Raw genomic sequence first — 70,428 nt, forward strand, 5'->3', positions numbered from 1 at the left:
AATGAGTCTAAGGAGACTTTGCCATTGCCGGTTTTGCAGCAAGAGAAGAAGAATGTGCAAGAGGTCTCACAACCTGTGGTTAGCAAAACAAAGGAAAGGTTATGGTCAAAGCAAGCAAGGTTGAAGAAAAAGAAGGAGGAAGAGTATGTAACAGCTGAGGAGTTGTTGGCAAGCAAGCAAGAACAAGAGTTTGAGGTTGTTCAGAAGGTATATGATATGAGAGGGCCACATGCTAGAGTAATAAATTTGTCTGATTTGAATGCCGAGGAGAAAGCAAAAGAAAATGATATCCCAATGCCAGAACTTCAGTATAATGTAGCATTAATAGTTGGGTTGGCTGAGGCTGACATCCAGCAGATTGATAGAGATTTGAGGAGAGAGAGGGAGACGGCACTTAGCTTGAAAAAAGAAAAAGAGAAGCTAGAAACTGAGGCAGCGTTCCAGAAGAAGCAGCTGGATAATATGGAGGAAATAAAGCGTGTGTTAGACCATGTTGAAGAAGAAAACACTTTGGGAACTTTAACATTGGATTCCCTTGCTCATTGCTTTAGGGATTTACACAAAAGATATGCTGATGACTACAAGTTGTGTAACTTGTCATGCATTGCTTGTTTTTATGCTCTACCCCTGTTTATCAGAGTGTTCCAAGGTTGGGATCCTCTGCGAAATCCATCTCATGGGTTGGAGTTGGTTTCAGAGTGGAAGGCATTGCTTCGAGAAGAAGATTCAGTTGATATATGGGATGTATCATCACCTTATACCCAATTGGTTTTAGAGGTTGTATTGCCAGCTGTAAGAATATCTGGTATAAATACCTGGCAGGCCCGGGATCCTGAACCAATGTTATGGTTTCTGGAATTGTGGGAAAAGTTACTTCCTCAATCTGTCCTTGCCACCATATTAGACAATATAGTTATGCCTAAACTATCAAGTGCTGTAGATACTTGGGAACCACACCGTGAGACCATTCCTATCCACACTTGGGTGCATCCATGGCTACCGCTGTTGGGTCACAAGTTGGAGGGTATTTACCAGGTGATTCGTTTTAAATTGAGTACTGTTCTTGGTGCCTGGCACCCAAGTGATGGTTCTGCTTATGCTATATTGTCTCCTTGGAAGTCTGTATTTGATTCTGCTAGTTGGGAACAACTTATGCTTCGTTTTATTGTACCAAAGTTACAGCTTGTCTTGCAAGATTTCCAAGTGAACCCAGCAAGTCAGAATCTTGATCAATTTTATTGGGTAATGAACTGGGCTTCTGCTATTCCTATTCACCTAATGGTTGATATGATGGAGAAATTCTTCTTTGCTAAATGGCTTCAGGTTCTGTATCATTGGCTGTGCTCAAATCCTAATTTTGAAGAAGTTACAAAATGGTATTTAGGATGGAAGGAACTCATTCCAAAAGAACTGTTAGCAAATGAAAGCATCCGATACCAACTTAATCGCGGTCTTGATATGATGAACCAGGCTGTTGAAGGTATGGAGGTGGTCCAACCTGGTTTAAAGGAGAATATAAGCTATCTTAGGGTACTTGAGCAGAGGCAATTTGAGGCTCAACAGAAAGCAGCAGCTTATGCTCAACAGCAAGCTGCGGCTAGCTTGGGCGGTGCAGTCAATGCAGATGGCACTCATGAATTGAGCTTGAAAGAAGTCATTGAGGCTCATGCTCAGCAACATGGTTTGCTATTCAAGCTTAAACCTGGTAGAATGCACAATGGTCATCAAATATATGGGTTTGGTAATGTCAGCATAATAATAGACTCTCTTAATCAAAAAGTATACGCCCAGAACGAAGAATTGTGGTCTATGGAATCTCTTCAGGGATTGCTTGAGTTGCATAATAAATCCCTTAGTAAAAGGCGTTGATTTCTGCATTGACCAATGTGAATTATCTGAATTATAAGGTACTCTATCTAGTTTCTTTTGAGTTGTATTGTCTTTTGATTACTTCGTAGGATTGGCATGTGTACTTTCTGGTTTTGTTTCGGGCAACTTTATGTCTGATCATAAGCAGAATGGGTATGTAATATTTAATATAGGCTTGCTATGCATATTTTATATGCATTGATATATATTATATGTTAATAATTTTCAATGCAAGGTAAAACCTCTTATGTGAAATTCAGGAATAGCGTGTAGATGTTGGATTTATTATCTTCTTATTGCACTTGTTTCATCATTTAATTATCAAGTAAAATTGCTGTTATTAATCTTTGAAGGTGTTTAAAAACCATGGTGCGTCTGCTGGTGCATCAATGAATCATTCTCATGGTCGGATGATGGCCCACTAGTTATTCCACCTAGTGTTTCTGTGCATCTTGCAAGTATGGAAGATCATTTTAATCAGACAAGAGAATGTTTTATTTGTGCAATTCAACATGAGTATCTTTTGGTTGATTCATCTCCAACTTCTTTTCACCGGTTCCTTTTGCTGCTACATTTCCTTGAGATGTGAATATTTCTTACTATTGTAGTGATCACTTCCATGAATTGGATGCTGAAATTGTTTCATTTCATTATTGGTGAAGTTGTATTACGCCATGTTCAGCATGTTTAGTTTGGTTTCAATAGAATGCATCTGATAGAAGGTGTGAATAAAGGCTTTATATTTGTCGTTTTCTGGGACATATGCTAATTTCCAATACGGGGTGATTGCATGTTACAAACATATACAACAAGTAGATCGAGATGGTGTTAGACTGTCAGTTGCCATAACAGTATTTTTGGAAATGACTTGATTTTCCTTGGCGCTTGGAATAATGAGACAGGACATGGACTGTGCTTAGAAATTATAATTAGACATTGGGAGGCCAAGTTCTTTTTGGAAAGTGTCGCTGTAGGTGTCGTAAACGTTATCGAGTAGCAAATACTTGCATCTTCATGAATGGTAAACTGTGAACTAAAACCTTATACAGTGATTTGCCTTGTATCATACTTGTTAATAGTGAATTACACTTACGGAAATTGGGAGGCTAATTTCTATAGCACATAGCATAAAACACTCTAACCTCACTTTATATTATGTGTGTGTCTAACATTATAATTAACAAAAACTCAGCTCCATCTTGATCAAAAGTTTTCAATCATGAAATAGATTAAATTATTAAAGACTTAAATCATAAACTGTCCATTTAAACTTTGAAAGAGCTAGGCAGTCTAGGCACTGACATGTAGGGATCTGAAGTGAGAGGCTGAAGCTGAGAAGCAGATTGTGAAACACACAGACACACATATCATCGATGGGCTGCTGGCTAAAGTTCCCCGTGCTTCTGACCTGTGAAGGTAAAAGAAATGTGTTAAGATTGATTATCTGATCAGAGCTGGTGGGAAACACTGCGTTCTGCAGAAATCAGCAGTGGTGGTGCAGCATATGAACTCAGAACTTCGGGAGTAACTGCAAGAGGATTGTGATATCCTTGTAGGGGATGGACTAACACCTCTTTAGAATGGCGTGTCAGACATTTTTTGGACATGATATGATGCCTTTGGCATGTGTCGGACACTTATCTACTTGTTTCAATAAAAAATAATATTTAGTTCGGACACCTCTCCGACATGGTTGGAACATATGCCAAGAAAGTGAGTCCACACCTAACCTTGGCTAAACACATCCTAGACACTACTATAATATTTTTTAAAAGCCAAGTTATCTTATAAATAATATTGCGAGGCTCATAGCTATTTTTTCGAGGTTCATTATCATATGACTTGTTTTAACTTCTTAGAGATATTATTCATCTTGTTGGGATTAAGAAATGATCATAGTATGAACATTATGAAGCTTAACTTTGTCTTTAGAACGTGAGTGTGTATATAAATCTTGAATCTTGATTCTCATGCTGCATTTTATATTTTGGACTTTAGTCTGGTGTCTGTGTTGGACATAAGTAATGCATTGGGGCATAACAGACATTAGAATTCTGAGAAATTATTATAATATATTTAAATAGTACAGATTGACAATTCTTGTAGTAAGCTTATAGATGGCTTAAGCTGTGCCGCGCACATCGTGGATTTTCCTATGCTATGGGTTTAGCATAACACTGATCCTCCTTGTATTGCTGTAATCTGCTCTTATGTCACTCCGTTATCAACCATGTAAACATGTGATATTGTGTCCTTTATTTGCGTTTCTTGTTTCCAAAGGTTAATTACTGTTTACTGATGATTATTTTGCAGGTAGTTGAACATGGAGGTTTGCTGAAACTAATGCTCAGGAAGATGTCTTCGCAGTTGAACAATCCACCATTCAGCTATATGCTTCATCCCCTTCCACTTCATGGTAATGGGTCAGAATGAGCATTCACTCGTTGCTTTATATTTCTAATACCTCTACTAACTGGGATTGCGGATTTTGAGCTGGGAATGGGTGTTACATAAATGACGTGTTTCCCGAGGGGGCAGCAAAGGTTCTAAGGTAAGTGAAAGTGGAAGTTCCAGTGAGGATAAAGCGTGTGTTGGTAACCTAATTTCTTTTATTCACATGTATGAGGGTCAAGCATTTTTGTTTCAGTTTTTGTACCCTGAGCCTCCTAGTGAGGGAGTTTTGGTTCTCACATACCATTAATCTTAGTCCTGAAATCATGAGGTATTGGAAAACTTAAACAAACTATTCATGGTGTACTAGATTCTTTGGGAAGACGATAGTGCAGAAAGAGTAAAGGTAACTAAATTTTTTACCATGTCTTGATATTTTGGTAAGCTGTCTTTTCACCCGGCTTATGCATTAAGAGACTAAGTCAGGGTAATTAGATCTAAAGTTAATTCAGACATGTGTACTAAAGGCGTGTTTATTTTACTGTGCATCATATTTTGTAAAGTCACGTTTAAATATTATTTAACGTAATTTTGTATAATTTTTCATCTATGGATGTTAGTGATGAATCCAATTGCAGTATACCCCATTCATGGTGTATTGCAACACGTTACAATAGAAAATAATAAACGTCAAATCTCGAGTCTTTTGATGCCACAAGATTGTTGGGTTAGCATGATCATCACAGCAAAATGGACTTTTGCATGCAACTAAGCAATTTTTTGATTTCCAGTGCATACAATCCATTCACTCTAACATACCTGAAAAACTATGAGCTGCTTCCACTTGTAGTAGTTGGTTGATGTCTTTGTTGTTGGTCTCCTTAGGTAATCATATCCAAATATTGCTAGATGTTTGGTACAAATCATTGTAAGCCCACTATAATGCTTGCACTTATTCGAATGTATTCATCCACGCTAATAGCGAGTGAGCCATAAGTCAATATTCGAATAACTGTAGTGCACTTTGTGAAGGTGATAAACCTCTTCTCCATTTTCATCTAACTTCAGTATGAAGGAGTCATTGTGATTACTGAGGGTCTTTACAATTTTTAGAAATACATCCTTTGACATGTGAAACCTTCAATTATTGAGTTTTTCTGCGCATAAGGTTTTTAGAGAAATAGTCAATGAACAATGGATCATGAATTTGATCAAAATTTCGATGTACAACCTTTGTTCTTTATTTATAACTACTGGTATTATTGACTTTCATGTTAGTGTTCAAGTATTAACCTTGATGACTTCTTCATTATTGTTGTCTTTGGGTTCTTCAGTATGATTTGATCTAATATTGTGTCTAAATTGATGTTATGAAAATCCATTATATGGATAATTGAAATGTTTGAAGTATTAGATGTGAGAATGAGATAATATTGCATATCTTCTGGACCCAATTACTTTTCCTTTGGCTAACTAATTATTTATAACATGTCTTATACTTTTGAATTCCATAGTGAAGTTTGCTCCATCAGGATCTTAATTGACTCGCTGTCCTCTTTGTGAAAACGTTATGCTCATTGTCTTTGTTATATGCTTCGTTAATCCTCTCTCAATATTGGATTTAATGTTTGATCGACTATAATAATCGGGTCCTTTGATGCATTCAACCATAAATTTTCATTGCTTCCTTCAATTTGGATCCTAAGGCGTTATAATGTTTATGATCAACATCACCATAAGATAAATATAGCTGGAATGTCTATCGATACATAGTTCATTTATTAAGTGATATCAATCCAAATAATAGATTTTTACTTGAAAACATATAACATACTTAAAATCAATACAGTATTCATTTCTTAAATCTGTACCTATAATTTACAGATAATTACCATTCTAACATATGCAATGCAGTTGTGTTCTAGTTTTATTCTCAAAGTATACTTTTAAACTTCCAACAACTTAAACAAACACATGGATAATCATGATGAAGTAAATACAAATGTATGTATTTCAATACTCTACTGAAGTAAATGCTAAAATTAACTCTCCTTACCTACCTATGAACATGCTTCCTTACACAATTCCAAAAATCTTAGTAAAACTTCGAGTGTGTTCAAAATATCAAATCGTACACCAATAACATCTACTAACAAAAACATCGAAAGAAAAGAAAATAGATTAGTGGACTACTTAGCCAAATTAAAAATCTATCAATTCAACATAATCTTCGTATAACTTATAGACTTAAGATTCAGTGTTGTAGTTAATTGGTGCAAATCTTAAATTTATATTGTTTCATTCATCCACTGAATCTTGTTTTCAACGTATTAATACAACATTAAAGTAATAAAATATTTTTAAATAAAATAATTTGATTTTTTTATTTAAAATTAGTTTTCTTAATTTTACATGTTTTCTATTTTAATTTAATTTATGAATGAAATCCTTTTGATTAGCAACATATTGAAATTTGAAATTCATTGTTGTATTTTAAAATACTAATCCACATGTCTTTTGCCTTTCCTTATCAATAAATAAGTTCATATCTTATCCTTTAATAGTATCACAGTAAAGTAAATCTTTTATTGAGAAAAAATTAGTTTATTTCAAATACGTCAAAAAACTTAAAAACTACAAATATTATAATACCAGTGTAGAAGTAGTTTTTTCCGTCAATTTTATGTTCAAAATATGTTAGATAAAGGTCTAACATGATGCCAGAGATCAAAACATAAAGTTTATTCACGTCGAACTTTTTAAATGAGATGTCAGATAATATCAACAATAGACGTAAATAATAATAGGTGCCAACTTATCGAATATGGTCAAATTTAGTGTATATTTCTGTCAAATATAATCAAATTCAAAATATATATATATATATATATATATATATATATATATATATGTGTGTGTGTGTAATTGATGTAAAAATTGGTGTATTATTTTAAAAAAATAAATTATTGGTTTGACTCAAATAAACTGTGATAATATCGTTAGAATCAATAGTAGTATTTGAAATATTGTCTACTTTAAAACCTACAATTTCTTTACCGTTTGATCTTTAAAATATTTATTGGAGGATTGAAAATGGAAAATATATTTAAATTATTGGCTTAATACTTTTTTTGTTCCTCTTTAGGAGGTGAACGTTCAAGTACGTCCTACCTTTTTTGAAAAGTTCAATTTTGTCCCAATTTGTGAAAAAAGTGTACAATCAAGCCCTTTTTGGTCACGACATTAAATATTTAACGATCCCGCTAATAGAGTGGAGACATATGTGCAACGTGGCTGTTTTTGGTTCAGAACATCTAAGGGTAAATGTGTGATTTTAAAAAAAAATTTACTTGGTTGGTTAAGGTTAAAAAAATCTGAGTTGGGGTTTGGGTTGGAGAAGTCGCAATTTGGGGTTCAACAATTTGGAGGAACTGTCTTCCAATTTGGGTGATCTTGAAGGTGATATTAGAAGGTATGCAAAACACCATTGGTTTTGGTAGAGAGAAGAATCGATTATAATGTTTTCCAAAACACCATGAGAGTTTTGTCTGAAAGCAAATGGCAACAGGTGGTGTTGCATTGTTTGGTGGCAAGCGAAGACTTGTTTGGTAAAATTTCTGCTTCGGAAAGCAACACAAGTTTTGATTATAATTCACTAAATCTCTCTGGTCATTATTGATTAGCTGTCTGTGTTTGATTGTAACATAAATGAAAAAGCAAAATCAATTGATGCAGACATAAAATACAATGACAATGAGTCCCAACCTTTTTCTGTCAAATATTAGATGAAGGAAAATTGTTTTTCACCCCACCAATGGTAAAGAAAGGAAAAAATATAAACAAACACTAATCTTTATTATACATATGATGATGATTTAATTTATGAATGATGCAGGAGCTTGGGTTGGTTTGAAGTGTCACAGCCATGGAAGAAAGTGGAAGGAGAAAGGGTCAATGGTAGCTAGAGGTGTAACTGATGAATTTGGAGAGTTCATAGTAGATCTTCCTTCTCAACTTCATGTTGTTCCTAACTTGGAAAGGTATGTTCGGTAAAAATTGATCGGATTCCAAAGCGGTCATTTTGTCGAGTAGTTGGTGTGAAGAAACAGAAGGAATTGAGTCTCTCTTCCTTCAACAATGGCATCCGCGATTTCTACAACCCAAACCTTACCTCAGATTTTTTTTAACCTCAACCAACCAAGTGATTTTTTTTTTAAATCACACATTTACCCTTAGACGTTCTGAACAAAAAACAGCCACCTTGCATAGATGTTTCCACGTTGTCAGCTGACAAAAAAGGACTTGATTGTACACTTTTTTCACAAGTTGGGACAAAATTGAACTTTTCAAAAAAGGTAGGACACACTTGAACATTCACCCTCTAAAGAGGGACCAAAAGAGGTATTAAGCCTAAATTATTCTTAGTCTTGACTCCTGAATAATGAGGGTGTCGAAACAAGCCTCTCAATCAAGAGTTGAGAGTGTTTTAAAGTGACAGATTGACATAAAGTCATCATCACAAAGAATAACAGGTTATTGAAAGTAAATAGACATTAGTGTAGAAAAGATGTATCACAATGATTTCACGAAAAGTCTTTCTATTAAAATATCCTCACCGTCATGAAATATTTCACGAAAATCACAATCATTTGGACATCATCGTGATTTTTGAAAACCACAATGGTGCTATACACCATTGTAAAATGGATAAATTACATAAAAAGTTATTAATATTTGGAATTAAACTATCACAATAGTTTTCTTCTTAACCATCATGATTTTGCAATCTCAATTCAAAAGAATCTGGTGAAGTCGATATCACAATAGTTTATGTCATAAACGTCATGGAAGTTGGTTTTTTATTTTTTAAAATACTATATTTACAATTTTTTTTACCAAAAATTGTCAAAAAAGTTTCAAAAAATACAGTAAATTCAAACATGTATAATAATATAACATAGAAAAGGCTTTGAATATATCTTAAAGATAATTATCTAATTTTTGAACAAAGTTTTTAAAGATTTAAAACTATTAAACTAAATTTGACTATCAACTTCTAAATTCTTATATCTAGAAAGAAAATACCTTGTCCAGTTTTCTAAATATATGATAATGCTTTTGAATTTATTGGTTATTTGTCAACAAAGTTCTTCAAAAGTAAATTTAAGTTAAAATTAGTACACATAAAAATGTATTAGGGCATATGTTTAAATGGGATATATCATATTACCTCATCCCAACCACTCTCATAACCAACTTGCACAATGGTTGTCATTCATTGCATGACGTAGTAACCACACTCAAAGCCACCATTGCACTACACCTTAATTAAACTCATTAGATAAATTACATGATAATGCATAGTAAATGAATGATATAGTATTATAAATACTTGAGAAACTGTCATCTAACCTATTGAGTTGCGACACTTGATCTACCACCTATTATGCTTTGACCACTAAAAACACTAAATATAATAACATTTAACGTTGGGAAACATGAAATTGTATGTTCAAGGTCAATGAAGTAGTAGGATTTTCTTAAAATAGACTTATGTATCTACTATAATTTTCAAGTGACTAGGGAGCTTTTTATGCAAGGAGCAAAACCATGTAGCAGTACAATCTGGTATTGATATAACTAGTAGTTGTCAACGACGACTGCATTGAAAATTAGTTAATATATATTTAAAAGGCAAATATAACTTATTAAATAAGGATAGACTTACTTATCTATATATGGAGGGAACAATGTAATTTTTTTTTATTTCCATCCATTATGGCTTTGTTGATGTACATTCGTCCTTCTTTATAGGAGTTACCAACTGGGTGCTTGACTTGAAGGTCTATAGACTCATATGTGTCACCCTTCCCCACTTCCAAGAACAAATCATGCAAGTACCTAAATTTTAAACAATAATAACATTCTCAATGTGTATAAGGTAATAAAAAAATTAATTAAAAGTTAACTTACATCATCCATAACTGCACAACAGATATGTTTAACTCTTGATTTCGTGGTAAGATCTCCTCCAAATCATATTGGTAAATGTTTAATGGAAGCTCGCTTTGTTTTCCAAACAATGGCATCTGGTGGAATCTCCACTGGGTTTGTACTTATGGATGCAACAACCTCCCTCAATGTGGCCAATGGATCCTTAAGAGATAATCCTTTTTTGTAGTGACTTGCAACTCTGTTTCATGTTGCTACACATAAAACAAACATGACATTATTCAGAAACTAAATATTGCATATGTAACAATATCAGTATAGATACAAACCGAAGTGTAACATGGTGTCATACAAACACATCTAGGATGTTCAGGTTATCTAAGATCAATATTAAGAATATCCTCTCAACTATGAGGATTGAAACCACTCTAGGCCTGCTACTTAACTGGAGAATTCTACAACAAGGAATCATATATAATTAGGAGTATTTAAATTGAATAATAAGTTTTCAATTAAACTATTGAAACGTTTTTACTTACAATTTGATTAACTACTCGTAGCGACTCATCATAATTCCATGTTCTTGACTTTTTAAGACAGGTTTGCTTCCATTTCTCATGACGGGATGGTGGGGATGAAGATTGAACTGAATCTGTACTGTCACCATCATGATTAGATGTAGAATGTGCTTTCAACTTTTCTCTTATCATCTTTTTCTCTAGCTTTTGATAACCACCATGAGAAAGTAAATGAGGAGTCTCGTTATGTACTTGGATGTCTTGCGTTTTTTTCCGAAGATCCTATCAATATTGAAATGAAATTTAATTAGTGTTAAATATTAATAAAAATAATATACAAGTCTTGATACTAACCTTCCATTTCTCATTTTCTCGAGTCTATAGAAAATTTTTCCAAGCTTCTTCATCAATATAGTTGTACTTGACATGAGGACTTTCACCTTTCCTTACACCATATACATAAATTGGGGTCAATTGTGATTGAAATTGATGTCATCTGATTGCAACTGAAAACAAAACCTTCGACTTCAACATCCACACATTAGGGATATAAAAAATTGCGTACATATATATGGACAAATTAGTACATCTCCTTAGTAATCAAAGTAAGGTAAAAAAAATGAAATAATTTCTTACCAAGATATCTTGCGAAATGATGTTTCTCTCCTTCTCGGTAACATGATTCCAAGATGGAGTCAAAATAGATACCTTCTCATGAGCAACTACTCCGAGATAAGTGCTAAAAGTTTCTACATGCGGCCTGATAACGATTGAATTTACTGTTATCTGTGATATAATTTTGATACTAAATTAACCCTTTTTGACTTAGAAACTTGCTTGAACTCTTGTTTTTAGTTTACTTTGTGAATAAAGAGAGTTGAGATTATACTTGAAGATTTTATCACTAAATTCCCTTGATTTTGTAGGTTATTGGAGTTGAAGTATCAAGTTGTTGGAACATAGAAAGGACGGAAAAAACACCAGAAAAGAAGGTTACATGAAGTCGCAGGACGCCTGGTTGCCCTTTTCTAGGGCCCTCAGTGCCAAAGTCTCGCATTGGCGCCTGACTGCAATTTTATGGGGCCCTCAGCGTCAGGGTCTCGCTCCAACGCTTAGGCACCCTTCTTGGAGCACTGAGCACTAGTCTCCTTGCACCGTAGAGCGCTTAGTTACCTTTTTCAAGGACCTCAATGCCACTCCTCTCGTAGAGAAATTTATCGGTCTGAATTAAAGAGTTGACTGTCAGGACCACTCCTACGATTTTAGTCCTTTAATCAAATAAACAAATAAAAAGAACTCCTAGAAAGAAGTCATAAAAACTCTCAAAATAGTTTTTAGAGAGATAATGTGTTTTAAAATTATGAAACTCATTTATAACTAAATTATTTATAATAAAATTATTTAATATTAAAATAATAGAATTTCACTATTTTTAAATCAAAACCATTTCTAAAACACTATTTTCTAAATCTTTAAAAGTAACTATTTTTTTTAAACGCAATACTTCTCCTTCTCCTTTAATGTAATATAATATCAAATAAGTAGATAAAAATAATTGAGATCCGTTACTTATATATTCTATAATATATTATAAGGAGAAAAATAATAAAGTTAAGTTTTGAAAAATAAAACACGAGAAATTTATTTTGTGAAACTGAAACCAAAGTTCATTTACAAACAAGAACTAAAAATAATATTTTTTTAAAGCTAAAATATGAAAGAAAAAAAACATAAAGTGACTATTTATCCTATTTTCTTTATAAGAAATTCCAAAAACGAAAAAGAGGAAAAATATAAAATAAACTCAAGGTTCATTATTATAAAAAAATGACAAAATTGAAATGAATTACATTAATTAGCCAGTGTTATGTGATTAATGACTCCTTTATTTGAGAGTAATAATAGTCAATAACTAGAGTTGGCATAAAGCCAAGGATGGTCCTTAAAATAAATATATAATGAAGTTTATTGACTTTATACTTATTCTTTGGTTGAGCCATTTTGTTTAAGGGTTGCAGATAGTAAAATAAGAGCATGAATAGTGTTGGAGGAAGAAAGAAAAAGAACAAGAAGAAAGCAGAAGATGGAGAAAAAGTGAACCAGAAAGAGGAAGAAGAGGCCTTAAGAAAGGATGCTGAAGAGCTCAAGGCATGGGTATGTACATATAACAATTTTGCCCTAAATTCTTCAAAGAAATTTGCCCTAAATTATAAAAATAGGCCTTTTTTTTTTCTTCACCATATAAATTCTCAAAAATAGCTGTGTCTACATTTTTTATAGTTGTTTTTCTCTATAATAATTTTTTTATTATTTCATAGATTGATTTGATAGAGATCATGGACGAGCAGCAACTAATGGAATATCTAGAAAATCATCCTGGAGAGATTAAAGTGCCAAAGGTTCAAAAGCCCAAAAAGAAGGTAATTAACATTTGTTTTATTTTTTTTTAAACCATTGGGAGCAAGTTTTGATTTCTTTTTTTTTTTTTTTAGTTTTTGCTTTACATAATATAAACTGAAATACAATGAAAAAGTCAATATTTTCATTCTGATCACTTTTCTTTTACTTATATTTTTATTTATTTATAAGATTTGAATGGGAAATACTTTTTTTTTTTCATTTAATGATGTATCTTATTTTATGATAAATATTTATTATTTTTTACAGTAATTATCTTATAAATTGTAAGAAGATATATTTTATTAGTTGGCATTTTAAATGGGTAGTTAATAACAATTAAAATAATTTCAAAATAAAATTAATTCTGAAACTATTTATGAATTTCATTATTTTCTTTCATTGTGGGGCACTTGCTCCCAATTTCATTGAACAATTCACAGCTAGCCAAAGACAAAAACAAGTTTGAAAATAATAAATGAAAGTAATTAAAGTAGTTAATTTTCTTTAGAATGATCCAAACGGTTGAAAACAATTGTAACATTTAAAAAAAAAATGTTTCTTGTTTTTTTATAAGTAAAAAACAACACATCAGATAATTTACATTAATTTACACATCTCCTTAATCAAATTCTTAATTGTTTGTTGATATTTGAACTATTCAATTTGATAAAAAAAAAGTGTTCCATAATAATAATAATAATAAAAGTAATAATAAATAAATAAATAAAATTTAAAGTTTTTATTTTGGTACTATGTTACAGGTCCAAAGCACTGGGAAGCCAAAGTCTTCCACTGGGATTCTGGCTTCAGTTTTGAGGTTTCACAAAAACTAGTAACAAAATAATTTCTGATTAGTTTCTTAGTTCATCAGAATGTCACAAAAGTATCTGTTTCTTTTTCAATCTACAATTTCTATAAACTCTCTTAATTTATCTAATCTATTTCGAATAAAAATATAAATACAGTTTCAATTTCAAAAATTCTGAAAATTTTAATTTGTTTCATTAATAATTTTAAATATGTATATTAATTAAGAACCTTCCTTTTTGTGTGAACTAGCTCGTTTTTTCTGTGCGGGCGTTTCATTTAATTTACTTATGAAATAGTGTTTTTTTTTTTTTATTATTTATTTCACATGGTTGCATAGTGTTCCAGTTTCATCTCAAATTATTGTAATTATAAATTACTTTATTAAAAAAATCGAAATAAATTAATATATAAACAATTTAACGTGAATTAATATATTAATTATTTGTGACTAACTTTTTAATTAATTAATGTATTTGTGAACCATTAAAGTTGACAATTAAATATATAGCAGTAAAATAATGGACAGTTATACTATACGTTTAGTTAGTAATTTATTTGACTCTACTAGAGAGTGTTTGCTCAAATATCCAATTTCTGAGTTTTTAAGATAAGAACACACATTGTCATTCTCTCTAACAATTATAAAATCTAGATTTACATTTATCGATATTAATTTTTATATTTTAAAATATATTAAGTTTTCTAATATATCGAAATCAGTACAAGTTAAAGACACATATCAACACCAATAAAATATAAAGGTTAAAACCATTTAGGCGTCCCTATTTTCATGAGGTATTCCCAATTTGGTCTCCTTCTTTTAAACCTTTCCAATTTTGTCCTTATAAGTGTTAATTTGAAACAAATTAAAATTCTCCTTTTGAAGTGTTAAAATTGTGCAGAGGTGTTAAAATTGTGCAGAGGAGAATGGGAAAAATTTGAACACCTCTGTACAATTTTAACACCTCAAAAGGATAATTTTAATCACGTCATCTACCCACCTCTGCACAATTTTAACACCGTTAACGATTTTTAACGGCAGAGGCCAATTTGTTTGAAATTAGCACTTATAAGGACTCAATTGGGATGATTTAAAAGAAGGGGACCAAATTGAAAATATCTTACGAAAAAAGGGACGCCTAAATGGTTTTAACCAAATATAAATTGAGAATACGAACTTCTAACAAAAATTACTTAAATCTATCTTATTATTGGATTTTATTATTTTAATTCTTTTCTCAAATAGTGTTCAACATATATGAACAAGGCACAGGTGTTTTCTTTAGACTTGGATTTCATCAAAATTATCCGCAAAAATTTACTATAATCATTCAAGGAAGTAAAAATTAAACAATTCTAAAATTTTAGAAGATTTATTCATAATTATTAAATATGGTAAGTAAAATAATTGATATAAGATTTTTTTTTAATCATAGTTTGTAACATCTCATGAAATAGGTATGAACTTGAAGTTTCCCAAGTTTGAATTTATAATAATTTTTGTTATAACATTGATGACCTAAATTTTGTCATTTTCTCTTAAGTCTACTCCTTCAACAAGTATAATTTGTCCACGTGTTTAGTTAAACCAATCATTCTCAAAGATTTCATGTCTTATAATTGACTATTTTTAAATGAAAAATTTGTAAGACAATTAGAACTGTGATGCTATATATATGTTAACACAAAACACAAGGTTAAAATTAAATTATAGGAAAAATAATAGGCTTGTCAAAGTAAAGGTAGGAGAGAACACTACCAAATAAACTTGGCTAATTATTTAGGTCCATTAGGTGAAATTACACCATAGTTATTAAAAGGTGTCAAATAATGTCTAGAAACAAACAATATATGACACATGGCTTGTGAATCTAATATCTAAGAATTTGAATGCTATTTCAAAGGACAAGATCAAATGCAGATTTTATATAAGGATGGAGGGATTTTATAAGTAGGTTGGTACTAATTTGAGAGTGTGGCTTGATAAAGCCTTTAAATTTATTCTTAAAACCAAAGTTGAGAAGATACTTGTACTTCTTATAGTACACATCAACATTCAACATGTATCCATTCTTTCTATAATAAGAAGAAATATTACCTAAGACAAATCTCTAGTTGCTATTGTCTTTGCCTTTGTCAAAGTTCTTCTTAATAGTATTGGTTCAAAAAAACACTTTCCTTTCATGTTGATTTATCATGGAAAAAAAACTTTGTTTAAGAAGACAAAGATCCATCAACAATATTTTAGATTTAACAACACTAAAATATTTATTCATATCATTCAAAAACTAAATAATCATATATTTCAATGTATATAATTCGTTGCATTTCTTATTGCTTGGCAATTATAATGAATAAGACAAGTTAAGTGAGAATCAACCTATCATTTAAGCTCCCTCAAAACCTTTTTGGGCAAGTGGGAAACGTGCTATTGAGAAAATCATTTTTGGTTTCCAATACTTTAAAAGAAGACTATGAATGTGAATCCAACATTAAGTTTTTGTGAGTTTTATGGAAATCAAGACAAAATCTTTTGTCCAAGAAAAAGCACAAAGAATGTTAGGAGATAAATTCAAAGTTCCAACCACTAAAACCATTTGCAAGTCTTCTAAAGAAGAAAAAGTAAATTCATAGACCACTTTGCCAAGAAAAATTTCCATTGACCTAAATGTTTCCAAGCCACATCAAGTTTTTTACAAAAGTCTAAATGTGTAAGCGATTTATCCATTTTTTTTTAAAAAAAATACCATGCAAATGATTTTTGGACTCCTCTTGACTAGTAAGATAAACTTCTTAAAAAATTTACAAAAAGACCATATCTTCCTTTATACAAGAATAAGGTTATATGGACAAAGGAATATCACATGCATTATTAAGGACTTGGGAAAATGTATGTTTTTGTGCCCATACATTTGAAGAAAATTTAGAGAAAAGTATTTTTTTTTTCTGGTCTTGATCTTGTAAAAACTCTAAGGAATATGAAATCCCAAAGAAGAAGTCATACTTATGCCTCGCCAAGCGAGAAACCTCTCTAACCAGCCACTCACACCAAAGGTATCAAATCTACACTTGTGTTCAAGCAATATAAGTGAACTCCAACCACCCTTCAACACATAATCATGAACGAGCACTCCACATGATGCACGGTCAACATTTCACACTTGTGGACACCAACCACAAAGCCTACACGTCTACAAGCCACCACCAACTAAAAGAAAAAGGTAAATACAAGTTTTTAATTTAGATACTTTTAGGCAATTTAAAGTAAACAATGAATGAAGCATATTAATGTAACTAAAAATAATCGTGGCTTAAAATACCTATAATTTAAAAAATGTGGCATAGAGTGTCCATGTTTTAATATTTGTTGTTCAAAGTGTTCACATTTTAATAACCACTGACTACAGTTGTGCACATTTCACTATGTGCTGCTTAAAAGAAATAAGCAATGATTTTCTTATATGATTGGGGTTGAAGGCAAATAAAACACACAATATAGCCAACAATAAAAAATTGTGTCCTATTCCTACTTTAGGTAATGGTTGGTCAATGGTCATACAATAACTTTTGTTATTGGCAAAATGATATATGATCTTGTCATAGTAGACAATTTCTCTAGATGGACAAAGGTTAGGTTCCATACCCATAAGGATGAAGTCTCTATGACTTTTATAGGTTTTGTGAAAAGGTTTGAAATGAGAAGTGGGCTTATCTATTAAAACCACTATTGCAACCATTATAAGTGATCACAGGAGAATTTAATAAATAAGTGTTTTCAACAAGTTTTAGATGAAAATAGAATTCATTATAATTTTCAACAAGGGCTACAATAAATATGGGTAGTGGAGTGAAAAATATGCCATTATAGGAAATTATCAAAACTATGTTGAATTATAATTCAAGTCCTAAAAATTATTTTGGATAAAGATAATAAATACAATTTATTATTTATAAAACACAATCTACATTAGAATTATTCTTAAGAAGATTCCTTATGAGTTGTGAAGAGGTACAAAATCTAGTATATCTAATTTTCATAATTTTGATGTCAATGCTTCCTTTTGAACATTTGAAACATTTAACTCTAAAAGTGAAGAAGGAGTTATGCTTTGGTAACTACAAAAATTTTAAGGACTAGAGTTTTTAATTCAAGAAACAAGATTGTGGAAGAAATCACCAAAGTAAGAAGTTGACTTTATAAAAGGTTTTATAGAGTTCAAAACTCTTTTCTTCCAAGCAACAAATCATATTAAAGATAATAAGCAAAAATAAAAAAATATATTGATTCATCTACAACATATTACGATGAATTATTACGATGAATTTTCCTTTAAGAAACATTTTAAAAGGTTTTACCAACAAAAATTTGATTACAAACATAAATACACAAAAATCACTCTTAATTATTCCTTTTCAATACTTAAGTATTATTTAATTGTGACTCTTAACTACAAACACATGATAAATGGTAATTGAGGCATACTCTTAAAAAAATATATAACAAGAATTTTTACAAATGGTTTCACAAGATGAAGAATACTAATATTAACACTTCCTGTTATATAATAATAATAATTACAAAAGAAACGTAAGTTTTATGACCAACAATTTTTATTTTCTCATTAACATTCATAAGTGTATATGTTTTTTTTTTCTCTCATTAAAGTTCATAAATGTCAACTGTAAGCTTTTATTATTCATTATTGTGGCAACAATTTTTGACCAAGTTTCTACTTTATAAATGGAGCATTTCATGCATTCCAAAACACACACCAAATCAAGCTTTCTATTCTCCTCTCAAAAGGAAACTTTATTCCTTAAGTTATTTTCTTCCTTTTTTTTTTCTTATCCTCTTTATATCCTAGGTTAATTCTTTTACTCTCGACTTGTGCAATACATATTAACTACCAGATTCTGGAGAGTCAAAACATTGTTTCCGGAACTTATACAGTTTGTGAAACCACTTTCAGATGTGTCAAAAGTCGAAGTCTTCTCCGGACAAAACTACCAGTGTTAGCAAGAATGCATGTCTATCCTTTTAAGCATGTACGAAATCACTTTTGCTCAAGAAAAACTTGTTCCAAAAAGGTACGAACACAAACCTGATCATAATAGGAAAAATAATTTTCAAAAATCTAGTCCCAATGGATCTAACCCCACCTTTAAGAAGAAAGGAAATTACTTTGTATGTGAAAATTTGGACCATCATGCAACATAGTCTAGGCGTAAAGTAAGAAATGATAATCCTCCTAGGGCGAATATAGTTGAAGGAGATGATGTCATTACTGCCATCGTTTCTCAATTAAATCTAATGACCAATGTGAGCAAATGGGTGATAGACTCTGGGCTACCAAGCATATCTGTGCAAATAGAAGTGCTTTTACCTCTTACACCAGTGTAAGAGATGGAGAAGAACATGTACCTTGGTGATTCTAGGACAACTCTTGTCTTAGGAAAAGGAAAGGTTCTTCTGAAACTCACATTCTGGAAGACTCTTGCCTTGAGTGATGTGTTCCATGTGCCCTCTATCAGAGTTAATTTAATCTCTATAACACCACTGAGAAAAGTAGGGATTAAAGTGTCATTCGAATATGACAAGATTGTTATGAGAAAAAAATAACGCTTTCATGGGAAAGGGATATTGTGATCAAGAACTCTTAATACTAAATGTTTATGAATTTACTAATGAATCAAGTTTTTCTACTTATGTTGTTGACTCGTATATATATGGCATGTTAGAATAGGACAAGTGAATTCCTTATATGTTTTGAAATTACAACGACTAGGATTAATTAATATGCATAACAAATAAAGTAGTAAATGTGATATATGTGTAGAATCTAAAATGACAAAGAAAACCTATTGTTAAATATAGTGAAAATTATATATTGGAATTAATCCCTTGTGTTAAATACACACATAGGGTTCTCTATTTATAATAGAAGAAATATGGACTAAGCCCAAATACAAATGAATATGTAAGAATAAAATAAAATAAAATAAGAACAATGTTTCCCTAATAAACATATAGGGACTATATTTCCCTAATTAACATAAATAGAATATAAACTAAATATAATATCTTTAACACCCCCCCTCAAGCTGGAGCATACAAATTGTATGGACCAAGCTTGGAATAAATAAACTCAATTTGAAATATATGATTTGTCTGCAAGAATGTGCAGCAAACAGATGCGCAATCCCTTGTCGACGAACAACTAACAACAATTTATGGACAGTAGTGGACAACTGCGAAATTTCAAATAGCACCATGAAACTTCAAGTGGGATGACTTTGACAAAGGATAACAATGACAAACTCCAGGGACTAGATTGCCATCAAGTAAGGATGGGGCATGCATCAAAACTACAGGGACTGCCATCACTAACTGATGGGGCTTATATACAGGGACTGCCATCATGATAGGGGCCTGTAGTGGCTAGAAGCGATAAAACTGCAAGGACTGCCATCATTGACTAGTGGAGTCTGAAAGCCTAAAACTTGGTTGGAAACATACTCCCCCTCACGACGAACGGCGAAAATGATGGCGCACCGATGACAGATCGTGAAAGTGGAAGACCATAATGAGCTCTTATTCATCAAAGCATCCAAAAAAACCAAATCTGACAGATTTGACAAAGGTTTGGTGAAATTGTTTCAACCCATAATTTTAGTGTTGAAATTTCTTGGTGTTAACCACTGACTGTCCTTGAAGACCTTTCAGAATAGAGAAGAAATAGCGGAAGCAGTAGAGGTAGGACTAGGTGTTGGTGCATCGGTGGCACAAGTGGCGGAGACGACGGCCAGAGATGACGACCGGAGACGGTGGCTGGAGACGGTGGCCGGAGACGGTGCCGGCGGCGGTGCCAAAGACGGTGGTCGGAGACTGTGGCCGGAGACGACGGCCAGAAACAGTTGTCAGAGACGGTGGCCGAAGACGGTGGCTGGCGACGGCGGACTGCCGGTGACGGTTGCTGGCGGCAGCGGACGACCAGTGATGGTGGCCGAAGACGGTGGACAGGCTGCAGGTGGCGGCTGGTGGCGAGCGGCAACAGGCAGTGGCGGACAGCAACACCGGACAGATGTGAGACAGAAACCAGAGATTGCCCATTGAAGTATAAAGACACGGGTTGAAAAAGAAACTTTTACGGGGGGCTGCCGGTGGCTGCGGCCACCGGCGGCAACAAAGACAAAGTAGAAAAGGATCAGAAAACCTGCTCTGATACCATGTTAAATATATTGAAAATTATATATTGGAATTAATCCCTTGTGTTAAATACACACATAGGGTTCTCTATTTATAATAGAAGAAATATGGGCTAAGCCCAAATACAAATGAATATGTAAGAATAAAATAAAATAAAATAAGAACAATGTTTCCCTAATAAACATATAGGGACTATATTTCCCTAATTAACATAAACACAATATAAACTAAATATAATATCTCTAACACCTATTATCTTGTAGAACGTCAAACTGAACTGTTATGGTTAATTCATATTGATCTAGCTGATTTAAAACAAACCATGTCTAGAGGTAAAAATTATTAACTTTTATAGATGATTATTCTAGATACACCAAAGTGTATTTAATCAAACATAAAAATGAAGCCTTTTATGTGTTTCTAACCTATAATGCAGAAGTAGAAAATCAATTAAACAAGAAAATTAAAAGGATTAGATTAGATAGAGGTGGTGAATATGTATTGTTTAATGATTTTTGTGTTAAAGAAGATATTATCCATGAAGTGACCCTACCATATTCACCTGAGTTTAATGGAGTAGTTGAGAGAAAGAATAGAATTCTTAAGGAGATGATGGATTCTATGCCTATTAGTTTTAGTGCATCTGATTGTATGTTCTTAGGCTGTTCAAAACATAGTGTTACCTATAGGTTTCTGGTTCTTGAAAGTGATGTGATTGAGTGTAACACTATAATGGAGACACAAAATGTTGAATTTTTTTACATGTTTTTCCTTTAAAGGTTAGTGAGGCATCTCAACTTGTAGATGATAATAATTATAGTGATACATTGTGTGAGGAGTTAAGAAAAAGTAAAATATAGAGGAAGGAAACATCATTTGGTAATGATTTCTATACCTTTCTAGTTGATAATGTTCCAAGTAGCTTTATAGAAGCTATCAGTGTTCCTGATGCTGAAGAGTGGAACTATTTTCATTGATTATGTGAAGTCAGAACAAGTCACTTAACCCTTAAGAAGACAAATGATGTTAGAAACATCGAAGGGAATGATACTTAAGCCACTTGTAAGAAAACAAGTGATAGTAACCCAACCTTTGTGATTAGAGATCCTATGAATAAAGTTCATATGGGTAAAAACAAGTCACTTGTTAGTTTTGATAACACTAAATTGTTTTTAATCAATTATGTTCATTCCTATGATGTGTGTGAAAGTACTAGAGACTGCATTATTGAGAGGTTAAACGTTTTCATTAAAATTTTGTGTGGTGAAAGAATTTTATCTTAAAACAAAGTTTTTAATTATTTTCATATCCCTTATGGGTGTTGTATGATTTATAGCATACACTTGATGAAATCACTTATATGAGTGTCGAGTGGGGCCACTTGCAAGAGATATTGGCATGATCTCTAAAGCACTCATGAAAATCGGACACGCGCATGGCCTAATAAGCGAACACAACGATAATAGCAAGGATTATGGAGGTGTATTGTGATTGATAAACCTCTAACACCCGTCAAGTGTCTTTGATCCATATAGCTTGTTATACCAACTACACTGTGTGTTAAGTTTCTTGATCTAAGACTGGTTCATATAGCTTGTTATTGTTATCACCCTGGCAAGTGTACCAGATCGTATCAAGTAATAATAGAACAATAAGTCTAGATATCGTTTCCCAAGGGACTCAGTGGCCTAGACGTTTATGTGAATTGATCACATTAGACTTGAAAGAAGAATAATTTGTAGTTGTGATGCAAAACCGTAATCTAAACATGCAAATGCAAACTTGATCAATTGGAAAATAAAGATACGTATGAATGTAGTTGTTGGGGTTTACGGTTTCATCCTAATCCATTCTCTTATATCTATTTTTCTTATTAAATTCCACTTTATTATCAATGTTCATGCAACTTTCTAGATTACTCTAAACCCGATCCCTCTATGAAAAGAGCCTATTACCATAATTACTAGTTTATTATCCCTAATCTCCCTAGTAATTACTAATGCATTAATCACAGATCTTAAAGCAATTGACCGTCCTATTCTAATCCCTAGGCAATATTTCATAATCAAGAGAATTCTCTTCAGTTCTAGATTTCCCCTACGTCCCCGTATCGACAAAATCAAAGATCATGACACTGAGTGAGTTAAACGATGCAAGCTTTATAGCATAGAAAAGAAAACCCAAACTATTGATAATGAAAGCATATGAATCAAATAAGAATTTCAATATAAGAGAGTTTCAAAAGAATTACATTGTTCCCCAACAACAAAGAGTTTAGTTCACCATTGACATGGGGAAACTACATGAATTTAATGGAAAGAATGAAAGAATAAACCCTAGAATTGGTGATTTGGAGCCTTAGCATCCAAAAGTCGTCTCCAAGGAGTGTAGAAGGTGTTCTGACATCTTTGTCTGCCAAAAGATACCTCTCTGATTCACACTGGGTCTATTTATAATATAGAAAAATAACAAAATTTTGGCTCAGGCCCTTAAGTACAGCGCTCATCACTGGTTTCACCGCTTAGCGGTTGGCAACAGTATCGCAGGATGCTGAACGGTCTCGCCCAGGCGTCAGACAGTGGTTAATTCTACAAGTATAAAAATAACTGTTTTTAGACCGTTATCAGTTATACCAGCTTTGATGCATTACAACCTATGAAACTTAGGATAAAAGTTTTTTATCTTTCTTTTGTCAAAATAATAATTGCAAAAGAAACATTGCTTTTAAATGTTGACCAACAATATTTATTTTCTTACTAAAGTTCATAAGTGCATAGTTTTTTTTCTCTCATTAAAATTCATAAGTGCCAACAATAACTTTTTATTATTCATTATTGTGACAACGATTTTTGACCAAGTTTGGCTCTATAAAAGAGCATTTATTCCAAAAAACACACCAAACCAAGCTTTCTCTTCTCTCAAAAGAAAACTTTATTCTTGAAGTTATCTTCTTAATTTTTTTTTTCTTTCTTTTGAGGAACTTGCACAATACACTGTAGATAAGTTTATAGTGATCTACATGCATCGACAAATTTTATTCATGATTTTGTGAACTTTTCTATAACACTTCCCACATTTATGTTAAATTCAATGATCATAAGCCAAATAATAAATTATAAACTTTATGAAAATTAATTAAATAAAAACTAATAATAAAGACGAATCTATTTAAATAAAAAAAATAAGTTAACATACAATTAAACAATATCTTATATGTATAATATTATATTGGTTGTGATTTAATAACTCTATTTCAAATAATTTTATGGTTTCATAATTTTCTTTTATTTTTTCTTTACACAGCGACTTGAGTAAGATATTATTACAAGTGATATTTTAATATATTTGACTAATTTCTCACTCTCCTTATTTTTATATTATCATATTTACCTTATATCACTTTTATTTTTCATTTAGATTTCTTTAATCTTTGATCCTTTTTCTTCTTTTTCGCATTTCTAATTTACCATTTAGAGCTACATTTCCTGTAACATCATTAAGACATTAATGTCTAGTTTGGCGATATATATCCTAAGTCTTTAAATTTAAATTTGGAAAATAAATTGTGTTGGATGAAACTTAAATGGTTATTCTTTTACTAGATTCGAAAATCACTTTAATTTATTTTTTAGAAATATAATACATATCACATTCAAGTTCTAACTTTTTGTAGATACAATTTCCACAACAACAAAATTTATGATTAAATAGTCAATAACGTATAATTTGTTTTTTTTCTAGGTTGAATTACAGGAAGGAAAAAACTAGAAGTCTCCACAAAAATAGTAAAGTATATCTTACATTTGATTAGTTTCCCTCAACAATAAATCAAATAAATGTAGCTTTTTCTTAAAGAAAGAAATTAGGCAGTAAAAAACTGCTTTACTATTAAATTATATAATCTTATGCGGATATTTGCTAACTTTTCAATAATTGTATTAAGAATAATATTTATTATAAATTTTTATCAATGGACCATTTAAAGAAAATATAAAACAGTGTATAGAAACCAAATTCAATCGATATAAATTAAAGCATGTACAAATTTTATTATTTCTAGTTACAACTTTTTCTTTTTATTTTCAATACCAAACAAAATTAAATAGTTTATAGTTTATAGTTGAAAGAGTGTGAAAGAGCGAAGAAGATAACAGAAATTGAAATGGAGAAGTTAAGCGTGAGCCACATGAACGCTCGATTCGCACTTCCCAATCGCTCTTTCGATTTCCTTCAATTTAAGCACTCAATTTTCTTCCTCAAGTTCCCCAATCCGAACCAGAATCCGAACACAAACCCGAACCTCGTTCGATTGCGCAGGCTCAATTGCTCAGTATCAGACGGCACCGTTCCGTGTAAGCATCACAATCGTATTGTATTTCCCCCGCTGTTTCTGAATCAATTGGTGCAGTTATGTAAAGAGTTGGGTTGTGTTTGGATAAAGTTTTTGTAAAAGAGAAGTTTTTATGTAAACTAACTTAAAACTGTGATTTTTAAAGAAATTAGTGGAGAGAATTTTGTATAAATTAGTTTATCTATAGTTTAGTTCATAGATTTTTTTTTGGGAGTGTTTATTTTGACATTAATCTAAATTGGTTCTCAATTAACCAATGTTGTGTAAAAATAAGAAGAAGAAGCAAAGGTGTTGATGTTATGTTGTCATTCTTGCTATTCAGCTTCTGTTGGTGCCACGGACTCGTCTCTTGTGGTGAAGGTGAGACTGATCGAGATTGTGGTATGAAGACTATGGGGTTGTTTGGATACGAACTGAAAGTGCTTTTGAGAGCTTTTGTACTGAAAATATAGAGTTGTTTCTTTTGGGTACAGAAACTTTAAAAGATCTTTCTGGTTTTGTATCCAAACATACTCTAAGTGATCTGCATAGACAGAATAGAAGATTGTTTTAACTGTTTCTTTAGTTTTGGTTCAGAAGAAGGCAGCAGAGGTGTCCTCTGACCTCAAAGGAACCTCCATATTTCTGGTTGGTAAGAATACCAGCCACCTTTTCAATTAAGTTATTTTTTTTTTCTTTTGAGGTTATTTCAAGTTATGTAATCTTACTTTCTAAAAAAAGAGTAGATGTATAGTAGCAAATCCTTCTGAAGTTGCTGATATACACTTTTTGGAATGACTATCTTAGCAAGATATAACTTCAAGGAGAAAACTTGGATACAGATACAGTGACTTTAGTGTTTGTATTGTTCTCCATACAGAATTGGAGTTATATCTTGGTAATCTTCGTGATAAAGTTTTGTATTAAAATATTTAATTATTTACTGAAATAAAACTTTAGTTATGATTGAAGAACAATTGAAGCAATACCTAAAAGATTGTATCTAAGTTTTCTCTTTACATTACAGTAACTCGTCTTTTAATTTAAAATGAATTCAGTATGTTTTTAGTCTTTGAACTTACATGTGAAATTGAAATTTGTATTTCTCTTAAATTTTGATACATTTTTGTTCCACAATTTTAAAAATAAATGGATATAGTCCTTTTAATTTATTAAAGTTAATTCCTTTGGGCTTGTTAAAAGGTGTTTTAGGATTACATTTGAGTTGAAACATGTCAAAGTGGTGTAACCAACTAAAATGTCATCTTAAAATGTGTTTGACACGTCCAAAAAAATTAATGCAATTGGGTTAGAAAGACTATATCTATTTATTTTTAAAGTTTAAAGACTAAAATGTATTAAAGTTTGTAACAGAGATGGATTTTAATTGTGTCAAAATTTAAGGATTAAAAACATATTTAACCCATTTAAAATGATAAAGTAAGACAAAGTATGAAGAACTTGGGATTGAAAGATTTAAGAATTCCTTTATGTGATATTATTTAGAATTTATTTCCTCTTTTATAAGAGTTACGACGACATTTAGTAAGTAGTTTTATGTCTAACTTAACTTCACCATTCTATTTTTGGCAAAGGAATGCAAAGTTCTCTCAAAGCCGGTTTGGGAAAGCTGCTGGCTGATGCATTACGGTATTATTATTTTGACAGGTACGTATTTGTTTGTTATTCTCGGATTATAAAAAGGGAGTTTCCAGTTATTAGCTATAGTTGATGATTATGTATTCTGTCCAGTGATAGTTTGGTTGAAGAAGCTGTAGGTGGTGCTCTGGCTGCGAAATCCTTTAGAGAGAGTGACACGAAAGGCTTCTATGAGTCTGAGGTGATTGTTTGCTGTTTTTACACTAGTGAATTTTGATTTTAATCCTAAAACAAAATTCATTGGTTTTTGGTTATCAAAGATTCAAAATGGTCTTTATCTTTTAAGGATGACAAAGAATGCAGTACGAGCGATTACTTTGAATGATTTGAGATGTGACGTACCAAAAGAAGAAAAAAATACGATTTATGAAGATCAAAATCAACAAAATATATATACTGTTACTAAAACAAAAATTTGATACATTTGTAAGAACGAACAGACATGTTAAACTTCGGCTGTATGTGTGACCTTAGTATACCAACAAGGTTGACATCTTTCGTTTTTAGCTGAGTTTTCTGGATACAGATGCTCATTTCCATCACTTAACTGTTGAGTTGGAATATCAAATGCAGACTGAAGTACTGAAGCAATTATCTTCCATGGGCCGACTAGTGGTTTGTGCAGGCAATGGAGCTGTCACAAGTCCAACTAATCTGTATGGATTTATAACTGTTACCTTTTTGTGCTCACAACCCATAGTCACTGTAGTCCATTTCTTCACACACATGCAATGAGCGAATAAGAATTGTTGGGTGAAGATCAAACAACTCATCTTACCTTGGTAAATCATACTGATATCTTGCATTTGAGATTTGATCCACTTGATCTCCATCCAACAATTTTTATTATTGATTGCATGAATGCATGAAAAAACCCACCAAAGGATAACTAGTGATCTGCCAAACTCCATGTTCACTTCTTTAGTTATCATCATCATCATCATCATCATCATCATCATTATTACAATTATTATTATCTTGACATGCTCTTGAATTGAAAATAGGGCACTTTTGAGACATGGAATTTCGCTGTGGATAGATGTGCCTCTAGATCTTGTGGCTAGGGATGTAAAAGAAGACCTGTTTATTCCAGGATCATACCCAGAGGTTTATTCCCTGCTGTGAAAAGTGTTGTTGCACTAGTTTACAAATTTTTTTTCCTATCTAAATCCCTGATTATCAATGCCTCTGAAAACTAATGTTAGGTAAAGGATGAACAATTTGCTCTATATGATAAATACAGAGCTGGATATGCTACAGCTGATGCTATTGTTTCAGTTCAAAGTACACAACCTTCCCTTGCTGTTTTGCTTACAGTTTTTGTGAAGAAAGGGAGGTGGGGGTGGTTTGCAATGCTTGTCTGAAGTCCTAACATCTTCTTTCCTTTTCACAGAAGTAGCATCCCGGTTGGGTTGTGACAACTTAGATGAAGTTACAATAGAAGACTTGACTTTGGAGGTTATATTTTTTATGCAAACAATTAAAACCATGTCATGCTAACTGTTTCCTTTTAGGAACTACTAAATGAGCCTAATTTTTGTTACAATGATAAAGCATTGTTATACTTTGATGGAGTGGTGAATGAGCCTAACCATTTTGACTTGTCCACTGTTATTACTGAATCTTGGCAACAAATTTGACAATTTTTTTTTTCTGGTTGTGTAGCATTGTTCTTATTGGCTATTGTTCTTAACTAATTCCAGGCTCTCAGGGAAATTGAGAAGTTGACCAGAGTAAAGAAGATGATTGAAGAGGCTGCAAGACCATTTTAACCAAACTTCACATTCTACCTTCCTTTACCTGTAATCAAACGGGACAATATAAAACATTTTTGAATCTGCATCTCAAATTTAAGTTCTTATTCTAGTTTTCTTCAGTGAAATCTGTATCTTCCTTTTGTTGCTGTTTTAAGATGGCACCGTAGATTCTTATTTGAAAATGAAAAAAATTTACTCCTTTCTGTAGCTCGAAGGCACCTTTTTATGCCTGCTATCATTTTTTCTTATCAATGATCAGTTGAATTTCCAATTCACTACAGCTTGAAATTGAATCCAATAAAAAGAATATTACAAAAAAGGTTAGTACAAATTAATAATTCAAAAATCAATTATAAAAGATTGTATTTCAATTAATATCACTATGTACTGAAGTGAGTTTTTTAGAAAAAAATATTAGAAAGATATAATCGTAATATCATACCAGTAAAATCTACATAAGAGAAAATAACATCATTTTTAACTCAAAATTGTAAATAAATTAATGTTGTTTAAAATTTTCATTTATAGAAATGGAGCCTAATTTTTCTAAATATTAGACCAAGAATTTTACTTTGAATATGCATTATGTCGAATTAACATTTATTCTTTATCTTTCATTTCTTATTCTAATTAATTCAATAAAACATTATCTTTCATTAAGTTTGAAACAAACTGAAAAAATTCATGATGAAATTAAGAATTGGGTGAATAATTCAGCATCAACCAAACAAAGAAAACATTTAATATTCCCCTTTTCACCATCTAATTACTTCTATTAAGGAAGTTTATTGCTTCAAGATTAAGTGATTAATTTGCCCCCACACATTCTGAAAAAGACAGCCAGAAGTCAAATTTCAGATACTAAAGCAAGACATAGAAAATAGAAAGAAAAAGAAGTCATAGATCCTAACCATAATTAAAATTACTAAACCAATGCATTATTAATGTAATTAAATTTTGTTACACTTCTTTTATGTATTTATATTGATATTGTAACTAATATAACTCTTAGTTATTCAATAAATCGAATTAATATAATAACTTTTCATGCCATTTCACACTTTTGCTGATAAGAAACAAAAGAGTCAATTTGCTTTTCAAAAATTAAAATCGAACTGTCCTTTTATAAAATCTAAACATACATTTCATCATTAAATCTAATACACACAATCTAAAAATTACAACTATAATAATAACATTATCAATTTTTGAACTACAAAAATATTTTAATAACTGCATACAAAAATAAATTACTTGCACTAATTGTATATAAAATTCAAAATCCCTCTTCTATTTTATACAAGAAACCACATCCACTACAATTCAAAACAAACAAAAAAAAAAAAATCCCAAATTAACTAATAATTAGTGTTTTATTTTTAATAATTAATTTCTTCCTAAACCCTTCAAAATAGCTGTTTCCTACCTGTCTGGGTCGGTAGTTGCATTTCCAAACTTACATTCTGACATAAAACACAAAGAAAGAAAGAAAGAAATAAAAATAACATAAAATAAAGATATATAAATAAAATGTTTCAAAAACACTTTTTCTTCTTTCTTCTTCTTTCTTTCTATGTGAGGAATGAAATTCTGGCCTGGTTTGTTTAACCAGGTCCTCACCAACTCTTAAAATCTTAACACCTTTTTCCGAACACATTCCCTCTTCCCTTTGAATTTCTCGTTTTTCTTCCACAATGAACGACCTTCTAACGGTAACCTTGCATTTTTCTACCATCTCTTTCTATCTCATTTTTTTTTTTTTCATTTCTTCATTGTTGATTCAACTTGTTCTTTGTTCTTTCTCATTTGTTTTCACGCATTTCGGATTTCCTTCATGTGGGTTTTTGTTAGATCTATCTTTGTGCACAATGTGCAAACTCAAGATTTCAACTTTTTTTTTTTAAACTTATATCCTCTGTTCTTTTTTTGTTTGCCGAAAAGAAAGAAAGAAAATTATTGGGTTTGGGGAATGTGGGTTCTGAATCATTTTAAAAATGGGATTTCGTTTTCTTCATCATCATTTGAGTTATGTTGAAATGCAATTTTGGTGAGTTTCATGAAGGAAATTTAATTTAATAGCTCTTTGCCTATGATGTTCTAGCATTTACGCTTTCGTGATCTCTAGTTATCTGCGTTGCCATTTGTTCTGATTTAAAAGGGAAATAATAACGAAAGTGGTTGCCATGGATGCTGACAATTAAATTAATCTAGCGTTAAACATGCAATTGGTTTAAATTTTCAATGGTCAACTATCTTGAAATTGATTAAAATAAAAAAATTAATTAGCAATGTATATTATGATATTTCAGTAGCCTCTTCTTGCCATTGACAGATTCTCATTAACAAATCAGATTGAAGTGGAGGTTCTTTATGATAAAACAGTACCTCAAAAGCTATTCCTTTAGGAAGTGATGTGAAGGGTCTAGGCTTATAATTGAGTTGCTAGCAGATTAAAAATGTTATACTTGTAAAATCAGCACTTTTGGTGAAACATTTCATGCTTTCTCAATCCCCAGAATTTTATACCTGTAAAATCAGCACTTCTACTGATGTGAAGGAAATAGGCTTATCTGATTTTTTTCATTCTAATACTTAATGATTTGAAACTATACTTCACTTCTCTCCCAATCCCCATAATTTTTTTTTTTTTATATTGAAATTATTCCTTACAGCTTATATAAAAGTAAACATCTTATAGACACCAAGATGCCCATAGAATGTTCTCTTACTTTTTCATTCTAATATACAACGAGTTGAAACTAGACTTCACTTCTTTTAGCTATAAGTTGAAGTGCATGCAACCATTTGCATACAGCTTAAATAGTTGATATGCTGCCCGCAAAAGCTGCATTTTTCACAACGAATATGATTTGATTATCCAATTATATGGTAATAATTAATTAAATATTGCCAATCCACAAAATAAATTATGTGAAATCTAACATTCTTTTCTTGCATCTGGTTAGCATTAGTTACATGTTGTTCATTAGGGATAATGTGATTATTAGCATGTTGGACTCGGTTTGGTATCTTTAAACTTTCTGGGTTACGTGCTCAATGCTCACAAAAGCTTCATTGGCTTTGCCTACATAGAAGTTGTTTTCTTTTCGTTACATAACAATTTTCTCAATACAACAATAACATTATTCTATGCATGGATAAAGTTGTGGAAATGTTTAAAATCTGTTGTTGCAAACTTGCTGATTCCTTCATCATTCAATTTTCAAGTAGACAGCCGTAACAGTAATGTTTCATGCCAAAGGGCTGCAAATGCTTAGGAAAGTCATTTTTATATTTAAAAATGTTGACAAGATGTTTGTGGAAGCTGTATACGCAATTCTGTATTTATAATATCTATCGAATGAAGTTAGTTAGATTTGCACAATTAATTAGGCTGTGAATTCAGTCCATCCGTTGACTGTTACAGTCTTTTCACGGGACTAAAACGAACAGCAGTGCAGTGTGTACTAAGGAAGGGTCAATTCATGAATCCATCTCTTGTTAGGTCTTAGAATTACCTGTCACTACATAGGTCTTAACATTAGTATAGTACTTAATAGTCATAACGTCTTGTAGGGAGACCGTATTCAAATTTGAGAGTATTTGTTCTGTTTGTTATGCTTTGAATTTTAAATGCATCTAAGATCAATACTGCTTTCTTGGTATGTAGAAAATTGTGTTATTTTATCTATGCGCAAATTGTTAATATAGCAATAACTTTAATGGCTAGTTTATCGAGGATGTGCTGATATCAACTTCAGTCTTAGGGTTGAACCATACATAGTAATTTGATGATGTATTTGTTTTCTCAGGAATCATTTGAAATCCCACGTCACAGAGGTGGTGACATTGAGTTAGGAGAATATGCGAGGAATTCAGGAGAACTGGGCTTGGAAAGTTTCTTCAGAAAGGTGTTTATATATATATGTGTGTGTGTGTGTGAAAACATTATTCAGCTCATCTTTCATTATTTGTCTCTGTTCCTTAGCTTATGGGGCCTAAGCATTCTTGCTCAATCATGTTGCTCATCTCGTTGATTGATTAGTCTTTTTTTATAGGTCCAAGAGCTGGATAAGCATTATGCTAAGCTGGATAAGCTTTTGAGGAAGCTTCAGGTAACCTGTCTTTACAAACATGGCTAGTAATTGTTGGCTTTTGAAACACTTGAACAACTAGTTTTGATCATGTGAAAGTAGTATGCAATTGGATGACAGTATGATGAATTTATTAAGTTTCACTGAAGTATGATAATTATAAATAAAGAAGTGGGCAATAGAGGCATGATATGTTTTTGTGTGGATGGCCTGCCAAAGTCAAGGTTATTTTCCTGTTGCTAATCTAACAACAGAACCATCTATGTATACCTTACTTTGTTACCTGAACTCTCACTTCCTGGTGTACTGTAGTGTAATTCATAAAGGCTAGCTGATCAGAAAGTTGAACTCTATTATTTACCCTTGTTGGAAACCCCCTATTTCATCTATCTCATAAGCACTTATAAGCTCTAATATAGTCTAACCAATTTTTTTCATGTAAGAACTCTGGCAAAGTGAAAAAGTCTAGATAATGTGCCTCCGTGCTTCTTTATGAGCTAACAATCCTCATACTCTACCTTATATCTACTTCCACGTGATTTCAAATCTCTCCTGCATGACTCCAGCGTTTATTTCGTCTCTGGATTCTCCAAATTAGGATCACATCACATCTACAAAAAGCATGAATTTAAACAATAGTTCCTTGATATATATTCTGTAATTATGTCCAAAATTTGGTATGGAGAAAAAGAGCTCACAGTTGACCCTTGATGTAATCATATTCTTAAAGGGAAATCCTTATTATACCATCTTGTTTTTGTGCACTAGTTTTGAACCCAAAGTACATTTCATTGATGGTATGAATATAAGCAACTTTAAATCATTTCTTCTACTGTGCGCTCCATAAAGAATTTCGAGTCAATTGGTTGGGAGAAAAACTTACGTAAATTTGCAAGTTTAGACTAAAGGACAAGAGGAAGGATGGGATGACATGGTCAGGAAAACTATTTAAGGATAAAAAGTATGTAAAACTAGAATGACTAATGTTGCCTATCATTTTGTAGCTTGTGTAATGATTTTTTCTAAGATAGTTGTGTTCAATTGTAGTCAGCATCCATAACAAGTGAATTGAGAAAAAAGAAAAGGGGTTAAACAAAAAGCCACTTTTGCTTCTGAACCTTAGTTAAATAAATGTTACATGTTTGGTCAACTTACTAAAAGTCATTGTGCTTACTTGTTGGTGGTTTATACTATGACAAAAATTACTTGAAATTTTACTCACCATTTTTATTCAAACCTTGTATGCAGGATGCCCGTGAGGAAGCCAAAGTTGTGACTAAGGCTTCTTCCATGAAGGGTTAGTATAATTTGTTATACTGTTATTTTAAACAATCGTATGCATGTCCCATGGCCCTTTTGATTTTATTTTAATTAACATAAAATAATTAAAGAAAAATGATCGTGTCATGCATCCCTCCTTTAATATATATCCTTAAAAAATATTACAGTAAGACACACTCAAATGTGGAAATTACTTATACTTTTGTGACTCATTGAACCTTTTGGGGAATATTTCTTGTAGGTGTTACTGAAATTTAGTATTGTAAAATATAAATTAAATATACATGTAAATTGAGAAATAGTTTGCAAGTTATTGTTCGAAATTACGATATTGATATGAAGAATTTGCTGAAGTGGGACTGTTTCTAGATGTTAAATTGCTGATGTGATAAAAGGACAGATTTGAACTTTGTTGTTCTGCGGATCTAATTAAGTTCATGGGTGTTAAACTAATTAATGTGGCTTAATCCAACGATTATCTGCAGCTATAAAGGAGAAAATGGAGAAAGATGTTGATGAAGTTAAGAAAACTGCATATTACATAAAGTCCAGAATTGAAGAATTGGACAAAGAGGTGTCTCTACTGAATTCCTTTTTATCTGTTTTATTCAATCCAATGATTCTTGGTGTAAATCTACTCATTCATTCTGTGTTGTAGAATTTGACGAACAGGCAGAAGCCTGGGTGTGGAAAAGGATCAGGTGTTGACCGCTCAAGAACAGCAACAACCATGTCAGTAATGATCTGGCTTTTTATTTTATTATTGTTGTCTCATAACTTAAGACCAACTATAGAAATGGAGTTTCTCAGTTTATTTGTAGTTTAGTATATAGTTCTCACCCTGCTTTCATAACTTTTCAACTATTCTTTTCACAAATTCTCTTGCAGCACAAATATATGACCATTTAGATACTGAAAGTTTTTCTTGATAAATACAAGTCTATAAGAGACTCTAGGACGTCAATATTCCTCCTCCAACAATTTCTAGTCCTTTCGAAGTTTAAAATACTCTTTTGTTTTTCAACTTGGGTGCTATTCAATCAAATAATGAGTGTATGTTTCTTAATATGATAATATAAACCTGGAAACTAAGTAATGCTTAAAGAGGATAAATCAAAAGTACAAGAAAACACTATCATCACCTCAATCTAAATGCAGAAAGTCAATGTAACATCTTTATATTATGAACCAAGTTTGTAATAGGTTACTTTTGTTCAGGAAGTTGTAATACATAATCCTTGAATATATGTGAAAGTTTTGTTAATTTGTTGTTCTGGGCTCATGGTCTATCTTAAATTTAACTAGAGACTACGTGAAATTTTGCCATATATTTCACGGCTTTCAACTTCTATGAATATGCAACCTATGCTGAATCATAATGTGTAAACCTGAGTATTTTTCCGACTAGGATTATACTGTTAGGTTTCTGAATCATTACATTTTTTTAGTGTTTTATCCAACCCATCTCATCTGTACTTTGTATTATATTATTTTACAGTTCTTTAAAAAAGAAACTGAAGGATAAAATGGCAGAATTTCAGGTGGGTTTGTCTCATTTTTTGTGATGTTTTTATTCTCCTGTCCTTTGAATTCATCTGAATCCATTTTTGAAAAATCTTTGCAGACCCTAAGAGAGGTCATCCATCAAGAGTATCGTGAGGTTGTTGAGAGAAGAGTTTTTACAGGTTTGAGTTGTTTACTCATTAGTGGTTGCATTCAATTTTATGCAATTATGTACCATTAGTTTCATTGAAATGGAGTTAATTTTTTCTTATTCTTTGGTTTTCATGATTTCAGTTACAGGCACAAGAGCCGATGAGGAGGTATTTTTCTTTTCTGAATTTTTATGAATAGATGGACATGTCTATTAGAAGTTTTTCTTCTAATCATTTAACGATGTACAGACAATCGACAGATTAATAGAAACTGGAGATAGTGAACAAATTTTCCAGAAGGCAATTCAGGAACAAGGACGAGGCCAGGTTCATATATCCTTCCAACTTTCTCCTTCAAATCCTCCCCAAATGCCTATTTAACTTCTTATATTATCCAAATATCAACATGAATATCCTCCACTCATCTAAACCCACCATTCCTACATTTCTAATACCTCCCCCATAATTTGTGTTTTTTGGGCTGGGAAGGGGTGAGGAACATTGATCTTCCCTGGGATATAGGCAAATTACATGATATCAGGAAATCTACCCTGTCACCTTACAGTCCTCATACATGAGTTATCTTTGCAGATAATGGACACCTTGGCTGAAATACAAGAGCGACATGAAGCAGTCAGAGATGTTGAGAAAAAGCTTCTTGATCTACAACAGGTATTTAATCAGTTTGTTAAATTAATCTGAATGTGATTAGGACATTTGATATCCTGATTAGATGATGACATACAGCAGGAATAATGCATAAAATAAGTACGGGGGCAGCCCTGATAAGTACAAATTGCATAGTAATGACCTATGCTGCAGAACCATTATTGTATTACTAAAACAAAAGGAGAGGTAGTGGGTTGAGATTATTTTGAACTGTAACATATTTATACAACATGATGATAGATTTAGTTATATTGCGCTGTAAAAACTGATGGTATCATTTCATTTCTGAATGAATTTCCGGTTACAGTTTTTCTGTACGCACATTTTTGGTCTTTATTTTATTTCATTTCTTGATAAATTCACATACGTGTTGCTAAAGTGATTCGTACATGTGATGAAACCCATTAAATACATCACTGCACTCCATCTGTGGGAAGCTAAAAGTTGCTTTTGCAAGATTATTAGATGCCATTAGAAAATAGGGTAATTTATTATTAAAAGTGTGTTTAGAATTATGATTATAATGCACACACCTATATGCCTACAAAATATTTGGACGTAGAGATAGATATCTAGTTTGCACTTTAATTTCTTTGTCTTGGCAGATATTTCTGGATATTGCGGTGTTAGTGGATGCACAAGGAGAAATGCTTGACAACATTGAAACACAGGTATTTTGTTCTCTTTTCATATCAGACCATAGATATAGCGTGTCAAGTCTTAGCTATTGTTAATTTATCAGTTTTATTGTTAGTAGGATATTATGGATTAAGTATACTACTAGAAGCTGTTAGAAGTTGTTAAAAGATTCTTGAGATTTCTATATAATTATTGTTATAGGGTTAAAGTTCTCTATGTATAGAGGCTGATGTCCTGTTTCAAAAAAATCAATTGAATAAAAATGTTCTTTCATATTAATTTTTTCATGTTGGTATCAAAGCCATTAGCCATCCCATATATAAAAGATCTCGATGCTAACTTCAATCCAAGACCCTATGGCAGTGGCTCTGTGGATCTTTCTTCTTATATATCGCTCACGTTATTTATTTTGACTCCTCGCTTGAATTTGTCATAATCTTCCCCTCAAGTGTGAGTTTCCACCAAGGAAGTTAAAATTGAGATTATGGTCAAGATCGTGAAGGGTTCATAAAATCGTAATTCATGGGATCATAACACGTAGATTTTACTTTCTACGAAAACATGATATACACAGATACATACATAACCAATAGTAGAAAAATTGATTTGATGTTCTTAATTTTACATTTAATTAGATATGGGTGAAGAGATGAGTATGCATGTAACGTAATCAAAGTTCTGTGAAAAGAAGAGATGCTTGTTAGTTACAAGTACCTTAATTGAGTTTTATTTTAATTGAAACCCATTCATCCAACAAGGTGAAGGGTGCACTAGAAAACACAATTTTTTTTTAATTGGGTTTGAATTTTATTTTAATTGAAACCCCATTCATCAAGAAAGTGAATAGGTGTTGTAACTGAAAAATAAAAAAAAAAAAAGATGAATTTTAATTGCATTAATTTTTAATTAGGTTTAGATTTTATTTGAACTGAGTCTATTCACCCTAGAAGGTGAACAGGTTGTGTAGCGGACAATTTAGAAAAAGCCGTGATGCACTCGATTTTACGATTTTTGTTTGACAATCCCCACGATTTTTTTCTGCCATGATCATATGTGGGTTTTGAATTGGAAATATCGATTTTAACTACAATGTTCTCCACACATTGCAAACTCTTCCTTCACCTTGAAAGGTGTTCTACACACAAGTCATCTACTCGTATAACACTTTTCACTAATGGCGTCAATTGTTGGGTTCCTTGAGTGGATGTACAAGGGAGGTTTGTACCTAACTTGAGAATTGTGAATCCAATGAGCCTGAGCCATTTAAATGTGATGTATGTCAACTTGTTAAGCACCATTGTGCAACATATCCTCCTAATAATACAAAAAGTGCTCATTTGGGGACCTGTGTCAAACTCTAGCATATTTGGTACTAAATGGTTTGTTGCTTTTATTGATGATTGTACATTTACTACATGGGTTTTTCTCATAAAAGAAAATTTTGAAGTGTTTATCGTATTTGTCAGATTCTTCCATATGATAAATCATGACATGCTTAAATTCCTTTTCAAGAATGGTGTTATTCATGAATTCACATGTGTATAACACCACAACAAAATGACGTTGTTGAAAGAAGAAATAGGCATTTTTAAGGTGACACGGGCATTTATTCTCTACATGTATTTCTCTTAATCGTGTTAGGGTTAGGTTGTCCTCCCTACTGCCTATCTTATTAACTAATTATTTATTGGGTTTTAGATGATCTGAGTGCATATCTTCTTTCCTTCCATCTATTCTCTTTCTCTCTATTCTTCATAGTTGGGTGTTTGGATGTGTTATGTTTATCCATATTTGTAGTCAGTTTTGTGGAAAGTTAGATCCTAGAGTTGTATTAATTGGTTTTGATAATTAAAAAGATATTGTTGTCCAAAAGATATCGTTTTTACCTCTATAAATGATACTTTTGATGAAACTAAATCTTTTTACATGTATGCTTAGGTTTCGGGAGAGAGTTCTTAAGAAGTTGAATCTTTTGAATCTCTTTAGTCAGTTTTTGTCCCTTTCATACACGAACTGTCTCATACTGATATTACTTTTGGTACTTCTGATGCTTCTCCTAGCATATCTCAACTGGATGTCTTTGAAGTTGCTCCTAATAAGGGTATCTTTGTTCTCAAGTCATGGTCATCTCCATAAATTAGTCGTCTTGAGAGTTTTTTCCATATACAATATTAGAGTACACAAAAATAACCTCACCTGATCCAAGAACAATTCCAATCGTTTGAGCCAAGGGTAAGTGCCCCTTCTAACACCCCATGAATCTTTGGAAAATTCCTTGAATAATAATTGTTAATCTGGCCTTGATGACTTGCCCATTGCTTTGAGAAAAGGAACTCGATCTTGTACCAAGTATCTTATTTCTCATGTTGTAACCACTATAAACCTTTCCATGCAACACCAAAGTTTCGTCTTTGCCATTGATGCAATTAGAGTCCCTACATCAGTTCAATAAGCATTGAAAAATGAAAATTTGGTTATAGCCATGAATGAAGAGATGAGTGCCATAGAAAAGAACTAGACATGGAAAATTGTTGATAGGCTACTAAAAGGGTCGTAGGATGCATATGAGTTTATAATGTAAAGTATAAATTCAATGGCACATTAGAACGTTACAAAACAAGGTTAGTTTTTAAAAGATATACTCACACTTATGGTGTTGATTATGAGGAGACATTTGATTCGGCGGCAAAGATGAATGCTTCTAAAATCATTCTCTCATTGACAACTTATTTTGGTTCGAAATTGCAATAACTTGATGTGAAAAATGTTTTTCTGCATCGATATTTAGAGAAAGAAGTCTTCATGGAAATTCCTCTAGGTTTTAGGTCTAATGAAAAAGGGAATAAAGTGTGAAAGTTAAAGAAAGCCTTGTATGGACTCAAACAATCATCCAGTGCTTAGTTTGGTAGACTCACTCAAGTTATGATCTCTGTGAGGTTATTGACAGAGTTAAGGTGAGGTGACCATACCTTGTTCATCAAGCATTACCTAGAAGGTAAACTAACTCTACTCTTGGTCTATGTTGATGCTATGATTGTTGTAGGAGACGATGAACATGACAAACAAATCTTGAAAGAAAAACTTGTTGATCAATTTGAAACGAAGGATCTAGGATGATTAGAGTATTTCCCTAGGATATAAGTAGCTTACTCAAAGAAAGACATCTTTAACTCTCAAAGAAAGTACGTTCTTGATCTTTTGAAAGAGATAAGTAAGATTGATGGCAAGACACTAGAGTTCTTATTAAACAAAACCATATAATTGGAAGTGATGAAGCCAGTTCTACTATGACTAAAGGTTAATATCAAAGACTTGTTGGTAAGTTCCTTTACTTAGCTCACACCAAACTTGACATGGCCTATGCTATGAGTGTAGCTAGTTGGTTCATGCATAATCCGAGGGAGAGACTTTTCCAAGCTATGAACAGAAGCCTTCAATATTTGAAGATAAGTCTATAAAGGAGATTATTATTCAAGAGGAATGAAAAATTTAAAATAAAAGTATATACTAATGCAGATTATGCAAGGTGTGTCACATATTGGAAATCCACCTTAGAATGTTGCATGTTCTTAGGTGGAAATTTGATAATTAGTCAGTTATTAGTATTGCTCACAATCTAGTTTAGTATGATAGGACCAAACACATAAAGATAGATCAACAATTTATTAAATAGAAATTGGATAGTGGCCTTATCACTACTTCTTATGTCTGGGCTGCATTAGCATATCTGCTAACCAAAAGTATTCCTATTGAACAGTTTCATGATCAAGCATGCAAGCTAGGAATGATGGATATTCATTCACTAGCTTGAGGGGAGTGCTGTTAGTAGAATTTAAGTATACTACTAAAAGTTGTTAGTAGAATATTAAGTATACTACTAAAAGTTGTTAGAAGATTCTAGAGATTTCTTTGTAATTATTACTGTAGGGTTAGTGTTCTCCATATATAGAGACTAATGTAATGTTTCAAAGAAACTAATTTAATAAAAATCTTCTTTCATATTAATATTTTCAAATAGTTTGTTTTGTATGTAAACAGACACCCCCTCTTTTGTTTACCAGTTTTTGCTGATCAATAATAATTGCCGTTCCATACTTTTTCTTTCTCTCACGACATCTCTTGTTTGTTAATTAAAGCAAGTTAAGCTTAGATTTTAATATCAAGTCTGAGAAGAGGGTGTGAAAGGAGCAAATTTTAGCTGTACAATTCAAATGTTCGTATGGTGAATATTTTAGAACTGATAAAATTTTAAAACAATCTTTATTATCCATAGATGGTTATATGACTAGGATGAACTCATGATTATAGATAAGGATCAGTTTATATCAGCCTGTCACTTATTAATTACTGTGAAATTTGATTGGTGAAAAGTTATGTTTGTGATCAAAGTTGGTTTCTGTTGTTGATTGAATCAGGTTTCAAGTGCAGTGGATCACGTGCAGCAAGGTAACAATGCCCTTGTTAAAGCCAAGAAACTTCAAAAGAACTCCAGAAAATGGATGTGTGTTGCAATCTTGATACTTCTCATTTTTATTATAATCATCGTTGTCTCTGTCATCAAACCATGGGTTCACAAAAATGGTGCATAATTGCATAACTTATACGCCATGATTTTTACTTTTTTTTTTCCTCATCCATTCTTTAGCTTTGTCATGTTGTAAAAGCATTCTTTCTCTGTCATATTACTTGAAAGAAGAAAACATTTGACCAAACATGTAAAATGTTGAATTGAGTTGTACATGAAAGAAAAAAAATTGGTCTTTTATTTATGTCATTTTAAAAATTTGAGATGACATTTATTATTATTATTATTTCCCATTTGTACCATTGAAAGAAAAGAAGAAATAGTGTTTGAAATGGGAAAGTAATAAACAAGAGAAATAAATAATAAGAAACTATTAGTTTTAATAAATATAAGAATTTATCAGTAGTATTAAATTACTTGCTATAACATTAAATGACAGATAAGGAAGACCCGGAGCTTTTTTAAACTTTTGTCAATATTAATTAGGATATTTTTACTAATATCTATTAGAAGAATTATTTTTTTACCGATTTTAATTAAAAAATTCACTAAAAAATCTCTACAGTCAATTTCATAAAATTAACTTTAATAGTGATCTATCTAAATAATTATAATCAACATCAACCGAAAATAATATAAGTTAATGTTAATAAAAAAAAATCTTACAAATAGCACTTGGAAAACATTTTAACGAACTTTGACCAAAATAATAACAATAAATAAAATAACGTTTAATATTAATATTTTTAAATTATTAATAATATATTTAAATAATTTTTTATATTATATTTTAATTAAAATACTTTATTCAAATGAAAAGAAAATTAAGATTCACTGTATCTGAATTCTTTTATGCAAACAAAATATTTAAAATATGAATGTCTTGAAAGTTATAAAGAAAAGTTAAGTTTATGCCGCCATTCAATCTTTTTCTTCATCTTTACACATTTTATAACATTCTTTTTATATTGTGAGAACATATTATATACACCAGCTCTACTGTGTGATATGATTTAAAATATTTTTTCTAAAATTCATTATTATGATATGATAACAACCTTTATGGTTTTGAATAGATTAAGAAAACATTAATTGCAGTGGATGGGCAAGTTGTTGAATATATTAATGTTTATGTCTTTTTATTTATATATCTTCATTTGGGTCTAACATGGAATTCAATGTAAACACTTAGTTTAATTAAAAGTGAAAAAGTTTTAGGTTGGCTTCATTGTATTTCTTGTCCAATTAATTAACAAAGAAGACAATGACAATGTCTTGTGCAACACAAACATTATTGGATTGGTTGAAAATGTATGAATAAGAGTGAGAAACAATCACATTTTCTCACTCACATCAGCACAACTTACAACAAACCTAGTCTTAACGGCATTATTCTTAAAAGATTATGATATTATAATTAGATAAAATAAAATTTATTTCTTTTCATTATAATTTTCATTTTTATTGCACTATATACATAATACTATACAAATAAAAACATATTAAGAAAAGTACGATTTTGAGTTAATATAAAAATGATATTACAATAAATACCAAACGACGACTCGTTTTTATTATGTTATTAAGAACAATTTTACCATATAGTAATTGAGTCTTCACTCCTCATTGTTTTGTACTATAACCATAATATCATCTTATATATTAATTACATAACATTACATTTTTTTAATATGTAAAAAGAACAAATAAACAAGATGTGGAATCAAGCATCCCTAACCAGTTAATGAAAAAAATTTTAAAAAATAAAGAATTAATTAGATTCAATTGAAAATAGTCCGATATATTAAACTTAACTAAGTCTCTATTACATTGTAATTTATTAAATTTACATATATATATATATATATATATATATATATATATATATATATGTGTGTGTGTGTGTGTGTGTGTACTTTAATGAATATAAAATTAAAATTAATATAACTTATTTTCTTATGTGATAGTTGGGGAAGCTAAAAGATGATAATAACTAAACAATTTTGTCTTATAGAAGACTGAAGAATTAATTATTTATAAGAAAAATTGAACTATAAATGAAAACATTATTATATAGTTATTTGGATTGTAATGTTGGTAAGATGAGCTAATGACTTGGTCCACTTGCCAAACATGACCTTTTGGAATGGTAGTATATGGATGCATCTCAAGAATCCTTTAGGAGGCTCCACGTGGAAGCCAGTAAGCCCATCATCACTATCTTTCAACTGCTTGACCTAGCCAAAGCCATGGCAATAGGGGACAAAAGCTTTTATTTTTTTTAATATTTTCATCACTTGCTTTTCTCTAAATGCTTTGTTTGGACATGGTTCCATATTCCTAATGGTGACCTATATATGATCATTGTCAAATTGGGCATTCACAAATGACTTTAATATAGAAAGACAAAGTGAGATACATTAAAATAAGATGCAAAGATTGAAATAATTTACTTTTCTTTAATCATATTATTCATCCAAATCAACTATCTATAATTTTGTCTTATGAAACTACCCACCCACCTATTCTTATCACATTTTCTTTCATCCAACTTCAAAATTTGCCTTTAAGCTAACCAAATTTCTTACCACTTGCACCAATTCTTGCAAATTATGTTAATTACTCAATCATTACACAATACTTATTGTATATAAATTCAACGTACATAAACAATAGACGTTATTTCTACATCAAAATTTTAAAATGATAAATTTACAGGTTCTTTTAGTATATATTTATTTTTTTAATCTTTATTTATTGTGATATACTTAAATTATAATTTAAATTCTCGACAATTTTAACATGTGACATTTGTCGAAAGAATTTGTGCATGATTTTGATATCTAATCAATTTTACACAACAACATTCACTATTTTATCTTTCAATTTCTCTCCTTCTACAGTATTTAATTTATTTTAATGATCAAAATAATCTGGTGCAAGTGTGTAAAGAAACATTTTTCTTAACGTAATTTATTTGTCAGGATGCAAATTGCCAAGAAAGGAGACAAGAATAGCGGTCGTTCCGAACAAACTCAGGAGAAAGTAATTTATTCTTCATACATTATTCTAAACATTTTTAAAACTAACTACCAACAATAAAAAAACAAATCAGGAAATGTATATGTAATATACTAAGTCAACTTGCTAAAAGCCTTTGCAACTTTCTTCAACCATATATATATATATATTGTGATCTCAGAAACTCGCAAAGAACGACACATGAAAAATTGAGGAACCTGTGTGTTTTTGTGAGGGCTAAGGAATTAATCATAGTTTCCAATGGAAATTCAGTTCCAACATCCAAAGCAACAGTTGAGAGCAAAAGGGAGAAAGAACAAAAGCAAGAACAAGTATGTTGGAGTGAGGCAAAGGGCATCAGGGAAATGGGTTGCAGAGATCAAAGAAACAACACAGAAGATAAGAATGTGGCTTGGCACGTACGAGACTGCAGAAGAAGCAGCCAGGGCTTATGATGAAGCTGCATGCCTCCTTCGTGGATCCAACACTCGCACCAACTTCATCACACGTCTGTCCTCTGATTCCCCTCTTGCTTCAAGGATTCAGAACCTTCTCAGCAACAGAAAAGCCATCAAAGAACAACAACAACATGTGGAAACATGTGCCACCCTACAATATGAGGAACCAAAGTTCCAATCTTCGCTGGAACAAGTGTCTATATTCAGTGTTCTCCAACAAGATTGTTGCCAAAAGAAGACATGTGTGAGAGATCAGAAGAAAAAAAGGGTTACCAGCACAGTAAGTAGTGGTAGTAGTACTGAGACAAGCAATAGTGACACAAGTGAGAACTCACTTTGTAGTGAGACAAAAACCCAGAACACGGAACTGTTTGATGATGATTATAGACCTGATTTGAGCAATTTCATGGGGTCTGAATCAGGTTCTGGGGAAAATCCTTCATGGGGTTGTGAACTTCTTTGTGATGATTTTCCCTTTGGCCAAGTAATGGATGCAGCAAACCTGCCTGATATAGCTGGCTTGGAGCTTCCAGAGTTTGAAAGGATGAAGGTTGAAAGGCAAATTTCAGCTTCACTTTACGCAATGAATGGTGTGCAAGAGTACATGAACACTGTTCAGGACTCTAATAACACTGAAGCTATCTGGAATCTTCCTCCCTTGTGCTCTTTTTTGTGTTAATTAGTATGATCCTTCAAACCTTTCTTCCAATATATGTATGCAGATTTTCCTTTCTTATTTTAAACAGGAAAGAAATAGGTTCTCAAGATTCAAAATTTCATAGCAACTCAAGTCATCAAGTTATCAAGTTCAATCTATTCAAACATGAATTTTAGGTTTTAAATTGTTGTAACTCGACCAATCATAATAAAGTGAATTTAGAATATACAAGAGTTTGCATCAGCAGCTGCTAGAGGAATTTTTTCAGTCATTTTGTGCAAGGAGAAACTGTTCCATCGCTTAACAGTGTTTTCTTTTCGCACTCCAATCATTACTAAATGCACCATATATTAATGAAAAATACTAAAATACCCTCTCTCTCTAACTGCACCAGACACTACTGTCATTCTCGCCATTGCACTATCACTGTTGTACCTCCATTCTCCACTGTAGAAGAAGAAGAAGATAAAGGAGAGTTTCCGTTTGAAAAGCTCTTTCTAAACTCCATTTCTAGGTTCGGTAAAATTTATCCCGAGAATTTCTAGAAATTTTGTTTTAGAAAGCTTATATAGAATATGTTTCATTCATCCTGAAAAGCTTGTTCTAGAAATTATGTTAAAAAAGTCTTGTTTTGGAAAATTTTCAGAAAAGACAATCTAGAAGTCACTTTTACGAAAAATAAAATATCTTTTTGAAAATTAGAGGGTACAGTTAGAAATTAGGGAGGAACATGATGAAATAACCAACTTAATATTGAGTTTGTAAATAAAAACATCATTTTCAAGCAAAGTTTGAGATTTGAATTTGATAATAACAAAAAGTGGTATAAGGAAGATATTTGGTACTTTTAGACACAGAAGGTTAATGAGAAATCCAAAATATTATAATTTTTAAGAAAATGTTTGTGATGGAAATGATATTTTTAAAGAATAATTAGAACTTCTCTGATGGATTATAAATATTATTGAAAATATTTATAATTTTTTCTTAAATATCAGAGATAAATCTATACTTTTAGTTCAAAATTTATTCATTTATCACATTTAAATAATCTAATAAAAACTAATAAAGTATTTTTGTTATTGTAAAACTCAACTCAAATAAATTAAATTTTATCATTTTTTTTATGTGGGAACAATTTTATTGAGAAACATACAAAAAATGTTTACACCAAGTTTATTTTGTAAAGAATAAAATAAACATTAAAAACAAACATTTTCAAATTTTTAATTTTCTACAAAATAAAAAATTTCTCATATCAAATACGTCTGAAGATCCAATTGGTTATAAGATATAAAGTGACTAAAAATGGAACAAACATAAAAAATTTTGGTGCTATTATATATCCAATAAAATTTAGAATTCTATTGTTGATAATGTGTACTTTTCATACTACTAAACAAACCTTTAAATACGTTTAGAGATTCGTACTAATCATACCTATGTAATAATGTATGCAACTTTTTTATTTTCATAATAGTAAATAAATAAAAATAAGTACAAACAAACTATAAAAGACGAGTAACTAAAAAAGTAAATAGTCTCACTAAAAAAAGTAAAACGGATCTTATTCCTTTTAAATATTTCTATACTTTATTTCTGCAGCACTAAACAACCTCTACTACTAGATTGAATAAATATATTTTATATTTGGAAAGTGAACAAAATTACTATTTTTAATTAGTAAGTTTTGGGCCACATTTACAAGATTAATTTTAACTAAATATAATTTTATAAAATATAATTAAATTATATAATTATATAACTTAAGAATATATATTAACTTGACGAATATTTATGGAGCATATTATTAGTTATTTTTTACAAATTTAAAATGTAAATATACAAATTAAATGAGAAGAAGATACAAATTTAAAATATTAATATATATATATATATATATATATATATATATATATATATATATATATATATATATATATATATATATATATATAAACTTTATATATAAGTATATATGAGATCAAATTTTATATATTTGTTAAATGATTTTATGAGATTAAATTATTTTTTATTATTTTAACATAATAGTGAGAGTAGTGTTATCAATTCGGTTCATTATGGGTTTGAGTTGGGTTGGAGTGAAAAGTATTTTGAAATTTCAATACGAGTTAATTGTAAACTTGATTCATTAAGAACCCGACTCACCGGTTGGATTTGTGGTGAATCAAGTTGGTTCAGTGACTCACATAACTTTGTAATAAGTATTTTTTGTTTGGTTAATCATCTTACAAAATATTGAAATGGAGGCTCACACGAAATTATTTTTATATGGAATAATTAGATAACATGAAAATTTCATAAATATATATTTATTAACTCAATATTTATTTAAAAAAAAATTTGAGTCATTATAAAGCTAGTGAATATTTTGTTCAGAAGATTGTGATGTGAATGAAATATGTTTGATTGATCATAAATATAATTTAAGAACCTTCTCCTTATTTATATTTGAATTAGAAAATTTTGTTACTTTTTTTAATTGAAAAAACGTGTAATTAAGTGAACTAAAACTCATCAATCTATAATAGATCGAGTTAGATTCAAAATTGTTTCAATTTGTTAATAAATGAATTGAGTTGAATTAATTCATTAAGTAATCAAACGGTAATCAATATGTGATAAGTCAAATCCTTGTGATAACAGTAATAAAAGTATATCTCTTGATATAAAATTTTTTGTAGTTAATGATAAAATATTATTAAGTACACAAAGCATTAGCCATTGCAACATTGAACAATTGATTTTGCCTTGAAATAATCAATGAGATTTCAAATGTCATGATAACTACACTACCATTGTACATGAAATAAACACTTCTCTTTCATGTCTGAAACAGTGTATTTGAAACAATCACAAAATTGCAGACACCATAAAACAAAATGAAGCATAAAACAATTACATATGACAAGACATAAAACATAGTAAGATGTAATTAGATTAGCTTTTCAGTAACCAACTTCATCATCCACACCTTCATCTCCAACTTCCTCATAGTCCTTTTCAAGGGCTGCAAGATCCTCCCTGGCTTCTGAGAACTCACCTTCTTCCATGCCTTCACTCACATACCAATGCACAAAGGCCCTTTTGGCAAACATGAGATCAAATTTGTGGTCAATGCGTGAGAAAACCTCAGCCACAGCTGTGTTGTTGCTAATCATACAAACTGCCCTCTTCACCTTTGCAAGGTCACCATCTGGTACAACTGTTGGAGCCTGGTAGTTTATACCACATTTGAAACCAGTAGGACACCTGAAATTAGTTATCAAAAACATTCATTCACAGATAATAGAATACAAGTTATACATATATAAGCATCATAGTACGATGTTGTTCTAAGGAAATGTACTTACCAGTCTACAAATTGAACTTGTCTCTTTGTCTTGATATTTGAGACAGCAAGGTTTACATCTTTTGGCACAATATCCCCACGGTACATGAGGCAACATGCCATGTACTTTCCATGTCTTGGATCACACTTGACCATCATGCTTGTTGGCTCAAACACAGCTCTGGTGATCTCAGGCACTGATAGCTGCTCATGGAAGGCCTTAGCAGAAGATATAACTGGGGCATAAGATGAGAGCATGAAATGGATTCGTGGATAAGGCACAAGGTTGGTTTGGAACTCTGAAATGTCCACATTGATTGCTCCATCAAATCTCAAGGAAGTAGTCAAGGAAGATATTATTTGAGATATCAAACGGTTCAAGTTGGTGTAAGTTGGCCTTTCTAATTCTAGTGATCTTCTGCATATGTCATATATTGCTTCATTGTCCAAGAGCACAACTACATCACTGTGCTCAATAAGAGAGTGATTGGAAAGAACAGTGTTGTAAGGCTCAACAACTGCAGTTGATACCTGCATGTTAATAAATCATGTAATTTTACAACATCTCTTGGAGAGTATATGCAACAAAATCATTTATTATTCAGATGCATTTGCAATTTGCATCATTTACTACTACACACTAGACCTGAGGAGAAGGATAAATGATGAAGCCAAGTTTTGACTTTTTTCCATAATCTACAGACAAACGTTCGAGAAGCAATGATCCCAAGCCAGAACCGGTGCCACCACCAACAGCATTGAAAACCAAGAATCCTTGCAAGCCAGTGCAATTGTCAGCTAATTTTCTGATACGGTCAAGGCACAACTCTTCAATCTCTTTTCCAACTGCAGCACATACACCACACCAAATTACTGATACTTGCAGATAGATAAAACATACCCAGTTATTCTTTTGATCAAATATGGAAGTGTCTGACCTGTGTAATGTCCCCTTGCAAAGTTATTGGCAGCATCTTCCTTACCAGACATTAATTGTTCGGGATGGAATAGTTGTCTGTAAGGACCACATCTTACTTCATCAATTACAGTAGGTTCCAGGTCAACAAACAGAGCCCTAGGAACATATTGCCCACTTCCAATTTCACTGAAGAAGGTGTTGAAAGCATCATGTGCTTCAGCTGAGCCATCACTGCAAACACAAGTATATAATTATTATCTGTTGCGGCAAAAACTAAAGAGAGAAAACACTGCCATTGGATTTTTTAAAAAAGCTTAATAGTTTCTGAAAATGGAATTTTTATTCTCATTTTGTTTCTGGGTTTGGAAGGTGAAGTTCATACCAACTTCACGGTTTTAGAAACCAATACATAGTTAACCATTGATTTTAGCATTCATTGACACCTAAAGGCCATTGGTTAAGTAGAATTAGACTTGGATGAATATCCATTCTTATTAATTCAGTTTATATTGAATGTAAATAAAGAACTGTTATAGATTGTATTGAATAAAAAATTGAATGAAGAGAGTTGTAAAATTAAAGAAAATATATCAATGGCAATTAATTATGATGTTTTAAAATATATTAAGAAAATTCTCAATATATTAATATTAATATATTTTTAATGTTCAGAAAAAATAACATAAAAAAAAACTAACAAGCAATTTGGAATCGAAACAATCTCAATGGTAAAGGATTTCTAGTTGTTTCAAGGAAATGAAAAAAAAAACAAAACAATAACAATATCTGAATAATAGTTATGAATGTGTATTCATCATGTATATATACTTGGGAAAGAAAATTGTAGAAGGAATTAACGAATTTTAGAAGAATTGGTAGAAATAATACATGATGTATTGAATGGAATAAAAAATTGAATCACAGCCTGAGATTGATTTTAAAGAAATTGCCACATATTATATTTCAAAATTGGTAGAAATAGGAGAAATTGAAGAAAAGAAATTATGATAATATAAGACCTGGGCATTGTTCCATCAGGTTGAATGCCATGTTCAAGGCAATATAGCTCCCAGCATGAATTACCAACCTGAATTCCAGCTTGTCCAATATGAATGCTTATTATTTCTCTCATATTCCAACACTCTCTTTCCTTCTATTATTATGTATAACAATGTAAAACACTAATAAAAAACAATAATCACAAATTTCAAGAGAATAAAAATGTTAATTGCTGGTGGGAAGGGAATACAAAATAGTCCAGAAATCAAAGAAAAAGGAGACACTCTGATTTTATCCCTTCCTCTCTCTCTCTCTCAACGTAAATGTAATTAGGACAAATTCCAATCAAGTGCTATAAGCACTCAGTTTTACAGATGATTAAATCCTCAAATTAATGAACGGTTTTGATTAATCTTAACTCGGAACCAGTCATTTGGCACCAATTGATTGAATGAGTTAATTTATATTTATTCTAAATAGTGAATTTTATTTTAATTTTTTTAACGTATTTTTCATTCATTATTGTTTGTGTTGGTCTCACTAATTCAAGAACAAGGAGAACCACACTTATACATTTAATGAGATTCATATGACTTTCATACAGTGTGTCGAATATAATTTAATTGGAATATGCGTCATTAAATTGTTTATATATGAAATATATATTTTTCATTTATGATGATAAAATTTGAAACACTAGTGGAAAAACGACGTTTAACATCAGCCTATAGACGTCGGTTAGCAGTTTATCGATGTAAGATCATGACTGGTGGCAAATTCGTAAATAACTGAAACTAGGAGACATCGGCTACCTGTGTAACTGATGTCTCAAACAATACAGACGTCGGTTACACTAGACATGAACGTCTAAAAGGTTGCAGGGAGGTGAATAGTCACCGTATAGACGTCTATTGCGGCAACACTGATGTCTATACCTGTCTGTACACATCGGCTGGGGGCACGAGACGTCTCTTGCTCGGCCAGGAAGGTTAGTAATAGCACTTAGACGTCAGTTAGCTAAGCGTTGACGTCTGTGTCCTGACAGGTTGGTGGATGTAATTAATGTTCGTGTTCGTAAACGTCGATGCCCCTTATGAACAGACGTTTATAGCCTGAAAGTTAGGTGGATTGTAATAATTTTTCCGCCATATAGACAGCAGTCAAACAACTGGTGACGTCTATGACATTAGAGACGTCGGTCGCCCATGCAACAAACGCCTAAAGTTCGCGCCATTAATTATATTTTATTTATAAAGACGTCAAATTAGTGAGAGCACCGACGTCTAGAACAATATAGACGTTGGTGGACAAACGTAACCGACATCTATAGCCATTTATAGTCAGAACGCGAACCTGCGAGCAGTCAGAACGAGAAGAAATTTTGTTCCTCTTTCAGCCAAGAGAGACCTAGAATTAATGGGACACCTCGTTCAAGAGGGAAAAACATTTATGAAAGGTCTAGATGGTTTCTCTCGTAGGGAAATTGAATTTAAAGAAAAACTTGAGAAATTCTTGGATAAGAGAAGAGATAGAGAGAGACTAGAAGGAGAAAAGAGGAATTGAGAGAAAATATAGAAGAAGAAAAGAAAAAGAGAGAAGAAGAAGAGAGAAGAAGACGAGAGAAGAAAAGAAGAAGAGAGAAAAGAAAAAGAAGAGAGGAGAGAAAAAGAAAAGAGAGAAAAGGAGCAATTGCTACTGATGGCAAATACTACTCCTACAAATACAAGGGAACCAAAAAGGGAAGGTTTCCAATCCTTTAATTCTTCTTCAAATATTTTTAAATCTTTTCATGCTAACTTCTGTTTTAAACTAATTGCCACACCAATTTTCATTATACTACCCTCTTCAAAATATGGCAATTTAAATCTTGGGTTATTGTTACCCTTAGGGATACAAGAAACTCAAGATAAAAGAAAAGTGACTTTGTGAATTAGGACTTCCAAATTTCCTTAAGACTATAAAACAAAGTCCTTATTCTAAGGTTACTTACACAAAAAAAATTCTTTCTTAGATTGATACTAATTAGTGATATATTTGATGCTTATTGTAGATACGCTTTTGATCTAGGAGGAAAGTGACAAACCAAAGTTGTGCTTCTTTATATCTTCCCGATTTGAGGACAAATTGTTTTTCAAGAGGGAGGGTATGAAGAAAACCCATTTAGGGCATTCCATTCAAAGAAGTAGCAACTCAAGCTAAGACTAGGAAAGGGAAGTTAAAGATGGACTTTTTAAAGCTTTATTGAGTTTCTCTAAGTCTTAGAAGGATTATATTTTAATATCATCTACTTTGTTTTGTAGGGTCTAATAAAGCTTAGAGCATTTGACTGAAGCCATCCAAGAAGTAGAATCAATAAAAGCCAGCAAAGAGGCAAAGATGGGAGCTGCTGACAGAGTGACGCTCAAGCGTCAGTCTCTGTACCGCCAAAGCGTTAGCAAATAACATGTTTCACGTGAGCAGCTGACCTGGAGGGAGGCATTGTTTCTGCTGGGTTGAATTGGTGCGTTTCTACGGAGAAATTATTTGAATTTTAGGAGGGAATTAGATCAGAAATGAGGCCCCTCTTCACCTATAAATAAGAGGGCCTCCCCTTTGTAAAAACCCACTTTTGGATGTAATGAAATGCTGCAGAATTGCTTGCTCAGCCTCTTATATCCCTTAGTCACCTCTGAATTTTAAATTCAGATACTCTCCTCTAGCTTCCTTCCTTAGTAGGAAGGCCATCTGAACTTGGAGGCATCATACACACATCACACCTTCATCCAAGCTTTCATCCAAGCTTTCATCAAACACCTTCTATGAATCATTCATTTCACTGCACCAATTCTTTTCTGTTGCGTATCTATTTTGGAGCTTCTTCTTGCGTGCTTTGTGCTAGGAGAGGGTTCCATCAACAATGGTGAACTAAACCCTTTGTTGTTGGGGAAGGATGTAATCCTTTTGAAACACTCTTATATTGAAATTCTTATTTTATTCATATACTTGTATTATTAATAATTTGGATTTTCTTTTCTGTACTTTAAAGCTCGCATTGTTTAACTCATTTAGTATCATGATCTTTGATTTTGTCGATACGGAGATAGGAATAGAAGGGTCAATTGCTTTAAGTTTCTGTCATTAATGCATTAGTAATTACTAGGGAGACTAGAGATAGTAAACTAGTAATTATGGTAATAGGCTCTTTTCATATAGAGAACGGGTTTAGAGTAAATTATAATGTTGCATGAACATTGATAGTAAAGTTGAATTTAATAAGAATAGTATATATAGGAGAGTGGATTGGGATGAAACCGTAAACCCCAACAACTCCATTCACTCATATCTTTATTTACCAATTGATCAACTTTTGCATTTGCATGTTTATTTTCATTTTGCAATACAAACCCTAAATTTATTCTTTACTCAAGTCTTATTGAAATCAATTCACATGAACATCTAGGCCTAAGAGTCCCTTGGGAAACGATATCTGGACTTACTGTCTATTATTACTTGATACGATCTGGTACACTTGCTAGGGTGTTAACAAGTACAAATCCTTAAGTATATTATCTCTAAAGCTTTCATATAGGTTTTTCTTATTGATCATACGCTTCCTATAAATAATGTGTTTAGACGATATAAACTTCAGAGAAACGTTGTTCCATATGTTCTTAATTTAAGACTTTGTTTTAGCACTTGGGTAATTTATATAGCTTCTTGTATAAAGTCTTAGGTTTTCATTTAATTTGAGCAAGTTCTTTGACATTTTAGGTTAGGTAAGCACTTCCCCTCCTTAAAAAATATTTTGTTTAATGTTTGTTGTTAAATTTCAAAACGTTGGTTGCTAGACTTTAGACGATCTTGTCTTAACATTAGTTTCCATATTTTCTAACTTCTCTACTCCTCATTATGTAATTTAAGTCAAAAAATAGGTTGTTTCAGTAGGATTTACATCAAATTCATACAAGATAAGTGTCTAAATTATATATAATTTTAAATAAACTAGACATTTGTCACTTGTTTTCCTTGTCTTTTATGTAATGTGAACTTAGAGAAAAGGGTGGGGATTTGAGTTAGTAATAACAAGAGGGACTTCTTGTACTATGAGATGTTATGCTTGAACCAAAGTGTTTGAAGATTACAATGTAACCAATCACATGAAGTGTGGGTCATCATAAAATAGGGAGAGAATGTTGGATTTGAAGAACAACTCAAGAAGTTGTTCTGATAATGATGTTTATGTTAAAGATGTATTGTTTGTTATAATGTTCATGTGTTTGTAAGTCTTGCACACTAAGATAGTCGCATGAATTTCTATTTAATACAACCTAATATTAACCTTAAACACAAACATTATTTTTCCAAAAAAGGTTTTAAGTTTGTTTTTAATCGAGAAAGGTTTTGTATAATCTACTAATTTGTTCTTGATATGTTTTCAAAATAAGATAATTTATTATTAGTTTTTGATAATGTATTAAAAAAAGAAAAAGAAATGTACTTTTAACTTGTCTTAGAGAATAATCGATTAACAACTGTAATAATTGAATAATATTGAATATTAAGTTTTTTTCAAAATTAAATGGTGACTAAAACTAATTGATAAAATATTTAAGTAATTAATTAAAACAGAAAATGTTTTTAATTGATATTCAACATAAGAGAATAATTGATTAAGACCTTAAGATAATCTGTTAGATACATCTAAATCAAATTTTAAGTAATGTTCTCAAAAATCTGGAATCCTTGATTCACTCTTAATAGATATGACCATGCTTTACATTGCATAAATAGAGAAATCATTTTGAACCGTTTTCTTTTGCTTCAAGAATGCTTTCATGATTTTTCAACAATCCTTTCACTTATCTCTTGCTTATCACAATGAGTAATAAAGATTGTGTATTACTACTGAATTTCTCTTATAAGAGTTGAATTGTTGTTTTCTCTTTATATGTTCCAATAATTGGATATATCCTCATTAATTGTATTTAGAAGTTTATTTCATTGAGTTTCCTATCTTATATAAATTTGGATGTAATAAACATACAAAATAATGAGTCGTTTGTTCTAATGTTGAATGAGTGAATATATAATTTATTGTGATTTGAATAATACAATTTTTTTGTTGTGTAATCTTTCGGACTCTTTCAATGTCTTTTCCATATTATTATTGTATTAAATTTTTGTGTAATTTTTGTCAATCTTAATTCCACAATTACAACCACTTGTACAATAAGACTAGTTTTCAAAAGCCTTTAAAAAAATAAATCTTTTAAAAAAATTAAAAACTATTTTACTTTGAGTTAATTTAGCTTACCTCATATTCTTTTCCAACATAAAACACAATCACAACAATATTTCTGACAATGATAATTTGTCCCTCTCATAAAATCCTTCACACACAGTTCTTAATTCCAATACTTTATAAACAAACTAAACATATTATATGACTAAGTTAATTGTATGCTTTTCTTTTCTCAACATCTCAACACCACAATAAACTCTATCAATCAAGAACCAAATTATATATATAGAGAGAGAGCATGTATCTATTTACTTTAACACCACCACTACATTAAAATAATATAAAATATTTAATCTAAACAAATTATTTTCTCTATAAACAAAAATAACTATGGGATGTTTGACAATTTTTTTAATAATTTTTTATAATAGGTTATGTATCACTTTTTTATTGGTTAGTATATTTGAATTGATCCATTCATAAACTATCATATAAATTTTATTTAAAAAAAAATTGTTAAGAAAATATTTAAAAATAAAAAAATAAATGTATGGATTTCATTTTCCTTTTCCTAATATTCCTCTTGAGTTCAATTCACGAGTAGAAAGGCAAATCACTTATTAATTCCCTTTTATTGTCCTTTTGAGGTTGTTTAAAGCATCCAAGCACACAGATAAGTGTTTTCCACTATCTTCATTGTTTTTTTCCTGACAGGCAGAAAAGAAGATGAAAGCTGCAAACGGAAACCCCAAAGGAGTGGCTCTCGTAATCGGAGACAACAACGTTAGAGGTTCTCTTCAGTTTCTTCAGCACACCAATGGTCTCCCTTTCTCTCTTCATATCTCTGAGTCTGCTGCACTATATATTCAGTTTGGAAAGTTGATTTGCTTATTGGTCTGGTTCATTGTGATTGTGTAGGGACCACTCATGTCACAGGGAGAATAACAGGGTTGTCCCCAGGATTTCATGGCTTCCATATTCATGCTTTTGGTGACACCACCAATGGCTGCAACTCCACTGGTTCTCTCTTCTCTTCATCATTGTTTATCATCAAACTTGTACAATTCCTCTTCCACCCAACTTTTCTAGCAAAACTAAAACGAAGGTTTACAATTGTAAACTTCCAAGACTGAGAAAGAAGAAATAAAAAACAAGGGTCACAGAAATCCTGAATTCATTTTGAATTGACTTGTTTTGTGTTTGTAGTTGGATTATAATTCTATTATTGAACTTACTAGAAGAAAGAAAGAAAAAGAGTTTAATTTGAATGTGGAGAGTCTTATGATTTTTATTTTTTACTTTGAAATCCAATCATGATTTCTCGTATAACTAGAAGATGTTTTGTAATATTTCTTTGCAAGTTATATATAAAGAGTCATTTATGCTTGGTTGGTGACGTAACATTAACTTATGAAATGAAATCATTTTTTTTTTCTTTCAAATAATCTATAAGCTAAACATGCAACTTTCTGGTTAATTTTTGCTTTGACTTCTTTGCATCAGGTCCTCATTTCAATCCATTGAAGAAGGATCATGGGGCTCCTTCAGATGATGAGCGTCATGCTGGTGATTTGGGCAACATTGTTGCAGGGCCGGATGGTATTATCTGCTTTCTTTTTCATATTTATTTTGGTGTTTCTGACTAGTTTTCAAGAATTGTCTGCTGGGAAATTTCCAAAGGGCTTTCTGTTTTGCAGGAGTTGCTGAGATTTCTATTAGAGATACACAGGTAAAGAATTTAAATTTGAGTTTTGTTTGGTGTTACTCAATGTTATTTTCGTTATTTGTTCTCTTTGTTCTTTTAGAGAATCATCTCATGTGATTTGATTTAATTTACCCCTCTGTAAATCAATCACATGTTCAAATGCACTCGTATTGTGCAATATCGGTTTTCCTTTGTATTGTTTCACTTGGTTGATAATTTTATTTATGGAATTTGAATGGTACTAGAACACTTAATTTTCCCTTTCTCTCTTTCAATATGTAGATTCCACTAACTGGAGTTCACTCCATAATTGGGAGGGCTGTTGTTGTGCATGCTGATCCTGATGATCTTGGAAAGGGTAAGATTTTAAAATTTGGCCCCAAAACTTGCTCACTGGGTTTGTTCTTGTTCCAACTTTGAATTCTAGCTTTTCTTTTCCCCTAGTCATGTTGTTTTGTATTGTAATTTCATTGAAGTAATCTTCCTATGATAGAGATTCAGTACCCTTCATGCTTGATATTGTAAGCTTAATGTGAGAAATACTTGTGTGGCAATTAAATTGGCAAGTGAATTCCTAGAACCCATCCGTTACTCTGATTTCAATCTTTGAATTTATTGATGTGCATGATGAGTTGGCCCTTAAATTTACAAATCCGTAATTAGTCAGTCCTTTTAAGAAACTAAATTGAGAAATAAAAGGAACTTACATGATACAAGTTTAAAATAACGAGAGACTAGATAGAGTTCTGAGAGTGTCATATTCTATCATTGCTTAATGAGAAATGGTACCATAGCGTCTGTGTTTGTGGGCCTGATGAGCCTGCATAATACTTTCCTAAATTTTAGAAACTTAAGATAAATATTTAAACAGTTCCACTCAAATTACAGAATATAAATTTTCTGCACCCAGCTTGTTACAAATGAGCCTAATAAGGGGAACTCCTAAGAGACCTTTTCTCAAATGAAATGACACGCCAATACGTTGGTTCTTTCATAAAAACGGTATAAGAGGCAATATGGAGGGCTGTCTAAATAGATTCATTTTAGAGATCTCTACAAATTTTAGTTCTTAAATTAGTTGATTAATCCGTATTAGCTTACATATAACCAAGATCATATTCTACTTCTGCACTAGATATAGCTAAAACCTCAAACCTCTTACTTTTCCAAGAACAAGATGGCCTCCAACAAGCTCAAAATATCTCAAGGTAGAGAACATTTATCAAAAGGGAACCTAACCCAATCAGCTTATGTATGACCGTTATTCTTTTTAATAGCCTTGATCAAGAGCCCTTTTGCCTCAAAATTCGAATGGCTGCATCTCAATGTATCTTAAAAGAACTCAAAGTTAATTCCTGTCTGGTTAGTGGACTGTCCATTACTGTAGTTTTTTTCTCTTGATCCACTGCATATAAAAGCTGAGGGTTTCTTTTGGAATGGTTATGTCTATATGAAGTAACTTCTTGTCCTGCAAAAAAAGATTAGGAATAATTTTTATGGATGTATCATTTAATGTTGAAAAATGACAAGTAACATTTGTTTGAGCTAATGGCTAGAGAATGGACACATGATTTGTTTTATTTTTTCCTTTAGCTTGTTGGAATTTCTGGAGTTCAGGATGGACTAAAATCTCTTGATCTAGACTATGGATTCGCTGTTTTGTTTTTCTAACTTACCGTTTTTTAAGTTTTTGAGTTTTCTTTTATTATGAAACAGGTGGGCATGAACTCAGCAAAAGTACTGGGAATGCTGGTGCAAGAATAGCATGTGGTAATACTCACTTTTCTTCATACTGTTTCTGGACACTAACCAACTATATAATCTTTTCCACTAGTTTAATCCATTTCATGCAAGTGGCTTGGTTCCTCTGGTTGAATTGTTTTTCATGTCAAACTACAAAATAGACATGACTTTTGAAACACATTCTTTTAGTCAGGATGATAAAAACTTCTCTGGTCATACTATGATAAGTTACTATCTATTACATACTTGAAGTGATTGTACATATAACGCTCTTATGTACACATTATGAAAGTCACTAAGGATTTGTTTGTATAAACTTATCCATAAAGATTTATAGAAGAAGAAAGTAAAGAAAGAAATGTGAAATATGTTAAAATTAACTTCTGCATAAGTTAAAAATAAATTTTTGGGGAGAAGTTAATATGAGAATGTTTCTATAAATTAGCTTATTATGTATATGCTAAACTTAGTTTGTGGAGAATTTTTTTTTTCTCTCGGTGTTTACTAAGAAGTTTATTTAAATATATACTTTAAATATGATAGGTTAAATTCATCATGACAAGAAAGGTAGTTCGAATATCATAGTTTTCAGTTTGATTTTACATAGTCTGCTACTTGTTGCTTTGCTTTGTATGTTGAAACCTGACAAAAGGCTAATCGTTGATCAGGTATCATTGGGCTCCAGTCATCCGTTTAGGATAGTTTGCCTATAGATGATTCTCATATGGGTAATAGAATGTAATTTGAATTTTGTATGCAATTTCAGTTAAACTGTAACTTATTTTTATAGCAACTTTTATGATAAATTAAAGTTTGCTACATTGTCAGTTTGTTGCTTGTTTTTATGCTCTAATTGGTGAGAGATGGTTTTAAAATGAAATTGACTATAACTTAATCCAATAAAATTAGTTTCTAAGAAGAGATTTACAGATACTTATATTTAGTTTTATCTCATATCAGTGTAAAAGTTGCTTTATATACATTCCCATGTTGAAGATTGGACATCTTAAACATGAAATTAGAGAACAATATGATAACGAGTGATATGAGAACATAAAATGAGAGAAATGATAAGAAAGAATAATTTTATATTGATATGATCTTAAGGACGTCTAGTTTTAATTAATAAAATTTCAGTGAGAATTGTTTCAATATCTTCAATATTTTTAATATCAAAATATGAATATTTTTACTATTGACATGAAATCACTCCAAATGTAAAATCTTTTTGAAAACTTATAAAACTAGTCAATGTTTCGACTGCAAAAATGTTGAGAAACATTAGAGTCAATTATTTTTCATCAGAGACATTGTTTGTTTTGAAATCTATATTACATTATTATTTTTAAAAGATGTTTCAAATGATGAAAAGAGGGATGAGTATTTAAATTATCTTTAGTATTGATTTTTAAGTAATTTGAAACTATTGAAACAATACCGAAACACTATCAAATTACATAAAAACATATTACATTAAATGGAAAACTTTTATGGATGGCAAAAAAAAAGAACAAAAGTTTATGTATGTATTTCTTTCAATATCTTTAAGTCAAAATCCTCTTAGAGATTTATGAACCAAAACACTTTTCTTTGTTTTTGGAGAGATGTTGAAAATTATCAGAAATTGTTTAGAGTGTAGAGTTGAGTATCTCCACAAAACACAAATTCACGTTTTGTTCCAAGTTAGCTTAGGTAATAATGAATGTTCTTAGTCAAAATCCTTCCTTGTTTGTACTCCAAACTGTTAAGGTGTACCTATTAAAGGTACTTCAATACTCAAGTCAATAATTTATCTGATTAGGGATCATAGCAAAATTTTAAATTCACAATAAATGCAGTTATTTTACCTTCTTACATTTGACTTCTATTTACACATTTCAAGATGGGCCTTGAAATTAGCGAAACCTTAATCTCAGTCCAATCACAGTCCATTGCCTACTAAGTAACGCTTACCGATAATATTGATTAGAGGTGATGTTTAGGAATGATTAACGTTGTAGGTTACCCATGTGGTCTTCTTCCTTCTATGACTGGACCGTGTGGAGCACTAGCAATCTTAATTGTCTAATGCTTAGTAGATGACATACCATTCGATCAGTTGTTCTCTCAAGTAATCTTGTCTATTCGATCCGTATAAACATATAATATAGAAATTATTTATAATTACGTATGAGTTATTATTTATATATATAATTTTTATTTTTTTACTGTAAATTTGAGTTACTATTCATAAACAATTTTTCATTTTTTTTGCCGGTAAATTTGATCATTTTTACAAATTTCATATCTAGTTCAACTATTTTTAATAAAGTGAAGTGATTGAAACTGGTTTACTTTATTTAAAACATTTTGTTGAACAAAATAATGTCAAATTAACAATATCTTAATCCAAGTTAAATGATTAATATGACAAAAGTTAAATACTTTTTAGATCTTTAACTTTTTAATAAAATTTTAATATATTTTAATTTCTAAATTTTAAAATAAATAAGTATAATTCTTTTAATCTAATAAATTTTTTTATGTACGTTTACAATTTTTTCTTTTACTTTTTACGTATTAAATACGTTTCCATTTTTTTTTTGTGTATTAAATATGTTTACCAATGAAAATTTATTAAATAATATAAACAAATCATAATACTAACAAAACAATGTAAACAATTCAAGTATTCAAATGTTAACATAAAATACATTTGACACAAAAAAATTAACCTAATTAAAGTAAAATAATTATAGACATCCATTTTTAAAAATCAAAACCAAATTGCATCAAAATTTCTATCAATTTTGTCAAAATTAAATAACTAAACATAGTTAACCCATATCCCAATCAAAATAAGAAAAATTATATAATAAAATAATTTCAAAATCCTAAAATAATTAAATTATTTTCATAAATTTCTAAATTTGTAATTACTTAAAGAATCACCTAAACCTATTTCGTTATAAAACAATTCTTTTCTTGTATAAAAATAAATAACCATTTAATTTAAATATTCTGTTCCAGACAAAACTTTTACCGAGTAAATTTATCAACTACGAAATATTCATTACACAAGCCACATTCAAATACACCTAAACTCAATTTAGTCAAATATATTGTTTTAATATGAAACCACAATCATTTTAATCCAATTATTATAATTTCAATAAATAAAATTACAAGCAACTGGTAATGCAGAAGGAGCATATAGCACTTCTAGAATTTCAGAAACCAATTTAGTGTATAACCTTCTAAAGAGTTCAGGATTGAATTGTTATGCAACATATCTAATGGAGCCAGTAGCCCCTGCTACACTACTTCAGTTTAAAGGAGTACTCTATCATCTATCAGATGGAAGAGAGGCCATGATTCAGTCCAGAAGCAAGATGAAAAGCAACACAAACAAGTTTATATACAGAAACTAGGAGACAAATTGCACCGAATTAGAGTTAACCCCAAGTAACCAAATGAAACTCTATTAAAGTAGCGATGTAGTTGTCGTACATTGAATTCAAAAGATAGAAACTAGTCCTGGAACAACCACCATTAGTCAATGATTTCACTGGCTGAATGGAAGCTGCATGAGTATGCAATATAGCTTCCACTGCAGGGATTCTGGCGAGAACACGGTTCTACATCTATCTACCCTCTCAACCAAGTGTTCCTGTAGGATGAATTGTCTCGCAGAGAGGCGTCATGGGGTTTGTACTCCATAACATAGCTGTGAGGAAGCTTCAAGTGACGTTTGATTGAATCTCTCAGGGCCATTACAGCCTGTAATGTGAAAGCAGGAACAATACTAAGAACATGCATGAATGTATAAAGTATAAACAAATAGGTTCAGTTATAATGCCAACCTGATGGTCTGAAGCATTGCGATTCCAGACACTCAATATATCCTCATTGAAACGAATGCTTAGTACTGCACCGCATATGTTATCCCCATAATCCAATTGGTCACCCACTAAGGCAAGAACCTGCACTTAGTCATGTAATACTATTAAAAATTAAGCATCCAACTATGCCAGAAAAATATATTTGCAATGGATGGTGTAGATCATGAAATCAATTTCTCCAAGAGATTCCATATGGTAACTTAGCTGGCCAATAGTTTGTCATCATTAAAATTTACAAAAGTGTAAGGAAAGACCTCAGAGCAATAAAATCATATGTAAACCAAATAAAGGGCATATCGTTTGTTAAGTTGTCCCTGCGTACTGTTTATATTAATGGTGTGGAGAATATACAAAATGTATTTTGGAAAAATTCAAGTAACAATTAGAATTAATCCAGGCCAAGCTACTCACATTATTCCACTATAAGAAATATGAATGAAAATTATAAGAGCAACAAAAGCAGGAACCCCCACTCCCTGATGCTTTTAAAAGGATTAGGATTCAATGTTTCTATTAAGTCCAAAATTGAATTGGTTGCCTTCTATTGAATCCCATTTTGCACATAGGGTAGGCTGAATATCTATGAACCTCCAGAAAAATTGAAGAGCTTAACAGTTATATCACAATACAAAGTAAGGGGACAAACAAAGAAAAAGAAATTCATTGAGGGCTGCCATTTTGGTAAATGTAAGCAGAAATTGGTTAACACTATATTCATTATATCAAATCTTCCCCACAGGAAATACATAGGTCTACTGGAAACCTCAAGTGAATGCACTGTGAACAACCCTGTGGTGCTTTACAGTATCAGAGGTTAAAATCAACAAAAAAAGAAATTGAGGTCCATAAATCATTTCAATGAGCAGAATACTTTACAATTTTAAGAGAAATGCTAGCAAGACACAGTCTATTATAGGCTGATATTTATAGGAAATCACAATTTTGGTACGTCTCACTTCTTATTTAATGAGTCTCACCCATACCTTTGTAGTTTTCAATAAATTTAATCAAGTGTTAAAACGAATGTTACTGGCTTGACACTAACATCCCCCTAATTTCAATGGAAATTCTAGACACCATCAACCACAACCAACATTTATAGTATTGAGTAGGATAAACTACATGTATCAAACCATGCCATGAGGATCTATCAAAAACCAAATTTTCAGTGAAACTATTTGATGCAAGTACAAAGTTAAATAATCACTCAATAAATAAAAGGTGTTATTATTTTCCACAGTCAATTCAGATATTTTATCAAGATACAAAATACCAGAGATGAAAATATTTGCGCTTACCAGGTCCTCCCAAAACCGACCCGAGACAACCTTTTTGAATCGTATAATCCATTTACCACCATTGCAGTTAGCAGAGTCCTGAAAAAAAAAAAAATGTTGTGTCAGAGAAAATTAAAACATATCTAACAGACACTTACCCCTGTTTCCCTCCCACACCCTCTCAAAAGAATGGAACAGCTTGTAAATACTCAATCAGAAAGAAAATGCAACTTCGGCTACGAATTTTAAGTATATACCTCCCATAAAGGGCGAATTCCTTCCTTGAAAAGGTGCAAATCTGTGGGACTAGGCAAAGAAGCAGGCCGGGCAAGATGGCAATAGCAGACCCAAAATCCTTCAACCTATTAAGATACAATCACAGAATCACAAAAGTAAAGATATATGTTATGAAGTATGAACTAATATTTAACTAGAACTCTAAACAAAGCAAAGACTCACCGTACTAAATTCAACAATTTTCTTTATGTTGTCCTCGTATGAGGTCTGGTTTCGAACTCCAGGTGTTCGACGAGTGTACCAGAAAACAAATTTGTTCTGCAACAAAAATCACCACAAACATAAACTATATCAACAACCAAAAATGACGAGTAGCACTAAAAGCCTCCAAGAAAGAGAAAGGATAGAGCGAAACAAACATAACTTTGACACACAATCAACAAGCAGGTAAATTAAGACCCTGAATCAAATTCAAAGTGCATCATTGATATATCTGCTTCAAAGTAGAAGCACCCAACACAGCATCCAATCAACTCTTCCACATTTAGAACTGATAATAGTACTAATAATAAGATTTTTCGATAGCGTTAAGAGCGATCCAGTTGCGAAGAAACAAAAATTAAAGTGAGGGAGAAAAACCTTCAGAGGGTGAAGACCAGCTTTGAGTTCACGAGATTGTCGTTCTTCGGTTTCTTTGCTGCTTGAATCAAGTGCCGACGCCAATTGAGGAGAAGAAGAATCTAACGTTTGATGAGCGTTTTCGGGGTTATTAGCGCTGTTGTTCTCTGATTCCTTCTTCTCCGCAGTAAAATCCATAATCGCACGCTGCTTCTCAAACCCTAATCCCTTTTTCCCCTTCTGTGTTCAACTTTGAGGTTCTTAGATTGGAGAAATGAACTTCGCTTGCGTTTTTTAAGCTTTATACGTAGCTTCAGTTCAGAAATAATTTAACCGTTTTTTTATTTATCTTTACTCAATTTTGTTTTACTGGGATTAAAATATTTGTAGGCTATATGTCATAGATTTCATTATGTTTTGCTTGTGCGTGTCATGTATTTTTATTTTTGTGATTATATTACAAGTTATTAGTAATTATTGGTGAGGATTTTTACTCACTTTTTTTCTGTACTGAATAAATAATTATGTTATATTTTTTTAGAAAAAGAAATAAAAATTATTTAGTATTTATTTACTTTTGAAAAAAAGTACATTGTAATTTTATATTTGTTATAATAAATTATTTGGTATAAGTAGAATTTCTTATAATAAATAATTTGGTATAAGGAAAATATAAAAATTACATTATTATTTCTTTCAATTGTTCTCCTTAATGTTTTCAAAATGGATAATTCAGTCTCATCTAACTTAGCTCACCACAGATCGGTGTGTTAAATGGGAGCAGTTGCTCCTACCCTTAGCTTAAGTTGATATTTCCTTTATGGATCTCCATTTAGTTCTCAAAACGGATTCTATCATACCTTCCCTCTAGAAAACGGTCTGCCCTCAAATCGGAAAGATATTTGAGGAAGCACAACTTTGGTTTAATGATCTCCTCCTAGATCAGAAGTGTACCTACAACTAGAGCTGTCAAAATGGGTCATAACCCACAGGCCAACCCGGCCCACCACGGGTTCGGGTTGGGTTGGGTTTGAAAAAATTGTATTTTTTTATGCGGGTCGAATTTTTAAACCCGCTCATGCTTTGAATCTAGTTTACCCTTGCTTGTATGTTGTCTGCCTTTGTGTATGTTTTCTCTTTTGCAATGATCACCTTAATGGTGTGAGCTTAGGGAGACATTCTTTACAGTTGCTCTAGCGAAAGGTGAGGGTGAAACGGTTGGGATGTCAGATGATTCTACATGTGTAGACTTTGTCTTTCGTAGGTTTGTTTTCTTATGATAGTTCTAATACCATATATGTAATATTCAATTTAATAGTATTTTATTATTAGGCTTAATAGCCTATTTTGCCCCTAGTGTTGCTGAATTTTGTCAAAAAGGTCCCTCGTTTGAAAAGAGTGTCAACTTGGTCCTCGCTTAGTAGATATTGCTTCAATGTCGTCCCTTCTGTTAAGTAGAAACAAACGACATTAATGGATTGATGATCTCACAGCAGACAGTGGTAACATGTCATTATTTAGTTTCATGTAGAGTTGTCAAAATGGGTCATAACCTGCGGGCCAACTCAGCCCACCACGGGTTTGGGCTGGGTTGGGTTTAAAAAAATTGTATTTTTTTATGCGGGTCAGATTTCAACTCGGCTCATTTAAACCCGGCTCATACAGGTTGAACCCGTGGTGGGCCAGGTTGGCCCAACAACCCACCTACCTAATTTTATTTTATTAAAATTTAATTTTAATTTTATAAAAAATATTTATTATCTTTTTGCTTGAAAAAAATTATTTATGTTCCCTATTTTCAAAATTAAATAAACATCCCTATTAGGAGTGAAATTTGTTTAGATTTAAATTATAGAAAGTTTGTAATTTTTTTATTTAAAAAAAATTGTAGTTAAGGGAGCTAATGAGCCAACTTGTTTACCCACCAACCCGTGGTGGGTCGGGCCGGGTTCGAATTTTTCTGGTTAGCTAATTAATGAGCTGGGTTGGGTTGGGTTGGCTCGCTAAGTGACCAACCCGTGGTGCACCGGGCTAGGTCGGGCTAGGTGGCCCGTTTTGACAGCTCTAATTGTATGTGTGGTGACGTGATACTAGAGCTATCAAAAAAGGTCACAACCAACGAGCCAACCCGGCCCACCACGGGTTTGAGCAGGGTTGGGTTTGAAAAAATTAAATTTTTTTATGTGGGTCAGATTTCAAACCGGCTCATTTAAACCCGGCTCATGCGGGTTCAACCCGTGGTAGGCCGGGTTGGCCCGCCAACCCACCTACCTAATTTTATTTTTTGAATTTATTATTTTATTTATGAAACTTATGGCATATAAGAAACTTATTTGTATGTTTTTTGTGTTTGTTTTTGGATGACATTTGGATTATATTGTACTTTTTATTATTATTTTGAATTGTCTTCAGTTTAACATCATTTTTTGGGAGTGAAATTTGTTTAAATTTTAATATAGAAAGTTTGTAATTTTTTTATTTAAAAAAATTGTAGTTAAATGGGCTAGTGAGCCAACCCGTTTACCCACCAACCCGTGGTGGGTCAAGTCGGGTTCAGATTTTTCTGGCTCACTAATAAATGAGTCGGGTTGGGTTGGCTCACTAAGTGACCAACCCGTGGTGGGTCGGGCCGGGTCGAGCCGGGTTACCCGTTTTGACAGCTCTACGTGATACATCTAGGCTGGATGTATTCCTTTAGATCCGTGAGATTTGAGGCTTGGAGAAGCAAGACAACAACTGAATTCCAATCGAACAGTATCGGTAGTGGTAGTTCCAGATGCAGAACCGTGGCTGCTGCGGAGAAGTTACTTGAATGGAGGTGTTTGGGATGGTGACAGCGGAGGTCAGTGTTTTGCAGAGGCTATTTGGAATGGAGGAGAGCTTGAAAGAGGTGACTACAACTCAGAAGGCCTTCCACACAAGGAAGGAAGTTATAGGGGAGAAAGCAAGCCATGGAGAGACTTTCGGAAACAAGAAATGGCTAAACATTTCAGTAGAGTTTTCTTATATCACCCAAAAGTGTTTGCCTAAGCTGATACAAGCAAATTTATAATGAAAGACCCAAGCTATGGACGGTGCAGATGGTTGTGGAAGAAGCTCAGATCTCCACACGTGGCAACGATGAGGGATGTGTGTTCATGCTTCTGAATGATGCAATGCATCGTGCGTCCGCAACCAACTTTCTAGCCGAATCACGTACCAGATGTGGTGATGGTGTGATGCATGTGTATTTTTCTTGAGGCAGCTCCATGCTTGCTATTCTCAGCCCCCCCTTCCCTTTGTGTAAATGACTTCTTTGTCCTTCTTCTTGGGTTGGTTTGGTGGACTTTATTTATTGGGCTTGGGCCCCGCGTATCATCCCCTCCCTCTTGGAAAGGATTTATCCTCAAATTAGATGGTTCGCCTGAGGACTTCTTTTTGTAGACTTCACCAAAATTCCTCTTGGGTCAAATATCAATCTGCAATAAGCATTAAACATATCACTAATTAGTTTTCTATGACCCAACAAAATATATAGAAGAACATGTTTAGAAGAAGTTTCTTAATTTCAACATTTTCAAGTTTAATACTATAAAGAAACCTTTCTTCTTTTTTATTGGTATCTTGAGTTAGTGGTAACCATAAAAGTAACCCTAACCCAAGTTGTGAATTGCCATGTGTTGAGAAATTTAATGTTTTTAAAGATGGCATGACAAATTCTTGGAAAGAAAAGTGAGATTTTGGAAATTCAAAAATAAATGGAGAAAAGTGAAAGGATAAGAAACCTCCCCTTAATAGACTAGGTTCTATTGTAAGTGTAGGAGGAGATGTTGCCCTTAATTGCTCTTTTTCCTTTTCCTCCATTTCTTTTCTTTCAACTTCTTCCCTTTCTCTCTTTTCTTTCTCTTGTCTTTCTCTCTCCCTCTCTTCTTCTCTTCTCTTTCTTGCTTCATCTTCTCTCTTTTCTCGCTCTCTTCTTTCTTCCTCTTCTCTTCTTTGCTTTCTTTCCTCTTGCTCTTTTCTTTCTTGTTCTCTTTTCTCTTCTTCTCTTCTCTCTTGCTTCCTCTTCTTTTCTCTCTTGTTCTCTTCTATCTCTTTCTTCCTCTTTTCTTCACTTTCTTTCTCTTATCTCTCTTTCTCTTATCTTTCTTTCTCTTCTCTCTCTTTCTTCCTCTTTTATTCCCTTTTGTTCTCTTGTGGAAGATGATTGTTGTTCTACCTTTATGCACATTTGAACAAGGTCATTCAAATCTTTATAAGGTAGTAATTCAACCTCATGCCTTATATTACAATTTAACCCATTCAAAAATCTGGCTAAGTGTTAAGTCCCTGACAATTGTACCAGATCGTTATCAAGTAATATAAACGGGTAAGTTCGAGTATCATTTTCCCAAAGGACTCTTTGGCCTTAACTTTCATGTAACCTAATCGTGTAAGACTTGAGAAGAGAATAAATTTGGTGGTTATATGCAAAGAACAAAAACAAACATGCAATGTAGTTGATTCAATTGGTTTTGAGAAACTATGAATGAATGGTGTTGTTGGGGTTTACAATTTCATCTTATCCACTCTCATATATCTACTCTTCTTATTTACTTCACTTA

General features: G+C 31.8%; 6 protein-coding genes across 12 annotated transcripts in view; 4 read left to right on the top strand and 2 right to left on the bottom strand.

Moving 5' to 3' along the window:
* The window catches only part of LOC106770795 (septin and tuftelin-interacting protein 1 homolog 1), a 6,924-nt gene extending 2,058 nt beyond the window's left edge, over positions 1 to 4,866 (top strand). Inside the window, exons 2-4 of one of the 3 annotated variants that reach the window (XR_001376419.2) lie at positions 1 to 1,907; positions 2,223 to 2,454; positions 4,183 to 4,866. The exon at positions 1 to 1,907 is cut by the window's left edge and continues 752 nt beyond it. Coding sequence is in view for 1 of the 3 variants with exons in the window: in XM_014656613.2 (XP_014512099.1) it covers positions 1 to 1,869 (1,869 nt within the window). In the remaining 2 variants the exon portion in view is untranslated. The remainder of the gene's footprint in view (positions 1,908 to 2,222; positions 2,455 to 4,182) is intronic. The other 2 variants (XR_001376420.2, XM_014656613.2) reach the window with 2 other exon arrangements.
* Positions 4,867 to 25,246: 20,380 nt separating this feature from the next.
* On the top strand, positions 25,247 to 29,100 carry LOC106764630 (probable inactive shikimate kinase like 1, chloroplastic). 4 transcript variants are annotated; one of them, XM_014648925.2, is made up of 10 exons: positions 25,247 to 25,499; positions 25,821 to 25,879; positions 26,078 to 26,129; positions 27,073 to 27,145; positions 27,230 to 27,317; positions 27,710 to 27,792; positions 28,141 to 28,243; positions 28,342 to 28,420; positions 28,530 to 28,594; positions 28,840 to 29,100. In XM_014648925.2, exons 1-10 carry the CDS (start codon positions 25,310 to 25,312, stop codon positions 28,906 to 28,908), a joined length of 861 nt encoding a protein of 286 aa, XP_014504411.1. In that variant the 5' UTR covers positions 25,247 to 25,309; the 3' UTR covers positions 28,909 to 29,100. The 4 variants fall into 4 exon arrangements, with proteins under 4 accessions (XP_014504411.1, XP_022642247.1, XP_014504430.1 ...); XM_014648944.2 differs by having other exon boundaries at positions 25,248 to 25,499; positions 25,821 to 25,858; XM_014648935.2 differs by having other exon boundaries at positions 25,249 to 25,499; positions 25,821 to 25,858; positions 26,075 to 26,129.
* Positions 29,101 to 30,429: 1,329 nt separating this feature from the next.
* Positions 30,430 to 42,005, top strand: LOC106763095 (syntaxin-132). Its single transcript, XM_014647275.2, has 13 exons — positions 30,430 to 30,605; positions 32,706 to 32,804; positions 32,952 to 33,008; positions 34,236 to 34,284; positions 34,754 to 34,842; positions 34,927 to 35,000; positions 35,767 to 35,809; positions 35,893 to 35,953; positions 36,066 to 36,091; positions 36,173 to 36,250; positions 36,515 to 36,595; positions 37,198 to 37,263; positions 41,647 to 42,005. The coding sequence occupies exons 1-13, from the start codon at positions 30,588 to 30,590 to the stop codon at positions 41,818 to 41,820; spliced, it is 915 nt and encodes a 304-aa protein (XP_014502761.1). The 5' UTR covers positions 30,430 to 30,587; the 3' UTR covers positions 41,821 to 42,005.
* Positions 38,318 to 51,296, bottom strand: LOC106759580 (tubulin alpha-3 chain-like). The gene is made up of 7 exons (XM_022786527.1): positions 51,184 to 51,296; positions 50,184 to 50,395; positions 49,892 to 50,091; positions 49,268 to 49,776; positions 49,046 to 49,166; positions 48,860 to 48,960; positions 38,318 to 39,275 (listed from the first exon to the last, which is right to left on the bottom strand). Exons 1-7 carry the CDS (start codon positions 51,294 to 51,296, stop codon positions 39,218 to 39,220), a joined length of 1,314 nt encoding a protein of 437 aa, XP_022642248.1. The 3' UTR covers positions 38,318 to 39,217.
* A 5,730-nt stretch (positions 51,297 to 57,026) lies between these two features.
* LOC106764186 (superoxide dismutase [Cu-Zn] 2) lies at positions 57,027 to 60,659 on the top strand. Of its 2 annotated transcripts, none has more exons than XM_014648436.2 (7): positions 57,027 to 57,174; positions 57,303 to 57,404; positions 57,888 to 57,983; positions 58,082 to 58,113; positions 58,372 to 58,447; positions 59,806 to 59,859; positions 60,501 to 60,659. In XM_014648436.2, the coding sequence occupies exons 1-7, from the start codon at positions 57,111 to 57,113 to the stop codon at positions 60,527 to 60,529; spliced, it is 453 nt and encodes a 150-aa protein (XP_014503922.1). In that variant the 5' UTR covers positions 57,027 to 57,110; the 3' UTR covers positions 60,530 to 60,659. The 2 variants fall into 2 exon arrangements, with proteins under 2 accessions (XP_014503922.1, XP_014503914.1); XM_014648428.2 differs by having other exon boundaries at positions 57,028 to 57,204.
* Positions 60,660 to 63,204: 2,545 nt separating this feature from the next.
* On the bottom strand, positions 63,205 to 66,135 carry LOC106766475 (eukaryotic translation initiation factor NCBP). The gene is made up of 6 exons (XM_014651229.2): positions 65,867 to 66,135; positions 65,450 to 65,545; positions 65,248 to 65,352; positions 65,012 to 65,089; positions 63,675 to 63,794; positions 63,205 to 63,591 (listed from the first exon to the last, which is right to left on the bottom strand). Exons 1-6 carry the CDS (start codon positions 66,041 to 66,043, stop codon positions 63,460 to 63,462), a joined length of 708 nt encoding a protein of 235 aa, XP_014506715.1. The 5' UTR covers positions 66,044 to 66,135; the 3' UTR covers positions 63,205 to 63,459.
* Positions 66,136 to 70,428: the final 4,293 nt, after the last annotated feature.

The sequence above is a fragment of the Vigna radiata genome, chromosome 1 (assembly GCF_000741045.1).
Source record: "Vigna radiata var. radiata cultivar VC1973A chromosome 1, Vradiata_ver6, whole genome shotgun sequence".
NCBI lineage: Eukaryota > Viridiplantae > Streptophyta > Magnoliopsida > Fabales > Fabaceae > Vigna > Vigna radiata.

Coding starts and splice junctions, on each gene's coding strand:
- LOC106759580 (XM_022786527.1), bottom strand. CDS start 51,296: ATGAGAGAAATAATAAGCATTCATATTGGACAAGCTGGAATTCAGGTT. Junction 50,092..50,183: donor TGCAAGGGGACATTACACAG/GTCAGACACTTC, acceptor TATGTGCTGCAG/TTGGAAAAGAGATTGAAGAG. Junction 49,167..49,267: donor CAAGTTCAATTTGTAGACTG/GTAAGTACATTT, acceptor AACTAATTTCAG/GTGTCCTACTGGTTTCAAAT.
- LOC106764186 (XM_014648428.2), top strand. CDS start 57,111: ATGAAAGCTGCAAACGGAAACCCCAAAGGAGTGGCTCTCGTAATCGGA. Junction 57,205..57,302: donor GTTTCTTCAGCACACCAATG/GTCTCCCTTTCT, acceptor GTGATTGTGTAG/GGACCACTCATGTCACAGGG. Junction 58,114..58,371: donor TTTCTATTAGAGATACACAG/GTAAAGAATTTA, acceptor TTCAATATGTAG/ATTCCACTAACTGGAGTTCA.
- LOC106764630 (XM_014648925.2), top strand. CDS start 25,310: ATGGAGAAGTTAAGCGTGAGCCACATGAACGCTCGATTCGCACTTCCC. Junction 27,793..28,140: donor GTCACAAGTCCAACTAATCT/GTATGGATTTAT, acceptor AATTGAAAATAG/GGCACTTTTGAGACATGGAA. Junction 28,244..28,341: donor TTCCAGGATCATACCCAGAG/GTTTATTCCCTG, acceptor AACTAATGTTAG/GTAAAGGATGAACAATTTGC.
- LOC106766475 (XM_014651229.2), bottom strand. CDS start 66,043: ATGGATTTTACTGCGGAGAAGAAGGAATCAGAGAACAACAGCGCTAAT. Junction 65,546..65,866: donor CTGGTCTTCACCCTCTGAAG/GTTTTTCTCCCT, acceptor TTTTTGTTGCAG/AACAAATTTGTTTTCTGGTA. Junction 63,795..65,011: donor GTCGGTTTTGGGAGGACCTG/GTAAGCGCAAAT, acceptor GACTAAGTGCAG/GTTCTTGCCTTAGTGGGTGA.
- LOC106763095 (XM_014647275.2), top strand. Junction 34,285..34,753: donor TAAGGCTTCTTCCATGAAGG/GTTAGTATAATT, acceptor GATTATCTGCAG/CTATAAAGGAGAAAATGGAG. Junction 37,264..41,646: donor TTGACAACATTGAAACACAG/GTATTTTGTTCT, acceptor TGATTGAATCAG/GTTTCAAGTGCAGTGGATCA.